This window comes from Anomaloglossus baeobatrachus, chromosome 4, assembly GCF_048569485.1.
Source record: "Anomaloglossus baeobatrachus isolate aAnoBae1 chromosome 4, aAnoBae1.hap1, whole genome shotgun sequence".
Lineage (NCBI taxonomy): Eukaryota > Metazoa > Chordata > Amphibia > Anura > Aromobatidae > Anomaloglossus > Anomaloglossus baeobatrachus.
The window spans coordinates 249036493-249108581 of record NC_134356.1 but is presented as its reverse complement, the minus strand read 5'-3'; positions in this window follow the sequence as shown (position 1 = coordinate 249108581).

The window sequence follows — 72089 nt, the reverse complement described above, 5'->3', positions numbered from 1 at the left end:
GGGTGGGTGTGTGTGGGGCCCAATTTTTGGAAAAAAAGGGAGACTCCGCTTGGAGTAACCCTTGCTTGCTGTGTTTTTTAAAGGAAGCCAAGATGAACAAGTCATGGTTCAGCAAAGACTTAGCTACCTACCCCGGTGTCCTCCTGGGGACGGTTAAGTATGGCGTATTTTTTAATGTGCTTGATGCAAATCTAGCTGTGAAGTGTACAACTGGGGCACAAGTGCTGCCACTGAAGGGGTGAGTGCCTGTGTGGCCCAATTTTTGGAAAAAGGGAGACTCCACTTGGAGTAACCCTTGCTTGCTGTGTTTTTTAAAAGGAGCCAAGATGAACAAGTCATGGTTCAGCAAAGACTTTGCTACCTACCCCGGTGCAATCCTGAGGACGGAAAAGGATGGCGTATTTTTGAATGTGCTTGATGCAAATCTAGCTGTGAAGTGTACAACTGGGGCACAAGTGCTGCCACTGAAGGGGTGGGTGTGTGTGGCCCAATTTTTGGAAAAAAGGGAGAACTCCGCTTGGAGTCACCTTGTGGTGTTTTACATGATTTTAGAAGGGCGTGCCATGCCTATTTCTGTGTCTCCTCCTCTTTTTCCTTGTCCATCTCTTTTGTTTTCGCATGAGTATATGTCCTTGTCACTTTCCCATGTGTTTGTGTTGTGTTGTGAGTTGTTTGTCACCTTTTGGACACCTTTGAGGGTGTTTTCTAGTTGTTTTTATGTGTTTGTGATCGCCTGCCATTGTTTCCTATGCGGTTCGAGTTTGGTTCGTCGAACGTTCGCTGAACCGAACTCGAACGGGACCCCCGTTCGACGAACCGAACTCGAGCCGAACCACGGCCGGTTCGCTCATCTCTACTCCTCACTCTTCAAACTCCAAACTCTATCTGTCACTTTTCCCGCCTCCAGGCCTGTGAACTCCTCAGTGGGTGGGGCCAACCAACTGGCTCCGCCCCACCTGGTGTGGACATCAGACACTGAAGGGAGGCAACAAGGGTTTTTGTTTGGCTGGTGTCCCTGTCTGATGGGGGTGGGGGTGTTTGTATGTGATCTGTGATGACCTGGCTAGGCCAGGGCGCCACATACCCACTTGGTGAAATGCAGACCATCCGCGGGCTGCTCGTCCATCACCGGTTTTATTTTTCTTTTTAAAACTGTAAAAACACAAATTAACATATAAATATTTTCAAACATAAGTATTTTTGTTAGGACACTTAAACGAAATTTAACGAAACGAAATGAAAGAGAAATTGCAGCATGTAAAGCAGGCTTAAGAAAAAAATTGTAGCAAAACAGTATATTTTAAAAAATCAAGCAAAACTCCTACAAAAATGTTTCAAATACAAACATTATACTGAAAAATTAATTAAAAATGCATATAAAAGAACTCTGAATCTTGTCTGAGAACTATAAAAAAAATTAAAGACAAGCTATGAGAGGATCAATCTGTCGACGATCGAATTCAAGTCAAATTGTCTGAAATCTGCAGTTTCACTCGAATTCAACCAATCTGATATTTTATTGGGATCGGCAAAAATAAACATTTCTCAGCACCAGTTCACGAATCCTGTACACTCAGCAAGCAGGTTAATGTTATTTAGCGCAGTAGGGCGAGCTGCCCCATAATGCCATGCAGAAATCTAATGATATGGTGTCACACAGCGAATCAGAAGGTCAATTGCAGGTAGAAGAAAATGTAGTAGCCAGTCAAACATAGTGATTGTGGTATACTGCTTCAGTGCTGATGAAGTATATTAAATATGGCAGTGATAGTCTCAGTTTGTGAATAGAAATCCAAGCTTCAAGTAATATAACGAATTGCTGTAGTGCCACCACTCAGAGTGTGACTGTGAATTTGTTAGGGTGAACTCTTACAAAGATTCACGAGTTGCCTACTGCCTGACCTAATTGGTGTGGATCAAGTGCATGCTTAAGGGAAATCAACACCGGACAGAGGGTCAGATGTGAACTCTCTTCTTCATCAGAGCAAAATGGCACCAAGATGTGTTTCTTCAAACTGTAACATGAACTTATATAAACTAGGAAAAGGGGCATGGTCGGCTCTACAGTGGGCATGCTTGGATGTGTCCATTGGTTAGTGGTTGGTCAAAGGGCTGATCCGTGAGCTGGTCAGTGGGTTGGTAATGAGGTCATCAGTGGGGTTGGTCCTAGATGACGCTGGTGTGTGGGTCTATGATGTTGTCAGGGCGGATCCATGGTGACACTGGTGGGCAGGTCTATGATGTAATTGGAGGCCATCTTTCCTTGAGTGTGTCTGAAAACTGGCTTATGTATAGAGAATCAATTTCATTGAGCACACTTTCCACAATCCTTTATGTCCAGAGGTTAATTAAGTATTTGATCCAATGGCTCTCCTTAACAAATTAACACCTCTGATATAATGCAGCAACAGCACTTTTAGTAGCTGCTTAGGGTTTTTTTAGTTATACAGTGACATGAAGCAAGAGTAGTAATGCAGTTTTGACAAAAAAAAAAATTCCAATCCATCAATTAGACCTGTTTCTTTTCTGCCTCCAAATTCCCTAACTTAAAGCACCCTGGGAGCTAAAGAACATACAAAAACAAAAAAAAACTTCTACAAGTTGATATTTTTGAAGAAATGAACAGTCATTCTTTGTTCTAAAAAGACATTGTGCTGCCGCAAATGGAAAACACAAGTGTAGAGCCAATTTGTGTTCCAAGCTCTGCATACTGAGGTAGTAGGGACACTCTCCGAGGTTGTAGTACTCTAAGCCCAGGCAAACGTCAGAGTCAGAATCAAGCAGGTCGGCAAGGAACGCTGCCAATTTTACACACAACGGCATCTGTCAGCGGAATCAATTATGATGATGAAAATAATGATGATGAATATGTGTCGGACAAAATCTGAAAATCAGAAAGGGGTGATATACACTGTGTGCAGAATTATTAGGCAAATGAGTATTTTGATCACATGATAATTTTTATACATTTTATCCTACTCCAAGCTGTATAGGCTTGAGAGCCAACTACCAATTAAGTAAATCAGGTGATGTGCATCTCTGTAATGAGGAGCGGTGTGGTGTAATGACATCAGCACCCTATATAAGGTGTGCTGAATTACTAAGCAACTTCCTTTCCTTTGGCAAAATGGGTCAGAAGAGAGATTTGACGGGCTCTGAAAAGTCCAAAATTGTGAGATGTCTTGCAGAGGGATGCAGCAGTCTTGAAATTGCCAAACTTTTGAAGCGTGGTCACCGAACAATCAAGCGGTTCATTGCAAATAGCCAACAGGGTCACAAGAAGCATGTTGGGCAAAAAAGGCGCAAAATAACTACCCATGAATTGAGGAAAATCAAGCGTGAAGCTGCCAAGATGCCATTTGCCACCAGTTTGGCCATATTTCAGAGCTGCAACATTACTGGAGTATCAAAAAGCACAAGGTGTGCCATAATCAGGGACATGGCCAAGGTAAGGAAGGCTGAAAAACGACCACCTTTGAACAAGAAACATAAGATAAAACATCAACACTGGGCCAAGAAATATCTTAAGACTAATTTTTCAAAGGTCTTATGGACTGATGAAATGAGAGTGACTCTTGATGGGCCAGATGGATGGGCCAGAGGCTGGATCAGTAAAGGGCAGAGAGCTCCACTCCGACTCAGACGCCAGCAAGGTGGAGGTGGGGTACAGGTATGGGCTAGTATCATCAAAGATGAACTTGTGGACCTTTTTGGGTTGAGGATGGAGTGAAGCTCAACTCCCAGACCTACTACCAGTTTCTGGAAGACAACTTCTTCAAGCAGTGGTACAGGAAGAAGTCGGTATTGTTCAAGAAAAACATGATTTTCATGCAGGACATGATAAACAGATCAAGCAACTGACAGAATTTATGGATGGTAGGCTGTTGAGTGACATCATAAAGAAAGGTGGCTATATTGGTCCCTAATTTTTGGGGGTTTTGTTTTGCATGTCAGAAATGTTTATTTCTAAATTTTGTGCAGTTATATTGGTTTACCAGGTGAAAATAAACAAGTGAGATGGGAATATATTTGGTTTTTATTAAGTTGCCTAATAATTCTGCACAGTAATAGTTATCTGCACAAACAGATATCCTCCTAAGATAGCCAAATCTAAAAAAAAAATACACTCCAACTTCCAAAAATACAGTGCCTACAAGTAGTATTCAACACCCTGCAGATTTAGCAGGTTTGATAAGATGCAAATAAGTTAGAGCCTGCAAACTTCAAACAAGAGCAGGATTTATTAACAGATGCATAAATCTTACAAACCAACAAGTTATGTTGCTCAGTTAAATTTTAATAAATTTTCAACATAAAAGTGTGGGCCAATTATTATTCAACCCCTAGATTTAATATTTTGTGGAATAACCCTTGTTTGCAATTACAGCTAATAATCGTCTTTTATAAGACCTGATCAGGCCGGCACAGGTCTCTGGAGTTATCTTGGCCCACTCCTCCATGCAGATCTTCTCCAAGTTATCTAGGTTCTTTTGGTGTCTCATGTGGACTTTAATCTTGAGCTCCTTCCACAAGTTTTCAATTGGGTTAAGGTCAGGAGACTGACTAGGCCACTGCAACACCTTGATTTTTTCCCTCTTGAACCAGGCCTTGGTTTTCTTGGCTGTGTGCTTTGGGTCGTTGTCTTGTTGGAAGATGAAATGACGACCCATCTTAAGATCCTTGATGGAGGAGCGGAGGTTCTTGGCCAAAATCTCCAGGTAGGCCGTGCTATCCATCTTCCCATGGATGTGGACCAGATGGCCAGGCCCCTTGGCTGAGAAACAGCCCCACAGCATGATGCTGCCACCACCATGCTTGACTGTAGGGATGGTATTCTTGGGGTCGTGCTCAGTGCCATCCAGTCTCCAAACGTCACGTGTGTGGTTGGCACCAAAGATCTCGATCTTGGTCTCATCAGACCAGAGAACCTTGAACCAGTCTGTCTCAGAGTCCTCCAAGTGATCATGAGCAAACTGTAGATGAGCCTTGACATGACGCTTTGAAAGTAAAGGTCCCCTTACGGGCTCGTCTGGAACAGAGACCATTGCGGTGGAGTACGTTACTTATGGTATTGACTGAAACCAATGTCCCCACTGCCATGAGATCTTCCCGAAGCTCCTTCCTTGTTGTCCTTGGGTTAGCCTTGACTCTTCGGACAAGCCTGGCCTCGGCACGGGTGGAAACTTTCAAAGGCTGTCCAGGCCGTGGAAGGCTAACAGTAGTTCCATAAGCCTTCCACTTCCGGATGATGCTCCCAACAGTGGAGACAGGTAGGCCCAACTCCTTGGAAAGGGTTTTGTACCCCTTGCCAGCCTTGTGACCCTCCACGATCTTGTCTCTGATGGCCTTGGAATGCTCCTTTGTCTTTCCCATGTTGACCAAGTATGAGTGCTGTTCACAAGTTTGGGGAGGGTCTTAATTAGTCAGAAAAGGCTGGAAAAAGAGATAATTAATCCAAACATGTGAAGCTCATTGTTCTTTGTGCCTGAAATACTTCTTAATACTTTAGGGGAACCAAACAGAATTCTTGTGGTTTGAGGGGTTGAATAATAAATGACCCTCTGAATAAACTTTTCACAATTTAAAAAAAAAATAAAAAAAGAAATAACATTCTTTTTTGCTGCAGTGCATTTCACACTTCCAGGCTAATCTACAGTCCAAATGTCACAATGCCGAGTTAATTCCGAATGTGTAAACCTGCTAAATCTGCAGGGGGTTGAATACTACTTGTAGGCACTGTATTAAGCTTTGATATTTATGAGTGTTTTGGTTGATTGAGAATATAGTTGTTGATCAATAATAAAAAAAAATCATCAAAAACACAACTTGCCTAATAATTCTGCACACAATGTAGAGTTTAGATCATAACGAGGTTTCTGCCATCTGTGATACACAGCGCAGCCAAATAAAACCCCTAGGGCCATATCACTATTTTCTGCAGTCAGCAATGGAACAGGTATTGCCACCCATCTGTAGGAGGTGGCATCGCCACCTCCACCCATACGGAGAAGAGCAACTCCCATAGAAGTGTACAGAGTATTATATTGAATGCAAATTGTTGGATAAGTATATTGCTGTGCCAGTGAAATAGCAGAGCTGGATGGGAACGTCAGCCGGCGCCTCTAGTGTCTGTGTATTTATGTGTTTTATTACATGGTATTATTATGCATTGTGCGCACGCTTCATTTTTTGCCGCGTTTTTGTGCGTTTTTTGGGTACAGTTTTGGTCCCAAAACTGCATGCATTTCCTTCCCCAGCAAAGTCTATGAGATTTCAGTTTTGCTGTCCCCAAGCTGAAGCTTTTTTTTGGCTGTGTCTTTGTGGTGACCAGAAAGATGTAGCATATGAATTCTTTCCGCATTTTTGCCAGCGTTTTTGAGCCCTTCCAGTCAATAGATTTGACTTAAAAAATACATTGGGCAAAAATGCTGGAAAAAAAAAACGCAGTAAAACACGGGAAGAAATGCATGCTAAGGGAGCGATTTTTGGGACCAAAAACGTGCATCTTTGTGGTCACCAGACTCACCACAAAGATGTAACGTGAGCACATAGCCTTACAGAGAACAGACACCTTCAATATGTAGGTGTATTCCCCATGTGTATGTAATTTATGTGTATAATAGAATGCAAACAATGTGTAATGTAAATAGGGATTGGCTCCTTGTGCCGTGTCAGCCAGAAGCATTATAGATAAGGACTAATAGGCAAGATAGATAGAGTATTAATATGATAGAACTACAGTTAGTAATTATTAGGTAAGGATTTTAGATAGGGTGTTTATTGTAGGCAACAAGGGAAACAAGCAGCAGGAGGAAGATGAGAGAAGTAGTTAGTTAGCTATAATAAGGCTCAGCAGGAACATGGGAAGTAGTAGCAGGTTGCATACCTTAGTAGGCCAGGTGCAGACAGTTCAGTGGTTGCCAGGGATATGGAGCTAAAATAGGTGGAGCAAAGAGTTTAGCAAGAAGTGAAAGGAAGAAGTTAGTCAGTGAAGCTGCAGATGTCCTACTGAGAGGACGTGAGGTACTCTCCCCATTGCTAAGACCTCTCCCTGCGGGCGCCTAGAGGATCTCCGGAGGGCGGTGTGACATTGGGGTATGTAGACTTCCAACAGTACCTTGAACTAGTCAGGGGCTAGTACTTCATGTAACGGTCAGAGTGAAGCATGGTAGCCACCAGGAAAGAATATGGGGAGGAAACCAGTATTAAAAACAAGCACCAGAAGCCAGAAACCCAGAGCAAAGGTAGAAAGTTAGATACCCCTGAGAGAGCGGCGCAGCATGAGAAGGCGTGTCTGTCCGAAGAAAGAAAGACCTGGTGTACCACAATAAAGCCAGTTCCTGAGTTGTTCATAAAAAGGAATTGTGTGTAATTGTGTCACCTTCCACGTCGGCGACAAGGATCGGAATCTGAGATGTGGATCACTGTGGACATTGATGTAAGTGTCACACATGCAATCGAGTGCACAACACGGACACACACAATTGCAGGAGCAGGGGAGTCGGTGACTCTCAGCCGGGATTGGGCTCCTCGCTTCACATGCAGTTGGTGGAGGTGACTCTGCACTGCCTAAAAGGTCTGGTCATGGTGGTGACAATCATACATTCGGGCTTTTTGTGTGTAAACGTTTTTTGCTTGATGTTGCTAGATGGCTTTCTTGCACTCTGCAGACTCTGCGAGAGGGAAATAAGCAGTGGACTCACTGTTTCTTATAGATTAGGAACTATGGCTTTCAATCAGCACATGAAGCGACATCACCTATTAATTTGGCAAAATCAAGCTGGCCAGAAATTAGAGCAAGTCTCAAGTTGTTCTCCTTCCCCTCATTGTTTTCAACCAAGCTGCACTGTTAGAGAGCACTTGTTCAGTGTCATTATTAGTGTTGAGCCACCCCCCTAGTGTTCGAGTTCGGTTCGTCAAACGGCGGGTTAGTTCGGCGAACGTTCTCCGAACGTTCGACTAACACCTTCAAACCCCATTGAAAATAATGGCAGGCAAACACAAACACATACAAACACATTATACATATACACATACAGTTAATAAACATTGCCATTATACTTACAGGTCCTCGCGATGCGTCCTGCACTCTGCCTCCCGCTGCTTTTCCTTCCGATCATCGCTGCGCCCTCCCGTAACCAGGACAGTTGATAGCACCTTCCGTGGCGTCGTCATAGCATGTGACCAGTCACGTGTCTATTTTCTCATTGGCTACAGACTTGTCACATGGCTAGACGTCATGCTAGGTCCTGTCAGTGCATCTTTCCGGTACGCTGTGCTAGTTTGAGCATCTCCGTTTACTGGCGAGATTCTTGGGCTCCTCGTTCCTGCATGTCGGCGCTCTTTACAGAGTCAGCCCACATGCAAGGACTGGATGCCACAGCCAGTGACCAGCGGCACCGGGAATCAGGTGATCGGAGATCACCGTTGTTATAGTAACCCGCCTGTTATGATCCGGAACCATGGAAGACAACCATAAATCATTGGTAAAAGGTGACAAGAGCATTGGCAACTAATCTGGCCGCCATCCCCTTACTAACCATCACAACTAGAAGTAGCCGAGGGGTGAACTAACATCCTGTGCACCGCGAACCCAGCCGGAGAACTAGCTATCCTAAAGGAAGGAAAGATGAATAACTCTCTGCCTCAGAAAATAGATAAAGAATAGCAAGCCCCCCACATTCAAAGACTGCGGGAGGGACTGATGGTGGCCAGAGAAAAACCATGCAAAAATCCAACAACCTGATAGTACAAAAGAGCCCTTAGATCGCTAGATCTGAACTCCGTCCTATACCAGGCGCTCTTGTCATACCAATGAACAGAAAGCAGGAACCATTACAAATTCAAGAAGCAACAAACACATGGACTTATAGAGCATTATATATGGAGCATTATAGATAAGGACTAATAGGCAAGATAGATAGAGTATTAATATGATAGAACTACAGTTAGTAATTATTAGGTAAGGATTTTAGATAGGGTGTTTATTGTAGGCAACAAGGGAAACAAGCAGCAGGAGGAAGATGAGAGGAGTAGTTAGTTAGCTATAATAAGGCTCAGCAGGAACATGGGAAGTAGTAGCAGGTTGCATAGCTTAGTGTAGGCCAGGTGCAAACAGTTCAGTGGTTGCCAGGGATATGGAGCTAAGATAGGTGGAGCAAGGAGTTTAGCAAGAAGTGAAAGGAAGAAGTTAGTCAGTGAAGCTGCAGATGTCCTACTAAGAGGACGTGAGGTACCCTCACCATTGCTAAGACCTCTCCCTGCAGGCGCCTAGAGGATCTCCGTTGGGCGGTGTGACATTGGGGTATGTAGACTTCCAACAGTACCTTGAACCAGTCAGGGGCTAATACTTCATGTAACGGTCAGAGTGAAGCATGGTAACCACCAGGAAAGAATATGGGGAGGAAACCAGTATTAAAAACAAGCACCAGAAGCCAGAAACCCAGAGCAAAGGTAGAAAGTTAGATACCCCTGAGAGAGCGGCGCAGCATGAGAAGGCGTGTCTGTCCGAAGAAAAAAAGACCTGGTGTACCACAATAAAGCCAGTTCCTGAGTTGTTCATAAAAAGGAATTGTGTGTACTTGTGTCACCTTCCACGTCGGCGACGAGGATCGGAATCTGAGATGTGGATCACTGTGGACATTGATGTAAGTGTCACACATCCAATCGAGTGCACAACACGGACACACACAATTGCAGGAGCAGGGGAGTCGGTGACTCTCAGCCGGGATTGGGCTCCTCGCTTCACATGCAGTTGGTGGAGGTGACTCTGCACTGCCTAAAAGGTCTGGTCACGGTGGTGACAATCATACATTCGGGCTTTTTGTGTGTAAACGTTTTTTGCTAGATGTTGCTAGATGGCTTTCTTGCACTTTGCAGACTCTGCGAGAGGGAAATAAGCAGTGGGCTCACTGTTTCTTATAGACTAGGAACTATGGCTTTCAATCAGCACATGAAGCGACATCACCTATTCATTTGGCAAAATCAAGCTGGCCAGAAATTAGAGCAAGCCTCAAGTTGTTCTCCTTCCCCTCATTGTTTTCAACCAAGCTGCACTGTTAGAGAGCACTTGTTCAGTGTCATTATTAGTGTTGAGCCACCCCCCTAGTGTTCAAGTTCGGTTCGGTTCGTCAAACGGCGGGTTAGTTCGGCGAACTTTCGCCGAACGTTCGACTAACACCTTCGAACCCCATTGAAAATAATGGCAGGCAAACACAAACACATACAAACACATTATACATATACACATACAGTTAATAAACATTGCCATTATACTTACAGTTCCCCGCGACGCGTCCTGCACTCTGTCTCCCGCCGCTTTTCCTTCCGATCATCGCTGCGCCCTCCTGTAACCAGGACAGTTGATAGCACCTTCCGTGGCGTCGTCATAGCATGTGACCAGTCACGTGTCTATTATCTCATTGGCTACAGACTTGTCACATGGCTAGACGTCATGCTAGGTCCTGTCAGTGCATCTCTCCGGTACGCGGTGCTAGTTTGAGCATCTCCGTGTACCGGCGAGATTCTTGGGCTCCTCGTTCCTGCATGTCGGCGCTCTTTACAACAAACACATGGACTTATAGGAGCAATACTCCAAACATAGCTGCAGGGAGCTTCCCAGCTAAGCAACTGAGAGGGAAGATCCCTGCATGCAAAAAAACTGAAAACAACCACAGCAAATGACAAACTCAGATAAGAACAAAAAAAAACAAACAAAAATAAAGAGCCAAGCACTTATCTGGGGTAGATGTGGTCTGGAGCAGGATGAAGCAGGCTGATGAACAAAGAACAACTGACATCCGGCATAGCCTGCTATCAGACCAGGGTTTAAATAAGCAGAGAGTTAGCAATGGAAACGCCCATTGCTCAACACACCTGGTCTCTGTTCAAACCATTCCTGGCTACAAGAGGGAGCCTCACAGCAGCCAAAGTATAACTGACATTCCCTGCGTTGCGGATTCCAATTCCCAGCTGCCTAGTTGTACCTGGCTGGACACAAAAATTGAGCAAAGCATCCGTCATTTTTCTTTTTAATTATTTCATGAAATAATTAAAAAGAAAAAGGGCTTCCCTATATTTTTGGTTCCCAGCCGGGTACAAATAGGCAGCTGGGGGTTGGGGGCAGCCCGTAGCTGCCTGCTGTACCTGGCTAGCATACAAAAACATGGCGAAGCTGCTATCTGCTGTCTGTATGGAGGAGAGCAGATAGCAGCTGCAGAACTACAAGGCTCAGCATCCTCCATCTAGGACTGTATGCTGGAGGGAGAGGTAGGGGGAGCAGAACTACAAGGCTCAGCATACTCCATCCAGAACTGTATGCAGGAGTTTTTTGCCCCCCAAAAAAATGACGTGGGCTTCTCTATTATTTTTTTGGGTTAATACTAGCTTTGTTTTGCTAGCTAGTATTAAGCCAGAGATTATTAATGTCAGGCAAGTTTGACCTGGCCATTAAGAATCTCCAATAAAGGGTTAAAAAAAAAGACACCATTTTTTTTGGTGGGCAAAAAACTCCTTCACATAGTCCTGGATGGAGTATGCTGAGCCTTGTAGTTCTGCTCCCCCTGTCTCTCCCTCCAGCATACAGTCCTGGATGCAGCATGCTGATCCTTGTAGTTCTGCAGCTGCTGTCTGCTCTCCTGCATACACTAGTGAATGGAGCATGCTGAGCCTTGTAGTTCTGCAGCTGCTGTCTGCTCTCCTGCATACACTAGTTAACAGAGAGCATGAGAGAGGGGTGTTTAATACTGCGCCATAAGATCACAGGAACAGATGTTTAGATTAATGTATCTTTATTTTCATCCAGGTCTACGTGTTTCAGGAGCCACTGCCCCCTTCCTCAGGACCGTCAGGAAAGACAAACATCAAATCCCTATATGCGCTTTTTTCCACAGCTTTCTTGTCTGCATACATTAGTGAATGGAGCATGCTGAGCCTTGTAGTTCTGCAGCTGCTGTCTACTCTTCTGCATAAACTAGTGAATGGAGCATGCTGAGCCTTGTAGTTCTGCTCCCCCTGTCTCTCCCTCCAGCATACAGTCCTGGATGCAGCATGCTGAGCCTTGTAGTTCTGCAGCTGCTGTCTGCTCTCCTGCATACACTAGTGGATGAAGTCTGCTGAGCCTTGCAGTTCTGCTCCCCCTGCCCCTCCCTCCAACGTACAGTCCTGGATGGAGGATGCTTAGCCTTGTAGTTCTGCAGCTGCTGTCTGCTCTCCTCCATACAGACAGACAGCAGACAGCAGCTGCAGAACTACAAGGCTCAGCATACTCCATCCAGGACTGTATTCAGGAGTTGTTTGCCCCACCCCCCAAAATTACGTGGGCTTTGCCATGTTTTTGTATGCTAGCCAAGTACAGCAGGCAGCTATGGGCTGCCCCCAACTCCCAGCTGCCAATTTGTACCCAGCTGGAAAGCAAAAATATAGGAAAACCCTTTTTTTTCCATTATTTTATGAATTTCATGAAATAATTAAAAAAAAGAAAATGACGTGGGCTTCGCCAAATTTTTGTGTCCAGCCAGGTAGAACTAGGCAGCTGGGGATTGGAATCCGCAGCGCAGGGTGCCCAAGCTTTCTGAGCACCCCTACTGTGAACTACAGTCTGCAGCTGCCCCAGAAAATGGCGCTTTCATAGAAGCGCCATCTTCTGGTGCTGTATCCAACTCTTCCAGCTGCCCTGGTGAAGGGTGGATCGCTGGGAAATAATGGGGTTAGGGCTAGCTGTATATTTTCAACTGGCTCTAAGCCCGAAATTCATGGTGTCATGCCAATATTAGACATGGCCACCATGAATTTCTAGTACAGATAAAAAAAACACAACACACAGAAAAATATTTTTATTAGAAATAAAACACAACATAATTAGTGACTCCATCTTTATTGAAATAAAGAACCCTCCTCCGCAGTAATCCTAGGTCAAGGGTCCTGCGCCGTCCAATGATCCAATATCATCTGATCGGTTTGCTGAAAGGCAAAGCGATCAGATGATGAGTCAGGTTCAAGGGCCTGAATCACATGACACAGCAGCTGATTGTATAAATGGCTTTTATACAATCAGCTGATGGATCAGTGCAGTAAAAAGCCGGCCTCACCGCTCGACTTATAGTGTCAGCTGATTCCGTCAGGTGACCGCATCAGCTGATCATCGCCAGGTCTGAGAGAGAGAGAAAAGAGAGAGAGAAGAAAAAGAGAAAAACAGAGAAAGTAGAGAGAGAGAAGAGAGAAAAAGAGAGAAAAGAGAGAGAAAATATAGAGGGAAAAGAGAGAAAAGAGAAGAGAGTGGAGAGAGAGAGAGAGAGAGAAGAGAGAGAGGAGAGAGAGAGGAGGGAGAAGAGAGAGAGGAGAGAGCAATGCAGCCTCATTCCGTAAACTGCTCCGATTTTAGAGGTGTGTCCCATGGCTCACAGCTGATGTCCGACTCCTCCCCTCAGTGCATAACTAAATTAAATTATAATTGTACATAAATAATAATTATAATTTAAAATGAATTCTTTACCGGGACGGCCGAGACTCGAACTCATGAATTAATTCTCCTTACGCAGTAGCTCTACCCATTGAGCCACTGCCTCTAATTAAAAGAATAGGAAGATTTGGTAATCTTGACCTCTGTATTGCAGTAGAGCGTCCAAAGTAGATTATTCAGCTACAAAGAGGAGAGAGGGAGGGAAAAAGAGAGAAAAAGAGAGAGAGAAAAAAAGAGAGAAAATAAGAGAGAGAAAAAGAGAGAAAAAGAGCGAGAGAGAGAAAAAAGAGAGAGAAAAAGAGAGAGGGGAGAAAGAGAGAAAAAGAGAGAGAAAAGAGAGAGAAAAAGAGAGAAAGAGAGAAAGAGAGAGAGAGAGAGAAAGAGAGAAAGAAAAAGAGAGAAAAAGAGAAAGAGAGAGAAAAAGAGAGAGAGAAAAAAAGAGAGAGAGAGAAAGAGGGAGAGAGAGAAAAAGAGGGAGAGAAAAAGAAAGAAACAGAGAGGGAGAAAGAGAGAAAAAGAGAGAAAGAAAAAGAGAGAAAAAGAGAGAGAAAGAAAAAGAGAGAAAGAGAGAGAGAAAAAGAGAGAAAAGGAGAGAGAGAAAAAGAGAGAGAGAAAAATAGAGAAAGAGAGAGAGAGAAAAAGAGAGAGAGGGGAGAAAGAGAGAAAAAGAGAGAGAGAAAAAGAGAGAGAGAAAAGAGAGAGAGAAAAAGAGGAGAAAGAGAGAGAGGGAAAAAGAGAGAAAAAGAGAGTGAGAAAAAGAGAGAGAGAGAAAAAGAGAGAGAAAAAGTGAGAGAGAAAAAGAGAGAGAGAGAAAGTGAGAGAGAAAAAGAGAGAGAGAGAAAGAGAGAGAGAGAAAAAGAGAGAGCGAGAAAAAGAGAGAAAGAAAGGAGAGAGAGAGAGAGAGGGAGAAAGAGAGAGAAAGAGAGAAAAAGAGAGAACAAGATAGAACAAGAGAGAGAGAAAAAGAGAGAAAAAGAGAGAGAGGGAGACAGAGAGAGGAGAGAGAAGAGAGAGAGAAGAGAGAAGAGAGAGAAGAGAGAGAAGAGAGAGAGGAGAGAGCAATGCAGCCTCATTCAGTGAACTGCTCTGATTTTAGATGTGTGTCCCGTGGCTCACAGCTGATGTCCGGCTCCTCCCCTCGGTGCATAATTAAATTATAATTATAAATAAATAATAATTATAATTTAAAATTAAATTAAATTCTTTACCGGGATGGCCGGGACTCAAACTCGTGAACTAATTCTCCTTAGGCAGTAGCTCTACCCATTGAGCCAATAATAATAAAAAGCATAGGAAGATTTGGTAATTTTGAACTCTGTATTGCAGTAGAGAATCCAGCAGTGGAATATTCAGCTACAAAGAGAAGAGGAGAGAGAGACGTCAGTTGCTGTGTGGAGCTGAGACAAAGCGCTCGTGTTCTACGGCGCTCCTTGTCAGCTTCATGCAGCAGAGCTGAAAGCGTCGTGTGGATTACTTCGGACCTGGATTGTTGTTTGGGGATTAATAAAGAGGTAAATGAGGGGTTTTTTTGTCTTTTATTCCAAATAAAGGATTTTTCGTTGTGTTTATTTACTTTCACTTACAGGTTAATCATGGAAGGTATCTCGGGGAGACGCCTGTCATGATTAACCTAACCTTATTACTCCGATTGCCACCGCACCAGGGCAATTCGGGATGAGCCGGGTAGAGTCCCGGGACTGTCGCATCTAATGGATGCGGAAATTCTGGGCGGCTGCTGGCTGATATTGTTAGGGTGGTGGGCTCCCCATAACATGGCGCTCCCCATTCTGACAATACCAGCCTCCAGCCGTGTGGCTTTATCTTGGCTGGTATCAAAATTGGGGGGGACCGCAGGTTTTATTTTTTTAATTATTTATTTATTTATTGTACAACACGATATAGGCCTGCCCGCCAGCGGCTGTGATTGGTTGTAGTGAGACAGCTGTCACTCATCGTGGGGGCGTGTCTGACTGCAACCAATCATGGGTGCTGGTGGGCGGGGAAATCAGGAAATACCAGATTGAATAATGAGCGGCAGCCATTTTCAAAGAGGAAAAGCCGCCGGAGCTTTGTGACAGCCGTGCAGTGCAGTGCCCGTGATCGGTGAGTAGGAAAGAGAGAGGGATTGTGCTGGGGATGCAGGATGCAAGCAAATACACAATGTGCGCATATAGCCTTACTGTGAAAAGCCACGCTTTTGGTGATCGAACCGTTATCGAACGGTAACTCGAACGGCCGAACTTGAAGCAAATCGTTCTAGTTCGTCGACCGACTCGAACACTGTCCAACATCACTCGAATTTGAAATTGGCAAATGGTTCGAATCGAACATTGCTCATCTCTAGTCATTATCACCATCATCATCATTGTCATACTCTTTAACTGTTTGTCATACTCCAATTGTACGTCCTCCTTTGTAGAAAAGGCAAATATCCATTACCAATTGTATGTCGAGAAAACAACTGTACTCTTCAGTTATCTGCTAGTTTGCCAACTAAACTTGCATTTTGTCAAGGTGCTGGTGGTACAATCACTGCCTTACCACCTTGTGGATTGTGCTGAATTTTAATAAATACTGACATACACTCAGCATCCTTGAAAGATACCAAGCTGCCATTTATTTCACACAATAGGACTCTCACAATGTTTTTAAGTGCAGGAGAATGGATTTGTTTTGATCTCCAAGGTGCACTGCACTATAGATACTTGGAAGAGCAACTATGGCCAGAGACAATACATGAGTTTCTCAGCTCATTAATTGACTTTTTTCAGTAGCTGTGACGTAACACCACATCTGTGGAAGATGGTGACGCCTCCAAGACTGGTAGCTACATCTGTTTCCATAGACAGGCAGGCATTATCTGTCTCTTCCTATGCCTCCACCAGATCCTACTCAACTGACATGACATCATCTCCTCATCTCCAACAAGCACAGGACACATTGTTGATTCTAGAAAATGCCTTAATTGTTTTCACTCATGCAAAGCAAAGCACTGCAAAGACGTTTTATAGCTTGAAAGCCTGTGGGAAAAAGGCTATATGGTGGAGTTGCTGCTTTGCATCAAGAGATAACTCACCTTTTGGTTGGATCCCTATGAACTGTAGCATGCAAGAGGTGATGGAGGAAGAATACAAACTTGAACCTGATTGATGCCACTCTGTGATTGTTTGGAACTCTGAAAGTACATATCACATGCTGCAGGATTTGAAAGATGAAGAAGAGGAAGAGCAGGTGGAAGAGGAGGATGATAATGACAGTGCCTGCAGGGAATGAGGCAGTGAATCAGAGCAAAAATGATAAGAAATATGGTGCTGGCTATGACAACCAATTGTGGAAAAATGGTTACAGTAATTAAATTTCTGGGTCCTCTGTTGCGCATGAAGGCATAGCTAACTGTATACTGCAATACTTTTTGGAGGGCTAGCACATTGTTAACATTAACCAAAGTGATAACTGTTGATTACCCCCACTTTTAAACCCTTGTTATAAAAGTAAAATGGGATTATTTTTTCCAGCTTTCAAATGGGAGTCCATATTGGTTTACTACAGCATAAATTCTGTTACCTGCTCTGTGAAGCATTCACAGACCATGACTGGTAATAAATGGTCAGGTCCAGACCAGTGTGTGAATGACTACGTATGGGTTTCTGCATAAAACACCAGGTAGAAGTGTGCATCTTTGGCTTCAGGCTCGAAGTTTATTTGTCCATATAAAGTAGCGGAGGTTATTAACCCTGTGGGCATTTGGCTTGTGCTACCCTCAGTGCTACATATCGATAATGTTTTTCACAGATCAACACTCAGGAGATATGTTATGTCTCAGGAGCCTTTGTTATTATCATCGCCACCAATTTCATATCTTGAAAGATCTGATGACAACAGACGTGAATGCAAGTAGGTTGGGGTACTCCCTCTGTATGTTTCATCCAGACAAGTCCGGTCTTGAGGGTTCTGAATCCCCTTGTAGAAAGGATGGTACTGTCATGAGTGTCTCCCGTCATTAGGAGACTTGTGACAGATTTGGGACTGGAGTCTCACATTGCCTTGTGAGACTCTGGATTTTAAATGTGATTTGTACTTTCTTTTGGTGCAGCGAGAGTTTTTCCTTTTCCTTGCTAGCAGCTCCTAGTTAGTTCTCCTCAGGTGCAGCCAGTTTGGGAACACTCCCATCCATCTCCTTTAACTAGTCACATGATGAATCACCTGATGTCAGTAATAGAATCTTCATTCTTTACTGTGAGTTCCCCAAAATGGCCCCTTTTCCCGCACTTTATCTTATATATCCCCACTTCCTTTGACCCTCCCCTTTTGCCCCGACCCAGACAACCAATCCCTACTTATTCCCACATGGACCAATTTCTGTCAAATGGGCATCTGCTAACTTGTTCAACTCTGGTCCCTTTATGATAATTGCAATCTACTACAATTATCTTTTTGTATTTATATATTTAATTAGGTCCAGAAAAATGTGGACAGTGACACAAATGTTGGCATTTTAACTGTTTACCAAAATATATCCGATATACAGTTATGTAATTGATATGCATTTTTAAGTGCATATTCTCAGTTTTAATCTGAGGGTATTCACAACCTAATTGGGGTAAGGGTTTAGGAATCACAGCTCTTTAACATGTAGTTGCCCCTTTTTCAAGGGACCAAAAGTAATAGGACAATTATCTCAGAAGCTTTTTAATGAACTGCATGGCCTATTCCCTCATTAATCCAACATCAATTAAGCAGTTAAAAGGTCTGGAGTTGATTCCAGGTGGGACATTTTCATTTGGAAGCTGTTGTTCTGAACTCACAACATGCGGTCAAAGGAGCTCTCGATGGAGGAAAACAGACTATCATTGGGTTGAAAATGAAGAAAAAATCCATCAGAGAGATAGCAGTAATGTTAGGCCAAATCAAGAATTTGGTATATTCTGGAAAAAATGAGCACACTGGAGAGCTTGGGAACTCAAAGATGCCTTGATTTTAATGGAAGATAATAGTGATGGATAATCACAGAATCCTTTCCTTAGTAAAGGAAAACCCCTTCACAACATCTACCCAAGTGAAGTAGTCTACCATAAAGAGAATACTACATGAGAGCAAATACAAAGGGTTCACTACAAAGTAGTCATGTAGTCTGTGGTCATAAATTACCACAAAGTACCTTAGTAAAAAGACAGATACAAAAAAGCTAAAAAAAAGACAAACAAATCTTTTGAACCAGTTCATTGACAACAATAAATAGTTAAACACAGACAATATAAAAGCAAACTACAATATTTTTTTACTGAAAACATGGTTTTAGCTTAAAATATATGAATTTAAATGAAAAGAAAAAATGTCTCAAAAAGTGTCCATATATTTTAAAATGAAAGATATTAGTTTGGCGTCGTGTATTTTTATATTTCCAATAGATATCATCCTTATATAAACCAGTAAAATTTCAAAATGAATTGAAAAAGCTGAAAATTTACCCTTTAGAAATTACTGAAAATGTATCAGGATAAACAGAAGCTCCAGGCAGCCAATTATGGTTAGCAATTAGAATAGGTTTGTAACATACAAATAATTACCATTTCATGAAATGGTTTGTACAAGTGAAGTTTCCTTGAGTTTGTAAAAACTGTTGAAAGTGATTAAACATGACTCTGTTATATTTCACAGCATCAGGATTGCCGGAGACATTTTACTTTTCACTTCTAATGAGGTACATTAGTCAAGTAACGACTGACCTTTAACCTTGGGATCAAGTAAAGTATCTACTATGCAGTGCTAAGGCTTGGTATAAGATTAAGACTTGACAGGAGACATATGCATAAATGAAGTGCATGGACACAACTGTCGAGATGTTAGACAAGCAAGAGTTCTAATATATATATATATATATATATATATATATACTGTATACACTGCATATATATATATATATATATATATATCAGTTGAAACCAGAGGTTTACATACACTATCTAAAACAGGGGTGGGCAATTAATTTCCCCATGGGGCCGCATGAGAAATTGGGATGGTTTTAGAGGGCCGGACTAATGTAATTAGCTCAGTTCTACCCAATACTGTATATAGTATATATACTATCCCTTCATAAACAAACAGTAAGTTAAACAACAACAAGATTCAATGAAAATGTGGGGGGCATACACATTACTGGGATCAGTGGGGGGCATAGAAATTACTTGGGTCAGTGGGGGGCATAGACATTACTGGGGTCAGTAAGTGGCAGACATTACTGGGGTCAGTAAGTGGCATAGACATTACTGGGGTCATTAAGTGGCATAGACATTACTGGGGTCAGTAAGTGGCATAGACATTACTGTGAAGCATACATATTGACAGTGGTGGCCAGTGGAGCATGCATAATGACAGTGGTGGCTAGTGGGGCATGCATACTGACAGTGGTGGCTAGTGGGGCATGCATACTGACAGCGGTGGCTAGTGGGGCATGCATACTGACAGTGGTGGCTAGTGGGGCATGCATACTGACAGTAGTGGCTAGTGGGGCATGCATACTGACAGTGGTGCTAGTGGGGCATGCATACTGACAGTGGTGGCTAGTGGGGAATGCATACTGACAGTGGTGGCTAGTGGGGCATGCATACTGACAGTGGTGGCTAGTGGGGCATGCATACTGACGGCGGTGGCTAGTGGGGCATGCATACTGACGGCGGTGGCTACTGGGGCATGCATACTGACAGTAGTGGATAGTGGGGCATGCATACTGACAGTGGTGGCTAGTGGGGCATGCATACTGACAGTGGTGGCTAGTGGGGCATGCACTCTCACAGTGGTGGCTAGTGGGGCATGTATACTAACAGTGGTGGCCAGTGGGGCATGCATACTGGCCCTGGGGACTCTGAGGGCACAGGCAGACAGCACAACGGCAGCAGAGCTTGAGAGCCTGAGTCCCCTGTGTGTCTGCTTCCTCTATTGCAGGCACAAGGGGGACCTGAGAAGGCACAATTGCTGCTCCCCTGCTCCCCCCTCCTGCAGTCATTTTGCTCTCTCCCTGCTGCTACTGCTGCACAAGTGCACATTACCTCAGTTTGTAGACCAAACGTTTTTGAAGTGGCCGCTGTGGATATAAGCCGGTCACGTGAGGATCCCAGGGTAGAAGGGGCAGGCAAAAGAGGCGCGGCCTGCATCGACAAAGCAGGAGGAGGGGACAAGGGAGGCATCCGAGGATTGTGATCAGCAACCAGAGGGGGCATGACCGGCAGAGTGGGGGGCGTAGCAGCTGCTTATCACTGCACTGCGGGAATCATAGCTCCCGGCAGTGAGCAAGGCTGAGGCATAGATCAGGCCACGCCTCCAACTCTCAGCAAGACGGCGGGCCGCCCCTTGCCCAGGTCTGATCTAAAAGGATCTGATCTAAAAGGACACATATGCATTTTTCTCAGTATCTGACTTGAAATCAGAAAAAACCTTTCCCGTTTTAGGTCAATTAGGATTACCAAAATTATTTATATTTGCCAAATCCAGAATAATGAGAGAAAGAATTCTTTAAGCCATTTTAATTACTTTCAACAAAATCAAAAGTTTACATACACTAAAGCGGGGTTTACATGCTACGATATCGTTAATGAATTATCGTCGGGGTCACGTTGTTTGTGACGCACATCTGGCATCATTAACGATATCGCAGTGTGGGACACTTATGAGCGACCTTAAACGATCGCAAAAGCGGTCAAAATCATTTGCCACGGAGAGGTCCTGAATCAAAAAATCATTTTCTTTTTTTTAGCGATGTTGTTCCTCGTTCCTGCGGCACCACACATCGCTGTGTGTGACACCGCAGGAGCGTCGAACATCTCCTTACATGCCTCCACCAGCAATGCGGAAGGAAGGAGGTGGGCGGGATGTTACATCCCGCTCATCTCCGCCCCTCCGCTTCTATTGGATGCCTGCCATGTGACATCGCTGTGACGCCGCACGAACCGCCCCCTTAGAAAGGAGGCGATTCGCCAGCTAGAGCGACGTTGCAGAGCAGGTATGTGTGTGTGACGCTGCTGTAGCGATAATGTTCGCTACGGCAGCGAACACACAATATCGCACGTACGATGGGGGCGAGTGCTATCGCGCTCAACATTGCTAGCTGATGCTAGCGATGTCGCAGCGTGTAAACCCTGCTTAAGAGTACTATGCCTTTAAACAATATGCAACAGCCGATGTGATGATGTCATGTCTTTGGAAGTTTCTGATAGGTTTATTGGCAATATCTGAGTTAATTGGAGGCACATCTGTGGATGTATTTTAATGCACACCTGAAACACACTGCTTCTTTGTGTAGCATTATGGGAAAGTCAAATGAAATCAGCCAAGATTTCAGAAAGAGAAATGTTCATGAACTTACACTGGTTCATCTTTGAGTGCAATTTCCAGATACCTGAAGGTGCTTCGCTCATCTGTACAAACAAATATACACAAGTACAAACAAGATGGAAATGTCCAGCCATCATACTGCTTAGGAAGGAGACGGGTTCTGTGTACCAGAGGGGAACGTGCTATGGTCAGACACGTGCATATCAACCAAAGAACAAAAGCATAAGACCTTGTGATGATGCTGGTGGAAGCTGGTAAGATTGTGTCATTATCCACATGGAAACCAGTACTGTATCAGCATTTGCTGAAAGGCCACTCTATAAAAAAATTTGAGAGCACAAACAAAGAAGTCAAGAGTTACTCTTGCATCACTTTTTTTAGACCATCTGGAAACATCTCTGTCAGGCCCCATATCTTTTCTGATAGTGTCTCGTCCAGATCCTCATCAGCATTGTCCTCCTCTTAGGTGCCTGCATTCCTGGCTCCTGTGGCATGTGCTCCCGGGGCAGTTTAGCCAGGAGAGGCCATGTCTGCAGCATGCAGGAACCACACTTGTTACTGCGGTTTTCTTCCAGCGAGTACAAATTTGATGCTAAAATGTCTGCACCAGATTCAGCACCAATTTTACACCTCTAGGCAGAAATCCGTTCCGAAACCACATCAAACCCATTTTTGTTCATTTTCCTTTACCAGGGAATGCAGATTTGGTGCTGAATTGTATACACCATAGGCAGGAAAACAACTTATGATGAACATAGTATATCATAAGCCGTTAATGAATTAAAGAGAATCTGTCACCACTTTGGCTGTTGTAGCCAAAAAATATGGGCATACAGGTATAGGATGCTGAAAATAGTCTTACCTGTATGCCTCATAGATGCCTTGTTGTTGAAATATTGTCTTTTATATTTTTATGTTAATGAGTTCTTCCAGGCTATGGGGTGTATACTGCCAAGAAAATAGCCCTGCCTTCTTGCTTCATTACCTTGGTTTTTGCCACCTAGTAGCATCACAGTATGCATGTGACGTGTAGTTCCTGCTCTGAAATCCTGCACTTGTGCAGTAAATGTCCCAATATTAGCCTATATTGTAATGAAATCGTAACAGGAAGGTAGGAAGGAAGGAAGCAGGAAGAGCACTTTTTCACAAGACACCAGGGATCACTAAACCAGAAGCAGCAGTGACTCCCCGGTGCCTACACAGATCAGCTAATGAATAATTAAGCCAATGCCCTTTAGAGGGCTGAGAATACAAGCCAGCTGTTTATGGAAGATGGTGGCTGAATAACCGATCATCTGCAGACAATAATGTAGGCTCAACTTCTGTACCTTCATCAAAGACCTGACTTATGACATAATAACACACAACAATAAATACACATCATACTATCTAACAGATAATGCATATGTGGCGCCCCTGAGGCTTTCGTCGCCACAGAGGCACTGCACCTCAGCCAGAGGTGTGGTATCCCATCCTGGGTAAGAAGGGGGCCATCTACCGATTCACAGACAAAACTTGCACACACCAATTGTTAGGACACACACAGGGTCAGGGTTTAAGGCAGGTACTCCATTAATACTGATGAGCAGCGACCAGTATACCTGGTTATGGAGCCTTAAGTCCCATTCACTGGCCTGAAGGGGTGTAGCCTGGCAAGAGAGAGTGTGTGAGGAGTCAGTGGGTCAGTAGAAAAAGTGGGCGGAGCTAGGTTTAAAAAAAGAGTGAACAGTTGAGGAGAACTGGTTAGGACCAGTTTGGGGAGTTCAGTCAGTGTGAGGCAGTCTGTCAGAGAGTGACAGTTGACAGGAAGATCTAGTCAGTGAGGAGTCTAGCCAAAAGAAGGTTTTAGGTGAAGATCCTGGGGTCTTTCTAGGCCAACATCCACCATAGACTTTACAAACGGTTCCCCTGGGGTACCTACTCCACCTCTAGGGAGCAAGAAACACCTCAGCTGCCACAACACCAGCGCCGGAGGTGCCGTCCTGCAGCCGTGGCTCCAAAGCTGCAATCCACAGGTGGCGTCACGAATATTATTTAAACTTTATTACCATCTTCCCCCATATCGCCACATTAAAAGACAACGCCAGAGTCACGGAGCCGGACCCCCGCCACCGCTGACATCCCCGGACTAGTCCGGCCCAGTTCCGAGTATCCCTAAGGCCCTGGAGCAGGCGTGTCACATACAGCAATGTCATAGTACAAATAATTAACAATTATCGTATGTTCTCTCACATGGGAAAGTGGCTATTGAGCCCCATTAGGCTCTGAAGTATAACTGCAACTTCTACAAAAATGCAGATGACCCTGCTATCATAATTGCATGAGCTAAGGTTTAAAGGGATCATGCCATGTCTAAAAATGCTATTTATCTGCACATATAGTAGCAATATGTTTACTGGTTTACTAGAAGTGCAACCACAGGGAGAATATTACGTTTTGTTCTCCCTGCAGCTGCTTGCTTCCAGTTTCAGGGTCGTGCAAAGGGCTTAACGATAACCATTCATATCATTACACAAAGAGCACACTGTAATTTCTCCCTGTCACCCTGACACATGGATTAACAGTGTGATCTCTTGCTTGTGTTTTCAGAGCTAGCTTTCAATCAAGAGCAGGTGGAGTGACACCAGCAAGCTTACTGCTTACTGAGCGGTGACTGTAACAGTCCCTTGAACCACCTCGATGACTAGAAGCCATAGAAAATATAATTTCATTTTCTTCCTATGGCCTTATTTCAAGTAAACCAGTCAAAATTGAATTAAACACTTTTTAACTGCAGCTTACCATTGTATTTCAGGTAAATAGCGTTTTTGGAGGTAACAGGTTCTCTTTAAAATGGTCTGCTTTCTTCCCGAATCAGCAGCACACTAGTTTACGGGTTATATCTCTGGAATTGCACCTCAGTCCGATTCACTTCAAACAAAAATCTAAAGAAATAAGTCAAGAGGGAATATTTGAATGCTAAGCTGACAAAGTCAAAGAGCTCCATATACAAAGATACCAAAATATTTTTTTCCTTAGAGAAGAACTGCCACTGACAAGACAAAGCTGTTTCTAGAATTGTGGAAAAAAATCCCTTTTTTCACTTCCACATGTTAAATTGTTGGTTTTTAAGTTCAGCAACATTGCATAACACATTAGCAATGCACAGATCCATCCAACATCCCACATGGCTCGTAAATTGTGCAAAATACTTAAAATATATTTAAAAGAAGGATGACCACTGAAGGTTATAAAAACACTTATAGATCTGTAAAGAAAACAAAAAAGTCATATTTTGCAACTTCTTTTAAGTTCTTGAAAGCAATGGGAAATGGATATTTTCATCATGCTCTATAATTTATGTACCATAAAACGTTTAAGCTAGTTTTGCAATTTTAATGCTTTCATGAAACTTATTAATTAAAATAAGTACATAGCAATGTGAAAAAGAGTCCAAACTCTAGTAAAGGAGTAACGTTCTAAGTTTTGACTCCAATCTGGAGATATATCAATCACGTTACAAAATGTTGGACCTACAATGGTATTTCCTGGCCCATTGCAACTTGAAATTACATCTAACGTACATAATCGAAAAAGTGATACTTTCTGATACATCAATGAATCTATCAAAGAAAAAAGGTTACCAGCATTGGCATTAACCACTCCTTTTTGAGTTCCCGAGAGCACCCTGTTGCTGACTATTTTACCCCTGCACACGGATTTAGCCTCCACTGCAGGGACCCCTGGGTTGTACCCACAGAGTAGCTGCTGGCCATTGCAGGGAATTTGGAGAAGAGCTGTCAGCAAGTCAGGACAAAACAAGAGAAACAGGAAAGAGTGATAGGCGGACTGACCGGTCTAGGGAAGCTGGATTCTTGTCCCAGGAGGATAGAAGATCCAGTTGTAGAGGGCGCAAATGGAATTGGGCAAAGGACACGGCTTCTATGACCGCCACCATCTTGCCTAACACTCTCATTCCATTCCGAAGGGATGTGTGATGGCGAGAGCAGAGGGATTGGGCGGCCCGGATCAGGGAATTCATAGGGATTTACATCCAACTTGGGGTGTCCCAACTGTCTGCCTAACCTGACCTGCCATTGATCCTTTGGAAAACCTCTGTGATAACAGAAGTAAGGACAATATGTGTGTAGAATAAGAATTCATTTTATAAGCTATGAGTAGTAAATAAATTGGCAAGCATGAACAGACAATAAGAGAATTTTATTTGAGAAAAATATATCCAATCAGAGGCTGCTTTATTAGTGAAGCACATAATCATATTGACATACATTTTCCCATGTATTTATTCAAGGACACTTGATCTATAACACATAATGTTGAAAAGCTGATATGAAGTGTTATAGAAAAAGAACAGGATAATTTAGTCGAACAAGAGTAGTGACCACTTTTGAACTGATTCATGAGTAAGAATTAGGTAGTAAAAGAATGCAGCAAAGGTTTAACAAAGGCAAAGAAAATAGGATTATGAGAAGTTTCAGAATGGGGGGGAAATGCACATGGTGAGAAAATAGTTCTACATCGTGACTTATTCACTAGTCAGATTGCATATGGAATATCCTGTTTAGCAGCACAAGTGAATGGTGACCTAGAGGCAGACATGAAAATGTTATGGCTCCTGATATGTGATGACAGTACCATGAAATGTGCATTATTTTGCAAATAATAGCTAAACAGTGAATATTGCCAATTTAATGTGTGAAAAAGATTACAAAGTTTTTTTTCATTAGATTTAGGCTTGTTTGCCTTCTGTCTCTTCATATAATCTCACAGAAACTCGATAAGGTTGAGATAAGGGCTCTGTGTGTGCCAAATATTTACTTCCAGGGCTCATACTGTAAAATATAGTTATTAATGATTTGACTGTATTTTTTGAGTTGGTGTCCTGCTGCGGAATAACTTTGAAACCAATAAAACTCCTCTCTAATGATATTTCATGATACATAAGTATCTACATGTATTTCTCAGCATTGATATACAATTAATCTTGCAGCATCAAACTTGCAAGGAACTTCCACCATGCTTCACTGTTGCCTGTAGATTCTCATTATTTTACCACTGTCCAGCCCTTCACAAGTAAAGTGCCTTTTGACTAATCATTCCAGAGCAACTGCTGCACATTTTTCTGTAGTTTCTCTTTTTTTTATGCACAGTTGAGTCTCCTGGTGTTGCTTCCATTTAGAAAGAATGGTTTATATATTTCTTCCATAAAGACCATTTCTGGCCAGATTTGTCCAAACAGTAGATGGGTCCAACTGATTGCTTCCAGTTAAGAGGGGATGGCACAGCTGGACATTTTCTTCATTCTGCTTGACAAATATATAGGATATAGCAACATGTGATAATAAAACTTAACCTTTAATTGGGTTATTTAAAATAACGTGAATACACACAGTGATCCAAACACCAATTAAAACCAGAAAATGTTGAGGCCAATATGGTTCATGTGTTTATGGCGCCAACATTTTTCAAAAAACAGGGGAACGAGTGACGTTCACCTTTTATAAACAACACAGGATGAGTAGGGAGATCTTATACACAAATAGCTATTATGGCACCGCTAATAAGATGGATTAATGCTGGGTATATGCAGCTTTCAAAAGATGTATATGATCACAGTGAAAATAGTATGCCAATTAACCCAGAGATGTTTCCACTCAGCGCTAGTACCATTAGGCTTGAATAAATGAAATAATTGCCCAGCTGTAGAATTACACTAATGTAACACACCATCAAAGGACAATTTAAACAAACACATGCACCATAGATTAGAATATCCAGAAGATGGTAACTCCCCAGTGGGTATACTATGCTAGATACCAACTATGTCTTAAGGCAAAGAGCATGTAATATGAAAAACAATGCAGTGTTAAGGCCACTTAAAGTGGAACAATCTCACCCAATCCTTTCGTCCCATTGATGGATCAAGGTTCTCCCGTGTTGTTTAGTCCAAGTACCGGCACGGTGGGAGTAGTGGCTTGGTCACTAGCCCTGTCAGTGATTAAACTGACCCTTTAATTATCCACAATGACTGCCGCCCTTACAAGGGCAGTCCACAGCTGGCCCTGTTGTGGCTGACCCTAGTAAACAAAACCAGGTGACTCCCGACGCGTTTCACATCATCTGCTCATCAGGGGAGGCATAAAACACCTGAAACTCACGGCGGTGGCTCAACACAGAGCTCAAACCTATGTGGCCTGGTATCCATGAGGATGTACGATGTACTGAGGTTAAAAAAGGGCCTTAGTCCCACCCCCCAGGTTAGGGGACCCGCCTCACTTACTTATGCAAATAGCACAACGGTAATAGGGAAAACCCGGGTTGCAAACAGAGTTAACCCATATAGAGATAATCTAGGAAGGCGATCTGATGAATAGCTAGCTCAGGATATCTCTAAATGTACCTTATTACATATAGTCTAATATAGATAAATCGTTCTTACCGGATAACCGGGTAGAACGTGCGTTGTCTCTTAGTGATCAAACAGTGGGATGCAATACTTCCTGGTTGCCAGATCACGTGAGTGATCACGCGGACGGTGATAAACAGGGACATGTGGAAGAGGAGGGTGGTGTGAGTCGCGTCACAGAACACTGGGCGCGCGTCATCAGTAGGTGACTGACCGGTGGAACGCAGGACTTCCTGGTTCCCCGGTCACGTGAGCAGTCACGTGGTCTGCGGCGAAACAACGGAAAAGGGGAGGAGGAGAGGAGGGCGTCTCCAACATATCAATCCCATGGCCTATGTCGTGACGCACTAGGTGCTCGTCATGTAGTAGTGACCGGCCAGATAGAGCACAAGGCTGCATGTTTCAAAGGCTACGTGATAGTCACATGGTTGGTGTAGAGAGGGGGCGTATACAATATCAGCCCCACAGGCCGGTCAAAATATCATCATCACAGGGGAGGGAGTTTTCAACAAACTTTATCATCACGTACAAATACACGCTACAGACATATTAGAGAGCATACAATCCTCCCACGTTATAAGGAAAAAAGGGAGGTCAGAAGTTACATCACCACAACTTGACCACAACAGAGAAAACGAAATTGAGGTTTATATACAACCTATCTATTCAGGCTATAGATGTTTTGATCACTCATGTGATATTTATTCATAAGGTAATATAACAGAGAGGAATAAATGGTGCATGTAGTAGGTGGGTGTAACCCAAACATATAGTTGTGGATCAAAAAGTATTATCCAACAGCACTACCTAGGTATAATAATACCAATATGGTGTAAATGACCAAAAATGGGGGGGGGCAAAGGGGATCACTGAACTCATGTTGATGAGATAGAAAGTGATATGGAGTGACTTACATAAGCAGTCAGATGTTTATTATATAATATAATAATTTATTCATTTATATAGCACTATTAATTCCACAGCGCTTTACATACATCAGCAATACTGTCCCCACTGGGGCTCACAATCTAAGGTCCCTATCAGTATATTTTTGTATTATATCCCAATAGGATATCAGGATAATAAATATCCCGATAGGGGAATTCAATTGACAATTACTAGAATACCAACAGGAAGCTAACAAACAAGTAGAAAGAGGATAAAGAGACCAATATTTAAATGAAGCATTCGTAGTTGAGTTGTTCATTCAAACCAGAGGGGGAGACCGTATTGAGCCGGAAGATCCACCTTGCCTCCTTTTGCAAGATCAACCGGTCCCAATCACCCCCTCTGATCGGTTTTTCGATTTTTTCAATGCCAATGAACTTAATGGCGTCTTTTTTCCCACCATGGGAGACATTGACATGACGTGCCAGGGAAGTATCCCTGTCATGTTCAATGTCTTCCACGTGGTCCCCAATGCGTCTGCGGAACTCCCTCCTTGTCTTACCGACATATTCGAGTCCGCATGTACAGGTTGCCTTATAGATGACGCCTTTTGTACGGCAATTAATGAAATCCCGAATAGTAAATGATTCCTGAGTAACGTTTGACATGAAAACTTTGCCTGGTGAGACAGACGAGCATGACACACAATCGCCACATCTGTGGCATCCCTTCAAATTAGATCTGAGCCAGGTTTCTTGCTTTGGTGCCACAAAGTGACTGTGGACCAGTCTGTCACCTAAAGATCTACCCCTCCGATAGGTGACTTGGGGATAGGGACCCACCGATGTTTCGAGGTTGTTGTCCATTGTCAAAATTGACCAATGCTTTTCAAAAATGTTTCTGACAAGATTAGCACCATTAGAAAACGTGGTGATAAATCTTGTGACGGAGTCACCAGCCTCCTTCTTGGAGGGTTTTAATAGGTCAGATCTATTCTTGGATCTTGCCTCTTTGAAGGCCTGACTCAACAGTTTACTGGGGTAGCCACGATCAAGAAAACGCTTCCTAAGGTCATTTGCTTGCATCATAAATGAAGCGTCCTCAGAGAAGTTTCGGCGAATTCTGTAATATTGTCCCTTGGGAATTCTCCTCCTGAGGGGAGCCGGATGGTTACTGTCCCACCTCAGGAGGGAGTTGGTGGCAGTTGGTTTTCTATAAGTAGACGTGCTCAAGGTACCATCTTTCGTCTTACTGATGAGGACATCCAAGAATGGCAACGAGACATCGTCCGCCTCGTATGTGAAGCGGAGGCCTATCCCGTTATCATTCAATTGGTTTACAAAGGTCACCAGATCATCCCGGGTACCGTGCCATATGATGAATATGTCATCGATATAGCGCGCCCATAGATCGATCTGGTCAGGCAATCGTCCATCATCACCCTCCTCGGAGAAGACAATAGTCTCCTCCCACCAGCCCAGGAGCAAATTGGGGTACGAGGGAGCACAAGGGCTCCCCATTGCAGTGCCCCTGAGCTGGTGATAGAACCTCCCATTGAAGGTAAAGACGTTATTCCTCAAGCAGAATTCAAATGCTTGTAGCACAAATTCATTGTGGAGATGGTATTGGCAGCCTCTCATAGAGAGGTAATGTTTTACTGCCTTAAGCCCCATGTGGTGCGGAATTGAGGAGTAGAGTGCCTCAACGTCAATGCTGACTAGGATATCACCCTCACCCACGGAGACACCGTCTAATTTCAAGAGGAGGTCAGTAGTATCCCTTGTGTAAGAAGGGAGTGACTCCACGAAAGGTCTCAAGATCACGTCTACATATGAACCAAGATTTTGACATATCCCGCCAATACCGGAGACGATTGGCCTACCCTTCAGCGGACTAAGTCCCTTATGGACCTTGGGTAGGCCATAGAAGGTTGCCATGATGGGATGGTCCGGCAACAGAAATTCATGCTCCTTCTTGTCTATTACCTTGTCGGCAAGACCCCTATCCAAAAGATTTTTCAAATCGGACATCAAGGAAATTGTAGGGTTATCTTTCAGAACAGCATACCCTTCTTTATCCGAGAGGAGATCATGGCACATTGCAAGATACTGTCCTGGATCCAGGACGACCACGTTGCCACCCTTGTCAGAGGGTTTAATGACAACGTGGCCGTCCTGCTCCAAGGTCCGAATGGCCATGATCTCCTCTTTAGTGCAGTTATAATGTGTAAAAGCATCATGTTCACTCATTTTCTTTAAGTCTCTAGATACTAGATTAACGAAAATGTCTATTGTCGACATGTCATTCTGCACCGGTGGCATTTTAGTACTTTTCTTTTTAAACACGGAAAAGGGACCCTGTCCAGAAAGATTGGGGTTCATGTCAGAAAGACCCTCCAACAGTCTGACATCAGGCAGCATATCTGGAGGAATGCCCAATTCTTCACTAAGTTTATTATCTTTTGTATGGAAGAATTTCCTCCACTTCAACTTGCGTGCGAATAGATTTAAGTCTTTAATACAGGAAAAGAGGTCGAAGTCTGTTGTGGGGACGAAGGAAAGCCCCCTTTCCAAGACCGTCGTCTCAGTTCCACTGAGAGGCCGGGATGACAGGTTAATAACCTTCGGGCCTACGCTTGTTCTGGACCCCTCGTTACACCTATTCGGCTCCTCAGGGGATAGACGTTGTCTAAAAAAGTTGAGCCGTAGGAAGGCTGAGATCTACCTCTCCCTCTCTGTCCGTGACCTCTCCCTCTATTCTTATTTCTACCATGAAAATTATGTCCCCCACCCCCTTGTTCACAGTCGGATACCTCAGTGTCGGTGGAAGAGATATCAATATGTTGCTGAGGTTGGAGAGTCTTATTAGTCAAAAAAAGGTATGCCTTATTCTCACGAAAGTCCTGGATGTCTCGTATGTACTGTTTATGCTTACGGTCTTTTATCAAATACTGGAAATGCTCAATCGTATTTTGTAAATTAGTCTCTTTTTTGGGGAAGTCAGCCTCACCAGAGTATTTCTTAACCAGGGAGATCTGTTCTCTCAGATTGTCATTCAGGCCCAATAAGCTTTGTTTCTCTTCCTCCAGAAGGAGCTTCATCAATCTGACGGCACAGTCAGTTGCTTCCCTCTCCCATTTCTTTATGAAATCGGGGGCTCTGAACCTGTTTCCCGGATTGAGGGTAATTCGCAGACCTCTGGGCACTATTTCCTCTCTAATATAATTCTCCAAACTCTGTACCTCCCACCAGGAGATTATCTGGTCCTTATATATTTTGGTCAGGTCTCTAAAAGCACCATTTAGAGTGGGTGTATATTTTTTGGGGATAGTGCCTTTGTCCGAGAAGACCCCCTTTGCATCCTCAAGCCACTGATCCATATTAAACTCCCCAGAGAGGAAACTAGCCATGTCAATGTGTTCAAGACCCAAAAATAGCACCAATTCAGAACCAGTAGGTATTAGAAGAGAATTCCAACATGTACAACTTTACCGGATATAGCAACATGTGATAATAAAACTTAACCTTTAATTGGGTTATTTAAAATAACATGAATACACACAGTGATCCAAACACCAATTAAAACCAGAAAATGTTGAGGCCAATATGGTTCTTGTGTTTATGGCGCCAACATTTTTCAAAAAACAGGGGAACGAGTGACGTTCACCTTTTATAAACAACACAGGATGGGTAGGGAGATCTTATACATAAATAGCTACTATGGCACCACTAATAAGATGGATTAATGCTGGGTATATGCAGCTTTCAAAAGATGTATATGATCACAGTGAAAATAGTATGCCAATTAACCCAGAGATGTTTCCACTCAGCGCTAGTACCATTAGGCTTGAATAAATGAAATAATTGCCCAGCTGTAGAATTACACTAATGTAACACACCACCAAAGGACAATTTAAACAAACACATGCACCATAGATTATAATATCCAGAAGATGGTAACTCCCCAGTGGGTATACTATGCTAGATACCAACTATGTCTTAAGGCAAAGAGCATGTAATATGAAAAACAATGCAGTGTTAAGGCCACTTAAAGTGGAACAATCTCACCCAATCCTTTCGTCCCATTGATGGATCAAGGTTCTCCCGTGTTGTTTAGTCCAAGTACCGGCACGGTGGGAGTAGTGGCTTGGTCACTAGCCCTGTCAGGGATTAAACTGACCCTTTAATTATCCACAATGACTGCCGCCCTTACAAGGGCAGTCCACAGCTGGCCCTGTTGTGGCTGACCCTAGTAAACAAAACCAGGTGACCCCCGACGCGTTTCACATCATCTGCTCATCAGGGGAGGCATAAAACACCTGAAACTCACGGCGGTGGCTCAACACAGAGCTCAAACCTATGTGGCCTGGTATCCATGAGGATGTACGATGTACTGAGGTTAAAAAAGGGCCTTAGTCCCACCCCCCGGGTTAGGGGACCCGCCTCACTTACTTATGCAAATAGCACAACGGTAATAGGGAAAACCCGGGTTGCAAACAGAGTTAACCCATATAGAGATAATCCAGGAAGGCGATCTGATGAATAGCTAGCTCAGGATATCTCTAACACGTGAGTGTTTATCACCGTCCGCGTGATCACTCACGTGATCAGGCAACCAGGAAGTATTGCATCCCACTGTTTGATCACTAAGAGACAACGCACGTTCTACCCGGTTATCCGGTAAGAACGATTTATCTATATTAGACTATATGTAATAAGGTACATTTAGAGATATCCTGAGCTAGCTATTCATCAGATCGCCTTCCTGGATTATCTCTATATGGGTTAACTCTGTTTGCAACCCGGGTTTTCCCTATTAACGTTGTGCTATTTGCATAAGTAAGTGAGGCGGGTCCCCTAACCCGGGGGGTGGGACTAAGGCCCTTTTTAACCTCAGTACATCGTACATCCTCATGGATACCAGGCCACATAGGTTTGAGCTCTGTGTTGAGCCACCGCCGTGAGTTTCAGGTGTTTTATACCTCCCCTGATGAGCAGATGATGTGAAACGTGTCGGGAGTCACCTGGTTTTGTTTACTAGGGTCAGCCACAACAGGGCCAGCTGTGGACTGCCCTTGTAAGCTATTGTAATAGCTATTTATGTATAAGATCTCCCTACCCATCCTGTGTTGTTTATAAAAGGTGAACGTCACTCGTTCCCCTGTTTTTTGAAAAATGTTGGCGCCATAAACACATGAACCATATTGGCCTCAACATTTTCTAGTTTTAATTGGTGTTTGGATCACTGTGTGTATTCAAGTTATTTTAAATAACCCAATTAAAGGTTAAGTTTTATTATCACATGTTGCTATATCCGGTAAAGTTGTACATGTTGGAATTCTGTTCTAATACCTACTGGTTCTGAATTGGTGCTATTTTTGGGTCTTGACAAATATATACTAATATGCATACTAATATGCGAAACGTGTGTTGGGGTATTGTTCTGCACCACCAATCTTTGACGTTGTATCTCTTGAGCATAGAAAAACAGAAACAATCCAGCACAGTTCCTCAGGATAAATTAAAAATCCAAATTTATTGTATATCCACGTTAAAAGTATCCGGTATACAGCAAAGATGTAAATATAACCACACAGTTACAACATGGGACTACACATGTTCGACGTTCTGTCTTAGTTATGTTCCATGAGGTTTTCGGAATGTTTCCAGTTACCATACTTGGAATTTTGTTTTCCATTTTACTGTACACAATATGGTAAAATTAATGGTGTCATTCCAAAGGACAACGCGCCCAGCAAAACACAAGCCCTCATACAGCTCTATTAACTGAAAATAAAATCTTATGGCTCTTGTAAGTAGGTGAGGAAAAAACGAAAGTGCAAAAATGGAAAATGGCCATGGTGCAGGGGGTTATAGAATTATTCCACAAAATATTTATTATGTTTTGGTCTGATTCTAATATACATATGCTTAATAGCAGTGCCATTCATTTTCTTACCAAGTGAATCATTTGAAATGATCAGTCTTCCTTCCATACCTTTGTTCTACCACGTTACCAGTACTCTGACTATGAATTATTCAGTTGTTAATGTAGATTTAGAATCAGTCATTGATGACTCATCAGGCATTTCTATGAGAACATTGATTAGAGTCTTATAGAAAAACAAGTAGCTCGACTTCTGGACCATACTGAAAATGCTGTAGGATTCAGAGAGTCAGAGTACAGAGGTGCAGATCATCTGATATGATTAAGAAATGAAATGAAGGTTCATTTTTATAGGTGTTTTTTTTATTGTTCAGTAGGAGGTGTAACCAATTTCCACTTTATTGGCCATATAGCCATGTAGCCCTTTGAGGGATTAAATGGCTTATATTGCAGCACATGATGTATTGTTCATGAATGTGTCGCAAACAGCATAAATTTACACTAGCTGTTTTGATTTAGCCCACTCAAAAGAATATCAGTGCATTAACCCTCTAGAATTTTTGAAAATGTGATTCTGAATTTAAACTTTACAATGTTCAAGATGCATTGTGTGTGTGTGTGTGTGTTTGTGTGTGTGTGTGTGTGTGTGTGTGTGCGTGTGTGTGTGTGTGTGTGTGCGTGCATGTGTGTGTGGTGCATGAGTGTTTGTGTGTGTGGCATGCAAGTTTATGTGTGTAGTGCATGTGGGTATGTGTGTGCGTTTGTGTGTGTGGTGTGTGTATGTGTGTGGTGCATGTGTTTGGTGTGTGTGTTGTGCATGTGTGTGGTGTATGTGTATGTGTGACATACACATAGCTAAATAAGGCATTTCCCCAGTCATGTCCACCTGCCAAGTTAAAACGCCCATATATATATATACAATCTCCATCCATCGTAAGAACACTTGTATTTGTGATGTGGTCACCTAATCCATCATACCCCTGACTATAACTCAGCAAAATCTGCACACATAAAACTCTGTGTTGGCATGTAGGTAAATTTGCCTACACCAAGTTTTGTGTAAACTTTGCATAAATATTACTAAGCAGGTAAGAATCCACGATTTAACCACATCTAGAATCTGAACTATAAGTATATGCATGTTTGTTTTAAAGTGATAGATCTGTAATAGGATTTAGCTTTGATTTATACTTTCATAGAACTTTTCAAAAAAATCAATTACTGTGATATTTCAGTTCCTATATCTTCTCTTCTGTTTGATCTTGGAATAACTCTCACTTCGCCACATCACCACAAAGTGTCCAGATTAAGTTATTGTAAGGAAGCAGTGATCATAGCACGAACACATTCAATCTGGTGATCTGTAATAACAGCCTCCCTGTAGGAGCTCTTAAATTAATTACTTTGGTCCACTTGACAAGGTCAAATCCATTCCCCCTCATGATGGATCTCATCTGTTGCTGTGCATAAAGAGATGTTTTCCTTCTCTTGTGACTGTGGTAGAAGCTCATCCATCTCGGAGTTCCAAGAGTGATCTGGCTAGATCAGAGAGAAAAGGAGTATTCGGGGGCAGCTGATGGCCAGTGTGATACATGGTGTTCACTTTATAGTGGTTAGATGTGATGGAAAGCAGCTCCAAGAGCAGGTCGAGGGATTTCTATGCAACACTATTTAGCTACATATATATAATTCTATTACTATGTATAGCTTCATGAATATGGAATAACACAAACTCACATACTGTATATACATTTCTGGTCTAATTAAATATCATTTGATGTTTCCGGACAATCAGATGTTCAATGAAACATACTTTTTTTTCTTAGTCATCGGAACCAGTTTGTTCTACCTTGCTGATGTAGAAGCAGATTGATGTGACTTTAGGCACACACTGTTATACTTTATTTCACTAAATACAGATTTTTTTTTAATATCTCTCATTGGGAAATGCAGTGCGATATGGTCACTAGTAAGCGATGTACTAGTGTTGAGGTGCCATGGTGTAATTAGTTCCAGCTGTGGAAAACAAAAAAGGCAAGCATCAGGCTTTTAAAGGGCAACTTGCTGTTATTGAGGTTGAATTTTGCGATGTCACAATAACGAATGTTCATTTCGGAAGCCAATCCAAGTTAATAGAATGAATTAGCCAAAGCAGAGTGTGTCTACAAATTGTTTTTGGACTATCTAACATGTCAATTTCCAGTATTTTAGTTTTCCTAGTCTGGTATTGCCAGGAAACTGAGTTTTTACCAGCATGTTTACCTAGCTGATTTCTAGATGGTGCAGCAATAGAAGAAGTTGATCAGTTAATATTTGAGAGCTTAGGTGAAAGAAAAAGAAAAAAAGTTATTGTCTGCAGTTATTTTGTGTGACTGCAGATTGCTAAATTGTGACAATATATGTAATGTGCTTACTTGAAGTCACATACTGACTAGATTATTTGCGTTTCTCAAATTGCGGTTCTCTGTATGCTCTGGTCTGGCCCACGTCCCAAGATAACCCAAATGCTGAAAACTGTGGACTGCTGGCTACACCATGCCTTCCCCCGCTGCCCGATGTCAACCCTAGCTCCTCTACCAATCAGCGAAAGGTACAGCAGGCGCGATAACGTCACATCATTGTATGTGTCGTGCAGAGCGTCAATTCACCAAAGGCCGATGCAGAGCAGCAGGGGAACGAGAGCAAAGTGATTATGTGGGGGGGGGTTCCATGTGTATAGAATGTTTGTATGTATATAGGATGCTGTGAGGGGGCTCACACTGTATATAGGAGGCTATGTGGTTGCTCAGAAATGTATATAGGAGGCAATTTGGGTTTTTAAAAATGTATATAGGAGGTTATGGGGGGTTCAAAAAGTCTATAGAGAGGCTATGTGGGGCTCTTACTGTATTTATGAGGCTAAGTGGGGCTTATAATGTACAGTGCCTACAAGTAGTATTCAACCCACTGCAGATTTAGCAGGTTTGATAAGATGCAAATAAGTTGGAGCCTGCAAACTTCAAACAAGAGCAGGATTTATTAACAGATGCATAAATCTTACAAACCAACAAGTTATGTTGCTCAGTTAAATTTTAATACATTTTCAACATAAAAGTGTGGGTCAATTATTATTCAACCCCTAGGTTTAATATTTTGTGGAATAACCCTTGTTTGCAATTACAGCTAATAATCGTCTTTTATAAGACCTGATCAGGCCGGCACAGGTCTCTGGAGTTATCTTGGCCCACTCCTCCATGCAGATCTTCTCCAATTTATCTAGGTTCTTTGGGTGTCTCATGTGGACTTTAATCTTGAGCTCCTTCCACAAGTTTTCAATTGGGTTAAGGTCAGGAGACTGACTAGGCCACTGCAACACCTTGATTTTTTCCCTCTTGAACCAGGCCTTGGTTTTCTTGGCTGTGTGCTTTGGGTCATTGTCTTGTTGGAAGATGAAATGACGACCCATCTTAAGATCCTTGATGGAGGAGCGGAGGTTCTTGGCCAAAATCTCCAGGTAGGCCGTGCTATCCATCTTCCCATGGATGCGGACCAGATGGCCAGGCCCCTTGGCTGAGAAACAGCCCCACAGCATGATGCTGCCACCACCATGCTTGACTGTAGGGATGGTATTCTTGGGGTCATATGCAGTGCCATCCAGTCTCCAAACGTCACGTGTGTGGTTGGCACCAAAGATCTCGATCTTGGTCTCATCAGACCAAAGAACCTTGAACCAGTCTATCTCAGAGTCCTCCAAGTGATCATGAGCAAACTGTAGATGAGCCTTGACATGACGCTTTGAAAGTATAGGTACCTTACGGGCTCGTCTGGAACAGAGACCATTGCGGTGGAGTACGTTACTTATGGTATTGACTGAAACCAATGTCCCCACTGCCATGAGATCTTCCCGGAGCTCCTTCCTTGTTGTCCTTGGGTTACCCTTGACTTTTCGGACAAGCCTGGCCTCGGCACGAGTGGAAACTTTCAAAGGCTGTCCAGGCCGTGGAAGGCTAACAGTAGTTCCATAAGCCTTCCACTTCCGGATGATGCTCCCAACAGTGGAGACAGGTAGGCCCAACTCCTTGGAAAGGGTTTTGTACCCCTTGCCAGCCTTGTGACCCTCCACGATCTTGTCTCTGATGGCCTTGGAATGCTCCATTGTCTTTCCCATGTTGACCAAGTATGAGTGCTGTTCACAAGTTTGGGGAGGGTCTTAATTAGTCAGAAAAGGCTGGAAAAAGAGATAATTAATCCAAACATGTGAAGCTCATTGTTCTTTGTGCCTGAAATACTTCTTAATACTTTAGGGGAACCAAACAGAATTCTGGTGGTTTGAGGGGTTGAATAATAAATGACCCTCTGAATAAACTTTTCACAATTTAAAAAAAAAAAAAGAAATAACATTCTTTTTTGCTGCAGTGCATTTCACAGTTCCAGGCTGATCTATAGTCCAAATGTCACAATGCCAAGTTAATTCCGAATGTGTAAACCTGCTAAATCTGCAGGGGGTTGAATACTACTTGTAGGCACTGTATATAGGAGGCTATGTTGTGGCTCATAAAGTACTTAGGAGGCTATGTGGGGGCTCTGTCATGAGGATACCGTGATAAAGAGTGTTCTCCTCTGTTTCTGGTGTCAGGAGATGGCCACACGCACACTTCCTTGGGTTAAAATTGATGGCTATGCAGATTCTCCTTGGTTCAGTGCTGCAAGAGTTGAGTAGTTCATCTGGTCTCTTAACTCTAAATGAAAAGCCATGTCTCAGCTGTTCTGAGTTTCACATTCACCTCTGCTATAAATACTTTCCTCTCAGCTAAGCAAATTTCCAGTGATGGCTCTGCAACAGCCAGCCTCAAAAGTGAACTTGTGAGCTGTGAACCTAGAAGTTGTTTTGGGAGCCATAGCAGGAGATTGCTGTGTGAAAGTTGTGTGGTGTTTTCCCTTTCTTTAATCGCATTTCAGTTTGCCTCACTTTTCTTTACTCTTTTACTCCTTCATACAGTTTGGTGTGCTTTGTACGATTACTTTTTTTAGAGCAGGACTAGTGTTCCTGCTGCATTGCACACTACACAGGGTTGTGTTCAGGGAAAGAGATAGGAATGTGATCACTGCACTGGGTAAAAGAACCCATCTAAGGATGGCAGGAAGCGTAGGGCTGCTGAGGGTGTCAGGCGTTATCCCTCCCTTACTTTTCCTATTACAGTGTATCCCTTCTCCCGTCTTGCTTTGTGCCGACCTTGGTGGAGTGCAACAACCAGGAGCTTCCCTGGAATGGTACCTATGAAGGGCCCATGGGGTCTAGAGTGTTACTCGTCACCAGGCCGGTGTAGAGAGTGGGATGTCACAGCGGCCAGGCCTAGTTCTGTTACCCCGGCGGTGTCAATAAAGATTGACAAAGAGAATATTTACAGGGGAGAAGAGTTTGTATTCGTGACGCCACCTGTGGTATGCGGCCAGAATTTGCAGCCGCCGCTGCAGAAGTGTCCACTTGGGCAGATGTTCATGCAGCTAGTTGGTGTAGCTCTCCACAGGCAGAGCGGAGGCCTCAGGGATGTTGGGAGTTGTAGTAAATGGTGGTGCAGGACTGGAGGTGAATAATTGGATGACACAGGGATGCAGTCAAAATTCTTTACTCACTCAGATACTCTCAGCAACACATGACCGGTCATATGCCACCCTTGGAGTACCGGGCTCCACTGTGATGGGATCCAGCCAATCCCAGGTAGTTCGGACGTCAAGGGCAATGCACCCTGTTGTGTTCCTTCTCTAGTTGTTTCTCTGCACTGACTCTCTCCCGCCTCTCCTGCGCCTACACACACAGTGCCCTGAGCCAGTGTCCGCGGGCCCTGTTGAGTGGCTTGAAGCTTCTTCCCTTAGCCCTCTGTGGTCACCTTCCAGCGGAGTCATGTGTGGTGCTAACCTGTGGCACTTGCAATGCCCTCAGCCTTTGGTGTTACTAGCAAAGTTATATTATTCTTCTGTAGCCTAGGAACCGAGTCCCCGAATGTGACCTAGTCCCTCCACTTCTATCAGCTGTCCGTGGAACAGTTCACGAGGGTGGCTCACGCACTTCCCGTGGCCCTAGGACTACTTTCTATCTGTCACCCGGGTCAAGCTGCAGCAGCACCAGACCACAGGTCTTGTTGTCTCCTCCATGTCCTCCTCTGTTCTCCTTCTCTCCTAGTCCTGGGACAAGTTCCTCCAGCCTCCGATCCCCAGGACCTCTCTCCTGCAGCTCTGCTTCCTTCTCTCTCCTCAGACTGTCTGCCTTCCTGTGTGTAACTGGCTGACTTACTACTTTCTAGACACACCCTCCTCCCACTCACTACACTCCACTCCCAAGTAAGCCGGAATAGGGGCTGCAGGTGCTATCTCTAGTAATTAGTAAACGGACCTCCAGCGTCGCTTCCAGCTCTGCTGCATGAAGGTGACCGGAGCTGCTGAAGACACTGCCGCTCCTATCAGCTCCACGCAGCTAATGAAGGGAATAGCACGATCAGCTGAGCTGTCACTGAGGTGAGTAGCGCGATCAGCTGTATCCAGCGGTGGCCGCGATTAACCTCAGTGACAGCTCAGCTGATCGCGCTATTCCCTTCATTAGCTGCGTGGAGCTGACAGGAGCGGCGGTGTCTTCAACAGCTCCTGTCACCTTCATGCAGAAGAGCTGGATGCGACGCTGGAGGTCCGTGGATTACGTCGGACATGGAGGGCTTTGTTGGGGTTAATAAATTGGTTACGAGGGAATTGGTTTGTGTTTTTTATTTCTAATAAAGGATTGTTCGGGTGTGTGTGTTTATTTACTGCAACTTACAGGTTAATCATGGAAGGTATCTCGGGGAGACGCCTGACATGATTAAACTAGGACTTATTGGCAGCTATGGGCTGCCATTAACTCCTTATTACCCCGATTGCCAACACACCAGGGCCAATCGGGAAGAGCCGGGTAGAGTCCCAGAACAGTCTCATCTATTGTATGCGGCCATCCTGGGCGGCTGCTGGCTGATATTATTAGGCTGGGGGGCTCCCCATAACGTGGAGCTCCCCATCCTGGGAATAGCAGCTTTCAGCCGTGTGACTGTACCCTGGCTGGTATCAAAATGGGGGGGACCGCACGTCGTTTTTTTTAAATTATTTATTTTTTTAACTGCACAGTATAGACCCGCCCCCCGGCGGCTGTGATTGGTTGCAGTGAGACAGCTGTCAATCAGCGTGGGGGCGTGTCTAACTGTAACCAATCATAGGCGCCGGTGGGCAGGGAAAGCAGGGAATACGAGATTGTTTAATGAGCGGCCGGCTTTTTCAAAAGAGGAAAAGCCGCCGGAGTTTAGGGAACAGCCGTGCAGCGCTGCGGCAGTGATCGGGGAACGGTGAGTATGAGAGAGGGGTACTCCATTCAGTCACTCTGGGGATTAGCGGTCACCGGTGAGTCCTTCACGGGTTGAGTTGAGCGCGGTTCTAGGTTCGTGGTTCTCCAGTTCGCGGCTCGAGTGATTTTGGGGCCTGTTCTAGATCGAACTAGAACTCGAGCTTTTTGCAAAAGCTCGATAGTTCTAGAAACGTTTGAGAACGGTTCTAGCAGCAAAAAAACAGCTAATTCCTAGCTGGCTTTCCGCTGTAATAGTGTAAGTCACGCTGTGACTCACACTATTATGACATTTCAGTGTATAGTGTGCGTGAACAGCGCCTTCAGATCACTCCTGTTTGTATAATGGCGATCACCATTTTTTTTTTTTTCCTTGTCTTCCTTCCCTAAGCGCGCGCGTGTAGTGGGGAGGGCCATTATGTCAGCCAATCCCAGACACACACACAGCTAAGTGTACTTTTAGCCAGAGAAGCAACGGCATGTGTGATAGGATGTCCATGTCACATGCCCCTGCATTATAAAAACGAGTATCTGGCTGTCCGGACGCCATTATCTCTTCTGCGTCCTTGGTGTCAGACATCACTGGCGCAGCTCCGTCCTGAGTCCTATCGCCGATACTGCTGTATACACAGCGCTGGACAGCTTAGGGAGAGCACTTTCTATAAGTCCTTTTAAGGGCTCGTACCGGCAGGGTCAGAGCCATAGGTGACAGGTCCTGAAAACAGAGACAGCGTCTTGTAGCTAAGGTCAGGGATTTCGTCGCTGCATTTCCCCATTAGGAGGGAATAGAAAGGCAGGCTTCCATTCCTCTACCCAGAGCCCCACAATCCTGGCACTGTACCCTCCTGTCCTCTGCACACTCCAACTCATTATAACTAAGCCATTATACTAGCAAACACTCAGTGTACCTAGTGGCATCCTAAACGTGGCTATTGGACTTTTGTCTAGTCACACTAGTGCAAAGACATTTGCAGCACCTCTACCTGCATTGCACACTCCAACTCATTATAACTAAGCCATTATACTAGCAAACACTCAGTGTACCTAGTGGCATCCTAAACGTGGCTATTGGACTTTTGTCTAGTCACACTAGTGCAAAGACATTTGCAGCACCTCTACCTGCATTGCACACTCCAACTCATTATAACTAGGCCATTATACTAGCAAACACTCAGTGTACCTAGTGGCATCCTAAACGTGGCTATTGGACTTTGCTATAGTCCCACTAGTGCAAAGACATTTGCAGCACCTCTACCTGCATTGCACACTCCAACTCATTATAACTAAGCCATTATACTAGCAAACACTCAGTGTACCTAGTGGCATCCTAAACGTGGCTATTGGACTTTGCTATAGTCCCACTAGTGCAAAGATATTTGCAGCACCTCTGCCTGCATTGCACACTCGAACTCATTATAACTAAGCCATTATACTAGCAAACACTCAGTGTACCTAGTGGCATCCTAAACGTGGCTATTGGACTTTTGTCTAGTCACACTAGTGCAAAGACATTTGCAGCACCTCTACCTGCATTGCACACTCCAACTCATTATAACTAAGCCATTATACTAGCAAACACTCAGTGTACCTAGTGGCATCCTAAACGTGGCTATTGGACTTTTGTCTAGTCACACTAGTGCAAAGACATTTGCAGCACCTCTACCTGCATTGCACACTCCAACTCATTATAACTAAGCCATTATACTAGCAAACACTCAGTGTACCTAGTGGCATCCTAAACGTGGCTATTGGACTTTTGTCTAGTCACACTAGTGCAAAGACATTTGCAGCACCTCTACCTGCATTGCACACTCCAACTCATTATAACTAAGCCATTATACTAGCAAACACTCAGTGTACCTAGTGGCATCCTAAACGTGGCTATTGGACTTTTGTCTAGTCACACTAGTGCAAAGACATTTGCAGCACCTCTACCTGCATTGCACACTCCAACTCATTATAACTAAGCCATTATACTAGCAAACACTCAGTGTACCTAGTGGCATCCTAAACGTGGCTATTGGACTTTTGTCTAGTCACACTAGTGCAAAGACATTTGCAGCACCTCTACCTGCATTGCACACTCCAACTCATTATAACTAAGCCATTATACTAGCAAACACTCAGTGTACCTAGTGGCATCCTAAACGTGGCTATTGGACTTTTGTCTAGTCACACTAGTGCAAAGACATTTGCAGCACCTCTACCTGCATTGCACACTCCAACTCATTATAACTAAGCCATTATACTAGCAAACACTCCGTCTACCTAGTGGCATCCTAAACGTGGCTATTGGACTTTGCTATAGTCCCACTAGTGCAAAGACATTTGCAGCACCTCTACCTGCATTGCACACTCCAACTCATTATAACTAAGCCATTATACTAGCAAACACTCAGTGTACCTAGTGGCATCCTAAACGTGGCTATTGGACTTTGCTATAGTCTCACTAGTGCAAAGACATTTGCAGCACCTCTACCTGCATTGCACACTCCAACTCATTATAACTAAGCCATTATACTAGCAAACACTCAGTGTACCTAGTGGCATCCTAAACGTGGCTATTGGACTTTGCTATAGTCCCACTAGTGCAAGGATATTTGCAGCACCTCTGCCTGCATTGCACACTCCAACTCATTATAACTAAGCCATTATACTAGCAAACACTCAGTGTACCTAGTGGCATCCTAAACGTGGCTATTGGACTTTGCTATAGTCCCACTAGTGCAAAGACATTTGCAGCACCTCTACCTGCATTGCACACTCCAACTCATTATAACTAAGCCATTATACTAGCAAACACTCCGTGTACCTAGTGGCATCCTAAACGTGGCTATTGGACTTTTGTCTAGTCCCACTAGTGCAAAGACATTTGCAGCACCTCTACCTGCATTGCACACTCCAACTCATTATAACTAAGCCATTATACTAGCAAACACTCAGTGTACCTAGTGGCATCCTAAACGTGGCTATTGGACTTTTGTCTAGTCACACTAGTGCAAAGACATTTGCAGCACCTCTACCTGCATTGCACACTCCAACTCATTATAACTAAGCCATTATACTAGCAAACACTCAGTGTACCTAGTGGCATCCTAAACGTGGCTATTGGACTTTTGTCTAGTCACACTAGTGCAAAGACATTTGCAGCACCTCTACCTGCATTGCACACTCCAACTCATTATAACAAAGCCATTATACTAGCAAACACTCAGTGTACCTAGTGGCATCCTAAACGTGGCTATTGGACTTTGCTATAGTCCCACTAGTGCAAAGACATTTGCAGCACCTCTACCTGCATTGCACACTCCAACTCATTATAACTAAGCCATTATACTAGCAATTGATGCTGCCAGTTTAAGGGCCGTAGTTGCATTGTCAGGGATATTTATTCTTTATTATTCTGCTGTTAATAAAGCTAGACCACCGCTGCAATCTACACCACCTCTCAATTTTTACTACCACATTTTAAGTGCACAATCTTGTCGCAATCAACATGAGTGGCAAAATGACAGATGCTGGTGGAAAGGGGAAGAGGCGTGGTGGAAAAGGAAAAAAAGGGTTTGTCCGTGGGGAAGGTGGCAAAGCTCCATTATCATCTGCTGAAGAGAGACCATCTACCAGCAAAAGTAAGATGTCTACCACTTACCGTGGACAATCCGATGTGCTCCCTTTTTTACGGATACGAACAACAGGAACAAAGGTAGATGATGGCCAAAAAAGGAAAATGCTTGAATGGATCTCAAGTGGTCCAACAAGTGCCCTCTCAGCCACTTCAACTACCGCATCCAAAAAACACCAGTCCTCTGAGTTGTCATCCCAATCAAACTTGCTTTCTCCCAGCTCTGAAGTCTCCATCAGCCCTGCACAGTATGGTGGAACTGAGATGGCTGAGTCTGCAGAGCTGTTCAGTCACACTATAGCCTGGGAATCAGAGGTCTGCTCCCAAGCTACAGTGAGTACAGAACAGGAAATGGTCTGCAGTGATGCCCAGAACCTTTGTGACTCTGATTCAGGCCGTGAGGACCAAGTTTCTGGGCATAATGTTGACCCTTTGTCACAAACTGTAACACCTGTGGTTATAGACAATGAGGAACATACTGATGAAGATGAGACGCAGATACCCGATTGGGATGACAACTTAAATATTCGGTCAGGGCAAGAAGAGGCTCGGTCGGAGGGGGAGGGGAGTGCAAACACAACAATTGATGATGAAGTTCTAGATCCCACCTACTGTCAACCCCCAGTCAGGCACTCGAGGAGGTCAACAGAGGTGGTGGAGGAGGATGCAACCGACGACGAAGTTACCTTGCGCCTTCCTGGACAGAGTCGGAGCACTGGTAGCACGTCTACAACTGCATCCTCAGCCACCACTCTGCCTCTGAGCACTAGTCAGGGGGGCTCAGCAGGTCGCATGCCCTATAAGCCTTGCCTAGCCTGGTCCTTTTTTGACATAGAAAAAGATCGCCCAAATTATGTGATCTGTAAAATTTGTCGTGATTCTGTTAGTAGAGGTCAAAACCTCAGCAGTTTGACAACTTCTTCCATGAATCGTCACATGAATAAATATCATAGGTCCCGGTGGGAAGCTCACTGTGCTGCAATGCGGCCTAGCGGAGCGAACCATCCACGGCCTGCCCCTTCCAGTGCATCCGCGCGCTCTTCATCTTCTAGGACTGTGGGGACAGCTGTCACACCTGGTTTTCCACGCACAACTTCCACCACTGTAACTGCAACAGGCAGTTTGCTTGGTAGGTCGTCAGTTGGTTTGGAAGGGGAAACAAGTGAGTGTGTACAGCTCTCTCAGACATCGATAGCACCAACGTTGGATGAAGGCAACATCATGTCTCCGCCTGCACTTTCCTCACAAACCTGCATTTTTCCAGGGACACCCTACTCAACACCGTCTACACACAGCAGCCAGATCTCTGTCCCTCAGATGTGGTCAAATAAAAGGCCACTTCCTGCGACCCATGACAAAGCTAAGAGGTTGACTCTATCCCTCTGTAAGCTGTTGGCTACCGAAATGCTGCCTTTCCGCCTAGTGGACACACAGGATTTTAGAGACCTTATGTCTGTCGCTGTGCCCCAGTACCAGATGCCTAGTCGCCACTACTTCTCTAAGAAAGGTGTGCCCGCGCTACACCAGCATGTCGCACACAACATCACCGCTTCCTTGAGAAACTCTGTGTGTCAACGGGTGCATTTCACCACCGATACTTGGACCAGTAAGCATGGACAGGGACGTTACATGTCGCTGACTGGGCACTGGGTAACTATGGTGATAGATGGTGAAGGGTCTGCTGCACAAGTCTTGCCGTCCCCACGACTTGTGTGTCAATCCTCTGTCTGTCCAAGTTCCGCCACTGCTTCTGCATCCTCCACCTCATCTGGGTCCTCCACCTCCGCCCCAAGCCTGCCTGGTCAGGCCACCAGCATTCTCACTGCGCAGAAGGAATCACGCACCCCTCATTACTAGGCTGGCAGCAGAGCGCAACGGCATCAGGCGGTCTTTAGCTTGACATGTCTTGGGAATAAGAGTCACACAGCTGAGGAGTTGTGGTCAGCTCTGCGGTCCGAGTTTAATAAATGGTTGTCTCCACTCAACCTGCAGCCTGGTAAGGCCGTGTGCGACAATGCTGCAAACCTGGGTGCGGCCCTTCGCCTGGGCAAGGTGACACACGTACCTTGTATGGCTCACGTGTTGAACCTTGTCGTGCAGCAATATTTAACACACTATCCCGGCCTAGATGGCCTTCTGAACAGGGCACGAAAACTGTCTGCTCACTTCCGCCGTTCAAGCGCCGCACCTGAGCGACTTGCATCGCTCCAGAAGTCTTTCGGCCTGCCGGTTCATCGCCTGAAATGCGATGTGGCGACACGCAGGAATTCAACTCTCCACATGTTACAGCGACTGTGGCAGCACCGCCGAGCCCTGGTGCAATACGTCATGACGTATAGCCTGGGCCAACGAGATGCAGAGGTGGGTCAGATCACCCTGATGGAGTGGTCTCAGATCAAGGACCTATGCACCCTTCTGCACAGTTTCGACATGGCGACGAATATGTTTAGCGCTGACAATGCCATTATCAGCATGACGATTCCAGTCATTTACATGCTGGAGCACACGCTAAACACTATTCGGAGTCAGGGGGTGGGACAACAGGAAGGGGAGGAACTACAGGAGGATTCATATGCGCAAGGGACAACAACATCACCAAGGTCCAGACGTTCATCATCACCAACGCAGCAGGCATGGGACCATGGAGGACAGGGATCAACAAGGGCGCATAGTAGCAGGCGAAATGTTGAGGAAGGTGCAGGAGAACATGACGAAATGGAGGACGAACTGTTCATGGACATGGAAGACTCAGCAGATGAGGGAGACCTTGGTCAAATTTCAGTTGAAAGAGGTTGGGGGGAGATGTCAGAGGAAGAAAGAACGGTTAGCACCTCTATGCCACAAACACAGCGTGGACTTGGTCCGCATGGCTGCGCAAGACACATGAGTGCCTTTTTGTTGCACTACCTCCAACATGACCCTCGTATTGTCAAAATTAGAAGTGATGATGACTACTGGATTGCCACACTATTAGATCCCCGGTACAAGTCCAAATTTTGTGACATAATTCCAGCCATAGAAAGGGACGCACGTATGCAGGAGTATCAGCAGAAGCTGTTACTCGATCTTAGCTCGGCTTTTCCACCAAACAACCGTGCAGGTGCAGGGAGTGAATCTCCCAGTTGTAACTTGACAAACATGGGACGGTCTCGTCATCTTCAACAGTCTACCCATACCAGTAGGACCGTATCTGGTGCTGATAACAGCAATTTTATGGAATCTTTTCATAATTTTTTTAGACCCTCTTTTGCAAGGCCACCAGAGACAATACGTTTGACACATAGTCAACGGCTGGAGAGGATGATACAGGAGTATCTCCAAATGAACATCGATGCCATGACTTTGCAAATGGAGCCTTGCTCCTTTTGGGCTTCAAATCTAGAAAAATGGCCAGAGCTCTCCAGTTACGCCTTGGAGATTTTGTCGTGTCCAGCTGCCAGCGTTGTCTCTGAACGTGTCTTCAGTGCTGCTGGGTGTGTGCTGACAGATAAGCGCACGCGTCTGTCCAGTGACAATGTGGACAGACTGACGTTCATCAAAATGAACAAGTCATGGATCCAGAAGGAATTTACTACCCCTGTGTCATCCTGGGGAGAGTAAATGCTTGTGGATTTGGAATGTGCTTGATGCAAATCAAAACATCCTGTTTGCAACTGGGGCAGAACTGCTGCCACTGAAGGGGTGGGTGTGTGTGGGGCCCAATTTTTGGAAAAAAGGGAGACTCCGCTTGGAGTAACCCTTGCTTGCTGTGTTTTTTAAAAGGAGCCAAGATGAACAGAGCTGGGATCAGGAAAGACTTTGCTACCTACCCTGGTGTCATCCTGGGGACGGTTAATTATGGCATATTTTTGAATGTGCTTGATGCAAATCTAGCTGTGAAGTGTACAACTGGGGCACAACTGCTGCCACTGAAGGGGTGGGTGTGTGTGGGGCCCAATTTTTGGAAAAAAGGGAGACTCCGCTTGGAGTAACCCTTGCTTGCTGTGTTTTTTAAAAGGAGCCAAGATGAACAGAGCTGGGATCAGGAAAGACTTTGCTACCTACCCTGGTGTCATCCTGGGGACGGTTAATTATGGCGTATTTTTGAATGTGCTTGATGCAAATCTAGCTGTGAAGTGTACAACTGGGGCACAACTGCTGCCACTGAAGCGGTGGGTGTGTGTGGGGCCCAATTTTTGGAAAAAAGGGAGACTCCACTTGGAGTAACCCTTGCTTGCTGTGTTTTTTAAAAGGAGCCAAGATGAACAGAGCTGGGATCAGGAAAGACTTTGCTACCTACCCTGGTGTCATCCTGGGGACGGTTAATTATGGCGTATTTTTGAATGTGCTTGATGCAAATCTAGCTGTGAAGTGTACAACTGGGGCACAACTGCTGCCACTGAATGGGTGGGTGTGTGTGGGGCCCAATTTTTGGAAAAAAAGGGAGACTCCGCTTGGAGTAACCCTTGTTTACATTGTTTTTAAAAGGAGCCAAGATGAACAAGTCATGGTTCAGCAAAGACTTTATCTGCCTACCCCGGTGTCATGCTGGGGACAGTTAATTATGGCGTATTTTTGAATGTGCTTGATGCAAATCTAGCTGTGAAGTTTACAACTGGGGCACAACTGCTGCCACTGAAGGGGTGGGTGTGTGTGGGGCCCAATTTTTGGAAAAAAGGGAGACTCCGCTTGGAGTAACCCTTGCTTTCTGTGTTTTTTAAAAGGAGCCAAGATGAACAGAGCTGGGATCAGGAAAGACTTTGCTACCTACCCTGGTGTCATCCTGGGGACGGTTAATTATGGCGTATTTTTGAATGTGCTTGATGCAAATCTAGCTGTGAAGTGTACAACTGGGGCACAACTGCTGCCACTGAAGGGGTGGGTGTGTGTGGGGCCCAATTTTTGGAAAAAAGGGAGACTCCACTTGGAGTAACCCTTGCTTGCTGTGTTTTTTAAAAGGAGCCAAGATGAACAGAGCTGGGATCAGGAAAGACTTTGCTACCTACCCTGGTGTCATCCTGGGGACGGTTAATTATGGCATATGTTTGAATGTGCTTGATGCAAATCTAGCTGTGAAGTGTACAACTGGGGCACAACTGCTGCCACTGAATGGGTGGGTGTGTGTGGGGCCCAATTTTTGGAAAAAAAGTGAGACTCCGCTTGGAGTAACCCTTGCTTACATTGTTTTTAAAAGGAGCCAAGATGAACAAGTCATGGTTCAGCAAAGACTTTATCTGCCTACCCCAGTGTCATGCTGGGGACAGTTAATTATGGCGTATTTTTGAATGTGCTTGATGCAAATCTAGCTGTGAAGTGTACAACTGGGGCACAACTGCTGCCACTGAAGGGGTGGGTGTGTGTGGGGCCCAATTTTTGGAAAAAAGGGAGACTCCGCTTGCAGTAACCCTTGCTTGCTGTGTTTTTTAAAAGGAGCCAAGATGAACAGAGCTGGGATCAGGAAAGACTTTGCTACCTACCCTGGTGTCATCCTGGGGACGGTTAATTATGGCGTATTTTTGAATGTGCTTGATGCAAATCTAGCTGTGAAGTGTACAACTGGGGCACAACTGCTGCCACTGAAGGGGTGGGTGTGTGTGGGGCCCAATTTTTGGAAAAAAGGGAGACTCCGCTTGGAGTAACCCTTGCTTGCTGTGTTTTTTAAAAGGAGTCAAGATGAACAGAGCTGGGATCAGGAAAGACTTTGCTACTTACCCTGGTGTCATCCTGGGGACGGTTAATTATGGCGTATTTTTGAATGTGCTTGATGCAAATCTAGCTGTGAAGTGTACAACTGGGGCACAACTGCTGCCACTGAATGGGTGGGTGTGTGTGGGGCCCAATTTTTGGAAAAAAAGGGAGACTCCGCTTGGAGTAACCCTTGCTTACATTGTTTTTAAAAGGAGCCAAGATGAACAAGTCATGGTTCAGCAAAGACTTTATCTGCCTACCCCGGTGTCATGCTGGGGACAGTTAATTATGGCGTATTTTTGAATGTGCTTGATGCAAATCTAGCTGTGAAGTGTACAACTGGGGCACAACTGCTGCCACTGAAGGGGTGGGTGTGTGTGGGGCCCAATTTTTGGAAAAAAGGGAGACTCCGCTTGGAGTAACCCTTGCTTGCTGTGTTTTTTAAAAGGAGCCAAGATGAACAGAGCTGGGATCAGGAAAGACTTTGCTACCTACCCTGGTGTCATCCTGGGGACGGTTAACTATGGCGTATTTTTAAATGTGCTTGATGCAAATTTAGCTGTGAAGTGTACAACTGGGGCACAACTGCTGCCACTGAAGGGGTGGGTGTGTGTGGGGCCCAATTTTTGGAAAAAAGGGAGACTCCGCTTGGAGTAACCCTTGCTTGCTGTGTTTTTTAAAAGGAGCCAAGATGAACAGAGCTGGGATCAGGAAAGACTTTGCTACCTACCCTGGTGTCATCCTGGGGACGGTTAATTATGGCGTATTTTTGAATGTGCTTGATGCAAATCTAGCTGTGAAGTGTACAACTGGGGCACAACTGCTGCCACTGAATGGGTGGGTGTGTGTGGGGCCCAATTTTTGGAAAAAAAAGGGAGACTCCGCTTGGAGTAACCCTTGCTTACATTGTTTTTAAAAGGAGCCAAGATGAACAAGTCATGGTTCAGCAAAGACTTTATCTGCCTACCCCAGTGTCATGCTGGGGACAGTTAATTATGGCGTATTTTTGAATGTGCTTGATGCAAATCTAGCTGTGAAGTGTACAACTGGGGCACAACTGCTGCCACTGAAGGGGTGGGTGTGTGTGGGGCCCAATTTTTGTAAAAAAGGGAGACTCCGCTTGGAGTAACCCTTGCTTGCTGTGTTTTTTAAAAGGAGCCAAGATGAACAGAGCTGGGATCAGGAAAGACTTTGCTACCTACCCCGGTGTCATCCTGGGGACGGTTAATTATGGCGTATTTTTGAATGTGCTTGATGCAAATCTAGCTGTGAAGTGTACAACTGGGGCACAACGGCTGCCACTGCAGGGGTGGGTGTGTGTGGGGCCCAATTTTTGGAAAAAAGGGAGACTCCGCTTGGAGTAACCCTTGCTTGCTGTGTTTTTTAAAAGGAGCCAAGATGAATAGAGCTGGGATCAGGAAAGACTTTGCTACCTACCCCGGTGTCATCCTGGGGACGGTTAAGGATGGCATATTTTTAAATGTGCTTGATGCAAATCTACCTGTGAAGTGTACAACTGGGGCACAACTGCTGCCTCTGAAGGGGTGTCTGTGTGGCCCAATTTTTGGAAAAAAAGGGAGACTCCGCTTGGAGTCACATTGCGGTGTTTTACATGATTTTAGAAGGGCGTGCCATGCCTATATCTGTGTGTCCTCCTCTTTTTCCTTGTCCTGCTCTTTTGTTTTCGCATGAGTATATGTCCTTGTCACTTTTCCATGTGTTTGTGTTGTGTTGTGAGTTGTTTATCACCTTTTGGACACCTTTGAGGGTGTTTTCTAGGTGTTTTTATGTGTTTGTGATTGCCTGCCATTGTTTCCTATGCAGTTCGAGTTCAGTTCGTCGAACGTTCGACGAACTGAACTCGAACGGGAGCTCCGTTCGGCGAACTGACCTCGAGCCGAACCGGGACCGGTTCGCTCATCTCTATTCACGGGTGACCACTAATCAGGACGCAACACTCAGACACAGCCGCGGTATGACAATGAAGTCGGGTGAAGTTCACCCCAGTTCATTCTCTACGCGCGACTCTGTCTGCTGTCAGCGGGTATGTATCTACGACATTGTGCATCACAAACACGCATAAATTTACACGGACAACACATACACATGTCAGTTATTTTTCTCACGCATAAACGGGCATCCAACACGCACACACGGCTAGCATACGGCAATCACACAGATGGCACACGGACACAAAAAAAAGACACAAAAACGGAAAACGGACCCGAAAAACGGACGTAACACACGTGTTTTTTCACGGACGTGTGAAGGGGGCCTTAAGACTTGTAAAACTTTAGCAGCATAAAATGCAATAAAACATTATTCACATGGTTAGGAGAGCATGATGCTAAGAGTTCTCGCACCACTCCAGTGATGTGCAATAAAGGCAACATTAATTTAGGTATAGCAATATGGGAGACCCGCCTCAAACCCCCAACGTAGGTTCTGGGCGTTCTTCAGAGCATTCCTGACCACTCTTCGTTACTTCTGCATGCACGACAGGTTTTGGGGTCCTGTGATCCTGTTAATTCTGGTAGGAAGCACAAGGAGTGCTAATTATATACAAAAGACTAAAACAAACCATGTCAAAATTTGTCAAGAAGTAGGATGATGGTAAATCACCCTACCCACACAAACTCAATAGGAAATGCAAAAACAGGAGGACAAAGGAGTTTTTTCATGTAATCAAACTATTTTTATTTCTCAAAATATTTTTTTAAAATTTGTATATTTTATATACGTACAGTGACAATATACTAAAACCGATGATAATCATGCACATCGAAAATACATAAGTGAGTAAAATAAATGTGAGTTGGGGGTACCAACGGATATGGAAAAATTATAATGAGACTCAGCATTTTAAAGGTAGCTATTATTAATTTTTTTCTTCTCACAACAAAGCATATAATCAGTAAAGTGCTATGTGCAAATATAGGTAATAGCAGCTCCCCAATGTAAGGTGTCAAAGGGGAGATAATTTGCTAGATTTGGTCCTGTCAAATAGACCGGATACAATTTCAGATCTACAGGTCCGGGAGCACTTGGGCACCAGCGATCATAATATGGTAAGCTTCAACGTAATATTCAATAGAACATTTCAAAGGGGAAATGCTAAAACCTGGAATTTTAGGAAAGCTGATTTCAACAAATTAAGGGAAGAGCTTAAATGTGTAGATTGGGACAAAGTCATGGTAACTGAGGATACTGAACATAAATGGGGAAAGTTTAAGGATATATTGCTAGAGTCCTGTAAAAAACTTATACCCGCTGGTAATAAAACGTCCCGGAATAAAAAGAAACCACTATGGATAAATAAGACTGTACAAAGTATAATAAAACAAAAACAAAGGGCGTTTAAAATCTTGAAGGCTGAGAATACAGAAATAGCATTGCAGGAGTATAAAGATATCAATAGGCAATGCAAAATAGAAATCAAACAAGCAAAACTAGCTACTGAAACAAAAATCGCCAATGACATTAAAATAAATCCCAAAATCTTTTATAAATACATTAATGCCAAAAGGAAAACAAAGGATAGTATTGGCCCCTTAAAATATCATAACAAGTTAGTTATAGAGGACAAACAAAAGACTGAGATATTAAATAAGCATTTCTCATCTGTGTTCACCAAGGAACTGACTGTACCAGGCATCATTCAACAAGTGAAAAATCAAAGTTCACCACCCGATATAATTAATTTAACACAAGAAGAAGTACGCGTACGTCTGAGTAAATTAAACATTGACAAATCCCCAGGGCCAGATGGCATTCATCCACGAATATTGAGGGAATTGAGCTCCGTAATTGATAGACCGCTGTATCTCATCTTTTTAGACTCGCTTGTAACAGGGTTGGTGCCTCAGGATTGGAGGATTGCTGATGTGGTACCGATATTTAAGAATGGTAAGAGGGTAGATCCAGGCAACTACCATCCAGTAAGCCTGACATCAGTAGTATACAAAGTTTTTGAGGGCATTTTAAGGGATGACATGCAAAAATATGTTGCAGAAAATAATATAATAACTGACAGACAGCATGGATTCATGAAAGATAAGTCGTGTTTAACCAACCTGTTGGGGTTCTATGAGGGGGTAAGTGCAAACCTGGATATTGGTAATGCAGCTGATGTGATTTATTTGGACTTTGCAAAGGCATTTGATACTGTACCACATAATAGCCTTATACTAAATCTCCAGAAGCAAGGACTGGGGGAAACTATATGCAACTGGGTAAGGAATTGGCTAAAAGATAGGAAACAAAGAGTAGTCATAAATGGAACATTCTCTAAATGGGCCATAGTCAGCAGTGGGGTGCCGCAGGGATCTGTGCTAGGACCAATTCTTTTTAATCTCTTTATTAATGACCTTGTGGATGGGATTGATAGTAAAGTGTCAGTCTTTGCTGATGACACCAAACTATGTAGGATATTAAAAACTGACCTTGATAGTATAATATTACAAAAAGATCTAGATAAGATGTCAGAATGGGCTCACATAGTCTTTTACTAGGCAATGTCCCACTAGCCAGATTCCTACTCCACACTGATGAGGGGCAAATACCCCGAAACGGCTGTCTGTGGATGGATACCATGTTTGGCATAGGTGGTCTCCTTGACTGGAGACTGCCCTTCCCGTGGTTGTTCCTTCCCGGTGAAAGACCTGGCTAGTTTCCTTCCAGCGTTGAGAAACATGTGATGGTGTCTCCGCAGGCCTTCTTGCTTTGAATATTTCCCAGGGGGCATTGCTCTAGAATCACTGCGTTGAGAAACACGTGATGGTGTCTCCGCAGTGGTGGATGTTGATCTCTTTAAGGTCAACCATCCTTGCTCACATAGTCTTTTACTAGGCAATGTCCCACTAGCCAGATTCCTACTCCACACTGATGAGGGGCAAATACCCCGAAACGGCTGTCTGTGGATGGATACCATGTTTGGCATAGGTGGTCTCCTTGACTGGAGACTGCGCTTCCCGTGGTTGTTCCTTCCCGGTGAAAGACCTGGCTAGTTTCCTTCCAGCGTTGAGAAACATGTGATGGTGTCTCCGCAGGCCTTCTTGCTTTGAATATTTCCCAGGGGGCATTGCTCTAGAATCACTGCGTTGAGAAACACGTGATGGTGTCTCCGCAGTGGTGGATGTTGATCTCTTTAAGGTCAACCATCCTTGCTCACATAGTCTTTTACTAGGCAATGTCCCACTAGCCAGATTCCTACTCCACACTGATGAGGGGCAAATACCCCGAAACGGCTGTCTGTGGATGGATACCATGTTTGGCATAGGTGGTCTCCTTGACTGGAGACTGCCCTTCCCGTGGTTGTTCCTTCCCGGTGAAAGACCTGGCTAGTTTCCTTCCAGCGTTGAGAAACATGTGATGGTGTCTCCGCAGGCCTTCTTGCTTTGAATATTTCCCAGGGGGCATTGCTCTAGAATCACTGCGTTGAGAAACACGTGATGGTGTCTCCGCAGTGGTGGATGTTGATCTCTTTAAGGTCAACCATCCTTGCTCACATAGTCTTTTACTAGGCAATGTCCCACTAGCCAGATTCCTACTCCACACTGATGAGGGGCAAATACCCCGAAACGGCTGTCTGTGGATGGATACCATGTTTGGCATAGGTGGTCTCCTTGACTGGAGACTGCCCTTCCCGTGGTTGTTCCTTCCCGGTGAAAGACCTGGCTAGTTTCCTTCCAGCGTTGAGAAACATGTGATGGTGTCTCCGCAGGCCTTCTTGCTTTGAATATTTACATTTCTACATTTGCTTCTTACTCTCTTTTGCGTTCTTGCACCTGAGGGCTGGCTCCTGCCCCCAGGTTCTGTCCACTCGAAGGGCAGCCTCGGGCATAGTGCCCCGCTTTGTCACATGACCTGTTGGAATCATAGCGGTCATGGACTTGGGGCAGCGGGCTTCTTCCACGCTGTCGCCATGGGACATCATCAGCACTGGGGGCCACCTCGATGGTTGCCGGTCGCTAGGCCCCCTGCTGAGATTGCACTACTTTGGTTATGGTGGCCATACTTTTAGTCAGCTCTTGGGATAGCTTGGATTAATTCACAGCCGCTCCAGCAGTGCGCGCTTTGCTGGGTCCCTCCCACGAAGACACGCCCCTCTTTCTTCCCGCGCCGCACGGTTAATAGTGACTGTTGTTTTTAGGAGAAACATTTTACATAGTTCTGTAAGGTGCACAGTACCCGTGGTTGCAGACACAAAATTCTGTTTGTGACGCCACGTTGACGGGTGAACAGGGTCTGAGGGGGCTACTCGTCACCAGGCCGGTGTAAGGGGTGGGATGTAACAGCAGCCAGGCCCAGTTCTGTGACCCCGGCAGTGTCAATAAAGATGGACGAAGAGAATATTTACAGGGGATAAGAGTTTGTATTCAAGATGCAACCTGTGGTAGGCGGCCAGATATAGGAGCCGCCGCTGCAGAAGTGTTCACTGGGACATATGGTGATGCAGCTATTTGATGTAGCTCACCACAGGCAGAGCGAAGGCCCCAGGGATGTTGGGAGTAGTAGTAGATGGCGGTGCAGGGCCGGAGGTGAATAATGGGATAACACAGGGATGCAGTCAAAGTCCTTTACTCACTTAGATGTTGTCAGCAGCACATGACCAATCATACAACACCCTTGGATTGTCCGGCTCCGCTCTGATGGGCCCCAGCCGATCCCGGGTAGTTCGGAGGTCAAGGCCAGTGCACCCTGCTGTGTTCCTTCCCTGGTCGTCTCTCTGTGCTGACTCTCTCCCCCCTGTCCTGCGCCTATGCACACAGTACCCTGAGCCGCTGTCTGGTGGCTTAAAGCTTCTTCCCTTGGCTCTCTATGGTCACCTTCCAGCAGAGTTGTGTGCGGTGTTAGCCTGTGGCACTTACAATGCCCTCAGCCTTGTTACTAGCGAAGTTATATTATTCTTCTGTAGCCTAGGGACCGAGTCCCCGAATGCAGCCTTGTCCCTCCACTTCTATCAGCTCTCTGTGGAACAAGTCCCGCGGGTAGCTCACGCACTTCCCGTGGCTCTAGGATTTCTTTCTATCTGTCACCCGGATCGAGCTGCAGCAGCTCCAGACCACAGGTCTTGTCTCCTCCATGTCCTCCTCTGTTCTCCTTCTCTCCTAGTACTGGCACAAGTAATAACTGAAATAACTGAAAGTGTTGTGTGCTTTGTTGTGAATGACCTCCTCGAGGGATGAGGTGCAGTACCTCTGTGGCGACTGAAGCCGCAGGGGCGCCACACCTATACTCTATGTAACGGACAGTTTTGGGCCTCATACTGTGTGTAGGAGCCTGTCTGAGGGCTCATACTGTATATAAGAGAACAATCAAAGTTCAGCTCACCCCTTTAGAAGGTATACTGAGTCCTCCTGCTGCTCGGGAAGGCAGGTACCGTCACCTGTAGCAATCATAAGAAGAGAAGGAAAATCTGGCACTTCGGAGTGTATCAGCCACCACTCAGGATAACTTTCCAACTTTTTTATTGCTGTTCATTAAAAAGTGAAGCATTTACAATATCTCCATACAAAAATGTCCAGCATGTAGAATAAAATATTTACAGTGCTACCGGTTTCGGCTACATATTGTAGCCTTTGTCAAGTGATGCTATCAAGTCTGTGATGCACATATAAATCCTACTAGTGGGAAAAACTCCTGTTGTAGCAGGTGTTTTTCCTAACCAACCAGTCAGTAACATTATCCCTTTAGACATAGTCATGGGATGGATCAAGCTTAATACACAGGTATAGAGTTTACCTGCCAATATATCAGAGAGAGAAAAAAAAAAAAAAACATTCACAATTGACAAATAACAGGTATGAAAATTATGCACAAAAACATATATGAACCATTGTAAACAAAGACAAAGCAAAAAAACGCATCTTATGTCTAGTTGTTTTATATAGAAAACATGAATGTTCACTTCCAATGTGTAAACTATCAATAATGGAGTTGTACCCCTATATGTAGCACTGTCAATATTTTTTTCTACATGCTGGAAGTTTTTGTATGGAAATATTGTACATGCTTCACTTTTAATGAACAGCAATAAAAAAGTTGGAAATTTATCCTGAGTGGTGGCTGATACACTCCGAAGCGCCGGATTTTCCTTCTCTTCTTATACTGTATATAAGGGGTTGTGTGTGGGCTCATACGTTTTATAGGGACTTTGTTAGAGCTCATCCTATATGTAGGGATGATCAAAACACAGGAGAACAAAGAACATAATTGCTGAATACAAATATATTTATTGAATATCAAAGTGCACAGTACATATATAAAAAAACAGACAATTAGTATAGAAAGGAGAATGGGAGTGGGAAATGTCTGTCACATACCCTAAACAGGGATGTTCACTTCACAAGTACATAAGTAGGAGTATTAAATAAAGTCAGCAGGTTATATAAAGTAGTAAACTGTGTAATATTAATCAAATTGAAATGATTGAAAGTTATATTACTAGCCCACTAGGTGATATGTACTGACATTACAACCATAATGCTCAAAGAAAGGAGCATCAAGGTAAAAGGAAGGGAAACATCACAGAATTATAAATGCAACAAATAATAAAAGTCTTTACCGGATCTGTGGCAAGCAAGGGACCCCGACGTACGTTTTGCAGTCTCCATCAGATACCTGGCCGCTTCATCATGGGAAAGAGAATCGGTGGTGCAGCTCTGAAATAGCATTGCGGCCAGAAATACGGTGACTGCACTTAACTCCTGAGACCAGAGAATATAGCAGCACATGCACCAGCCAGACCCATAAAGTTACCCAGGCAGTCAACGCACCCGAGCGCATGCATAGGATCCGGGGCAAGTAACCAAGGTTCCTAAGCATGCGCAAGCATGTATACTAATGCCAGTATGCGGCAGGGTACCAGAGATGAATGCGTGCAGGCGCACCACCACCGGAGTCAGTAGCAGGAGCAGTGCAGAAAATTGCATGGGGTAGATAACTTGATAGCTGGATACAGTTTATAGCCACATCTATTCCATGAATATCAAAGGCAGTTTTACATGAGAAAAAAACAACTGTATATAATACAATGGTAAATCAATAATCAATCCCAGTGGGTTTCATTGCAATCATCACAGTGTATTGATAGTAACTGCCTAGACAAGCAAAGTACAATACAGTGAAATATCGCTAATATTATTGTATCCAAATGATTCACATGGTCCATGGTACAACATGCCCTTCTTTTTGTGCATCTGGGCCAAAAATGGAATTCAAGTGCATTAACCAGAAAAAAAACTAAAAGTAAGAATAGTAGAAATGGTGAGTAAAGAAACAAAAAGTAATTAAATAAATCTGCAGTCACATATAATGACTTGAGAAAGTTCTCTTCATCCTAAAAAAAACCCCTAAGGCTATGTCTGTGTCAAAAAGATGCAGCGTTTTTGGCCCCCAAAAAAATGCACAAAAACGCACCTGCGTCAAAAAAACATAAAAACGCATGTGTTTTTGTGTGCATTTTTTGATGCGTTTTTTTGCTGCATTTTTTTCCAATTCATTCAATTGGTGAAAAACGGAGGGAAAAACGTAAAAGAATTGACATGCTGCAGACAGCAAAAATAAAATCTCATAGGCTTTGCTGGGGAAGGAAATTCATACAGTTTTGAGACCAAAACTGCATCCAAAACATGCGCAAAAACATGGCAAAAAATGCGGCGTGTGCACATATCCTTAAGAGAACCTGTTGGCATGATTTTGTAAAGTAAATACATGGCTGTAATGGTGCTTTAATACAGATTAAATTAATACCTTTAGTGAAGAGATTCACTTTATGGATGTTATTTAATCACTATTTCATGTTTTCTGCTAATTAGACTGCGCACTGCGTCTACTCATCTCTGTTCATGATTAACAAGCTCCTCTGCCTGCTTCAGGTCTTTGAATATCAGGTAGATTTAAACTGGGGAGGGAGGTAATTCAAAGAATTGAGGCAGGCGAAGGGGCCGGGGAATCACAGACAGGGAGGAAAAGATCCAGTGTACAGTCTGGCCCATGTGCACTGGAATCTAATTTGTAGAAAACATCTAATGGCGATTAAAGACCAATCACAGAGGTATCAATTGTATTGGTATTACAGCGCCATTACAGCAAAAACTTTACATTACAAAATCGTACTGACAGATTCTCCTTCATGTATATTAGTCCCTAGCTTTTGAAATTACTTGCCCTCAACCACTTTCCGTCAAGAAACGGAAGAGTGAACTTTCTGAATAATAGCATGTATATGGAAAACATGATGGATTTTGTCAAATTCCATCCTTATGCCTTTCTAAGAATTTGGCCAGCATGGTGTGCTTTCACGAATTCCCCTAAAATAAAAAGGAAGATCCAGTCTCTCTAAGATACTATGTCATAACACTTAATTTGTGTAAGGGAAGATGTTTACAGCTGTGAATAGGACTATTATTTTTACAGCAATAATGTAATAAAATTAGGACTCTGAATATCTCAAACATATACCGTAATAATATCAACTACACCTATAAAACCACCATTCTACATAGATCATGGTAGATTAAGTTAAAATGCCGCCAAACCCCAATCTATTAATATACTAACAGAAAACGTAATTACAAATATACAATAGGTGATAACATGTAGCTATAGAAAACATTATGCTATTCACCAGCACAAAATATTTGTTTCTTCTAACCCACATTCCGGATACTCATAGCCCCCTGCATGTAGCAACATTTCTTAGGTTTCCTAAAAACAGATTGTGTCTCCTCTCCATAGGAGGCCTGTTTTTGGAACTTCTTACAGGATTAATCTCTTTGGATCATCTTCTTAGGGAAACCTTTCATGGATGAGAGGATTTCACACTTTCATGGTATTTAATAAGAGAAAGAAAACAGATTTCCCAATACAAATATAGTAACATTTCAGCCAATACCTTAAGTACAAAAATGATTATTATTTTTGTCAAGTTCATATTACCACAACTAACCTTTGAAATGGAAAGATAAAGTATTATCTTCCATGGTTTTGGTTCATCATCTATTAGTGTTTGAATCAGTAATGCTTGGTATCAAATTCTTTGCAGTATGGAATGTCCTAATTATTATGTAATAGTCGTTTTGACTAGAGATTAGCAGACTGATTGATCCAATCAATAGATGATCAAGTTTGAGTCAAACTAAAATTCATGATTTATCACAAATTAGAATGCTTTGTGAAAAAATTATTACCCGGTACCATTTTCCACACTGCTGAAGCATCAGAGGCGTAGCTAGGGGTTCAGCTCAGGGAAGAGGAACATCTGAGAGGGCCCCCAACCTGGTAACCCTGATTACAATTATGGTAGAGCACCCTAATCATAGGAATAGGGGAACCTCAGCAGTAGAGATGAGCGAACCGGTCCCGGTTCGGCTCGAGGCGGTTCGCCGAACGGGGGGTCTGGCTCGAGTTCGGCTCGTCGAACGTTCGACGAACCGAACTCGAGCCCATAGGAAACAATGGCAGGCAATCACAAACACAGTAAAACACCTAGAAAACACCCTGAAAGGTGTCCAAAAGGTGACAAACAACTCACAACATAACACAAACACATGGGAAAGTGACAAGGACATATACTCATGTGAAAACAAAACAGCTGGACAAGGAAAAAGAGGGAGACACACAGATATATGAGTATATGCAAAGAAACATCGATTCCATTATTGTGCAACTTGAGCCCTGCTCATTTTAGGCTTCCAATCTGGATAAATTGCCTGAGCTCGCCACGTACGCCTTGAGGATCTTGTCGTGTCCTGCAGCCAGCGTTCTCTCGGAACCTGTCTTCAGTGCTGCTGGGGGTCTGCTGGCAGATAAGCACACGTGTCTGTCCACTGACAATGTGGACCTGGCTCTCAGAGGACTTTTCTTCCCCTGGGTCAGCCAGGGGAGGCGAAAGGCACGCGTATTTTTGAGAGTGCTTCATGCAAAGCATCTTTTTCTTTGTCAAAAGGGGGGCTCAACCGATGCCAGTCAAGTGGGGTGTGTGTGGCCCAGTTAGTGGCAACGAGGGAGACTGTGGTTGGAGTCCCCTCGCTGTGTCTCTAAAAGAACCAAGATGAACAAGTCATGGCTCTCAGAGGACTTTTCTTCCCCTGGGTCAGCCAGGGGACGGGAAAGGCACGCGTATTTTTGAGAGTGCTTCATGCAAAGCATCTTTTTCTTTTTCAAAAGGGGGCTCAACCGATGCCAGTCAAGTGGGGTGTGTGTGGCCCAGTTAGTGGCAACGAGGGAGACTGTGGTTGGAGTCCCCTCGCTGTGTCTCTAAAAGAACCAAGATGAACAAGTCATGGCTCTCAGAGGACTTTTCTTCCCCTGGGTCAGCCAGGGGACGGGAAAGGCACGCGTATTTTTGAGAGTGCTTCATGCAAAGCATCTTTTTCTTTGTCAAAAGGGGGGGTCAACCGATGCCAGTCAAGTGGGGTGTGTGTGGCCCAGTTAGTGGCAACGAGGGAGACTGTGGTTGGAGTCCCCTCGCTGTGTCTCTAAAAGAACCAAGATGAACAAGTCATGGCTCTCAGAGGACTTTTCTTCCCCTGGGTCAGCCAGGGGACGGGAAAGGCACGCGTATTTTTGAGAGTGCTTCATGCAAAGCATCTTTTTCTTTGTCAAAAGGGGGGGTCAACCGATGCCAGTCAAGTGGGGTGTGTGTGGCCCAGTTAGTGGCAACGAGGGAGACTGTGGTTGGAGTCCCCTCGCTGTGTCTCTAAAAGAACCAAGATGAACAAGTCATGGCTCTCAGAGGACTTTTCTTCCCCTGGGTCAGCCAGGGGACGGGAAAGGCACGCGTATTTTTGAGAGTGCTTCATGCAAAGCATCTTTTTCTTTTTCAAAAGGGGGCTCAACCGATGCCAGTCAAGTGGGGTGTGTGTGGCCCAGTTAGTGGCAACGAGGGAGACTGTGGTTGGAGTCCCCTCGCTGTGTCTCTAAAAGAACCAAGATGAACAAGTCATGGCTCTCAGAGGACTTTTCTTCCCCTGGGTCAGCCAGGGGACGGGAAAGGCACGCGTATTTTTGAGAGTGCTTCATGAAAAGCATCTTTTTCTTTGTCAAAAGGGGGGGTCAACCGATGCCAGTCAAGTGGGGTGTGTGTGGCCCAGTTAGTGGCAACGAGGGAGACTGTGGTTGGAGTCCCCTCGCTGTGTCTCTAAAAGAACCAAGATGAACAAGTCATGGCTCTCAGAGGACTTTTCTTCCCCTGGGTCAGCCAGGGGACGGGAAAGGCACGCGTATTTTTGAGAGTGCTTCATGCAAAGCATCTTTTTCTTTGTCAAAAGGGGGGCTCAACCGATGCCAGTCAAGTGGGGTGTGTGTGGCCCAGTTAGTGGCAACGAGGGAGACTGTGGTTGGAGTCCCCTCGCTGTGTCTCTAAAAGAACCAAGATGAACAAGTCATGGCTCTCAGAGGACTTTTCTTCCCCTGGGTCAGCCAGGGGACGGGAAAGGCACGCGTATTTTTGAGAGTGCTTCATGCAAAGCATCTTTTTCTTTGTCAAAAGGGGGGGTCAACCGATGCCAGTCAAGTGGGGTGTGTGTGGCCCAGTTAGTGGCAACGAGGGAGACTGTGGTTGGAGTCCCCTCGCTGTGTCTCTAAAAGAACCAAGATGAACAAGTCATGGCTCTCAGAGGACTTTTCTTCCCCTGGGTCAGCCAGGGGACGGGAAAGGCACGCGTATTTTTGAGAGTGCTTCATGAAAAGCATCTTTTTCTTTGTCAAAAGGGGGGGTCAACCGATGCCAGTCAAGTGGGGTGTGTGTGGCCCAGTTAGTGGCAACGAGGGAGACTGTGGTTGGAGTCCCCTCGCTGTGTCTCTAAAAGAACCAAGATGAACAAGTCATGGCTCTCAGAGGACTTTTCTTCCCCTGGGTCAGCCAGGGGACGGGAAAGGCACGCGTATTTTTGAGAGTGCTTCATGCAAAGCATCTTTTTCTTTTTCAAAAGAGGGCTCAACCGATGCCAGTCAAGTGGGGTGTGTGTGGCCCAGTTAGTGGCAACGAGGGAGACTGTGGTTGGAGTCCCCTCGCTGTGTCTCTAAAAGAACCAAGATGAACAAGTCATGGCTCTCAGAGGACTTTTCTTCCCCTGGGTCAGCCAGGGGACGGGAAAGGCACGCGTATTTTTGAGAGTGCTTCATGCAAAGCATCTTTTTCTTTTTCAAAAGGGGGCTCAACCGATGCCAGTCAAGTGGGGTGTGTGTGGCCCAGTTAGTGGCAACGAGGGAGACTGTGGTTGGAGTCCCCTCGCTGTGTTTTACATGCTTTTAGAAGGGCATGAAATGGCTTGGAGGTTGACTTTCATCATATGCAAACTGTTGGCTACCAAAATGCTGCCTTTCCAACAACTGTGGTTATAGGCAATGAGGAACATACTGATGAAGATGAGACGCAGATACCCGATTGGGATGACAACTTAAATATTCGGTCAGGGCAAGAAGAAACTCGGTCTGAGGGGTAGGGGAGTGCAAACACAACAATTGATGATTAAGTTCTAGATCACACCTACTGTCAACCCACAGTCAGACACTCGAGGAGGTCAACAGAGGCGGTGGAGGAGGATGCAACCGACGTCGAAGTAACCTGGCGCCTTCCTGGACACAGTCGGAGCACTGGTAGCACGTCTACAACTGCATCCTCAGCCACCACTCTGCCTCTGAGCATTATTCGGGGTGGATCAACAGGTCGCATGGCCTCTAAGCCTTGCCTAGCCAGGTCCTTTTTTGACATAGAAAAAGATCGCCCAAATTATGTGATCTGTAAAATTTGTCATGGTTCTCTTAGTAGAGGTCAAAACCTCAGCAGTTTGACAACTTCTTCCATGAATCGTCACATGAATAAATATCATATGGCCCGATGGGAAGCTCACCGTGCTGCAATGCGGCCTAGCGGAGCGAACCATCCACCGCCTGCCCCTTCCAGTGCATCCGCGCGCTCGTCATCTTCTAGGACTGTGGGGACAGCTGTCACACCTGTTTTTCCACCCACAACTTCCACCACTGTAACCGCAACAGGCAGTTTGCTTGGTAGGTCGTCAGTTGGTTTGGAAGGGGAAACAAGTGAGTGTGTACAGCTCTCTCAGACATCGATAGCACCAACTTTGGATGAAGGCAACATCATGTCTCCGCCTGCACTTTCCTCACAAAGCTGCATTTTTCCAGGGACACCCGACTCAACACCGTCTACACACAGCAGCCAGATCTCTGTCCCTCAGATGTGGTCAAATAAAAGGCCACTTCCTGCGACCCATGACAAAGCGAAGAGGTTGACTCTATCCCTCTGTAAGCTGTTGACTACAGAAATGCTGCCTTTCCGCCTAGTGGACACACAGGATTTTAGAGACCTTATGTCTGTCGCTGTGCCCCAGTACCAGATGCCTAGTCGCCACTACTTCTCTAAGAAAGGTGTGCCCGCGCTACACCAGCATGTCGCACACAACATCACCGCTTCCTTGAGAAACTCTGTGTGTGAACGGGTGCATTTCACCACCGATACTTGGACCAGTAAGCATGGACAGGGACGTTACATGTCGCTGACTGGCCACTGGGTAACTATGGTGATAGATGGTGAAGGGTCTGCTGCACAAGTCTTGCCGTCCCCACGACTTGTGTGTCAATCCTCTGTCTGTCCAAGTTCCGCCACTGCTTCTGCATCCTCCACCTCATCTGGGTCCTCCACCTCCGCCCCAAGCCTGCCTGGTCAGGCCACCAGCGTTCTCACTGCGCAGAAGGAATCACGCACCCCTCATTACTATGCTGGTAGCAGAGCGCAACGGCATCAGGCGGTCTTTAGCTTGACATGTCTTTGAAATAGGAGTCACACAGCGACTGAGTTGTGGGCAGCTCTGGAGACTGATTTTGATAAATGGTTGTCTCCACTCAACCTGCAGCCTGGTAAGGCCGTGTGCGACAATGCTGCAAACCTGGGTGCGGCCCTTCGCCTGGGCAAGGTGACACACGTGCCTTGTATGGCTCACGTGTTTAACCTTGTTGTCCAGCAATTTTTAACACACTATCCCGGCCTAGATGGCCTTCTGACCAGGGCACGGAAACTGTCTGCAGTGCTCACTTCCGCCGTTCAACCGCCGCACCTGAGCGACTTGCATCGCTCCAGAAGTCTTTCGGCCTGCCGGTTCATCGCCTGAAATGCGATGTGGCGACACGCTGGAATTCAACTCTCCACATGTTACAGCGACTGTGGCAGCACCGGCGAGCCCTGGTGCAATACGTCATGATGTATAGCCTGGGCCAACGAGATGCAGAAGTGGGGCAGATCACCCTGATGGAGTGATCTCAGATCAAGGACCTATGCACCCTTCTGCACAGTTTCGACATGGCGACGAATATGTTTAGCGCTGACAATGCCATTATCAGCATGACGATTACAGTCATTTACATGCTGGAGCACACGCTAAACACTATTCGTAGTCAGGGGGTGGGACAACAGGAAGGGGAGGAACTACAGGAGGATTCATATGCGCAAGACACAACAACATCACCAAGGTCCAGACGTTCATCATCACCAACGCGGCAGGCATGGGACCATGGGGGACAGGGATCAACAAGGGCGCATGGTAGCAGGTGAGATGTTGAGGAAGGTGCAGGAGGACATGAAGATATGGAGGACGAACTGTCCATGGACATGGAAGACTCAGCAGATGAGGGGGACCTTGGTCAAATTTCAGTTGAAAGAGGTTGGGGGGAGATGACAGAGGAAGAAAGAACGGTTAGCACCTCTATGCCACAAACACAGCGTGGACTTGGTGCGCATGGCTGCGCAAGACACATGAGTGCCTTCTTGTTGCACTACCTCCAACATGACCCTCGTATTGTCAAAATTAGAAGTGATGATGACTACTGGCTTGCCACACTATTAGATCCCCGGGACAAGTCCAAATTTTGTGACATAATTCCACCCATAGAAAGGGACGCACGTATGCAGGAGTATCAGCAGAAGCTGTTACTCGATCTTAGCTCGGCTTTTCCACCAAACAACCGTGCAGGTGAAGGGAGTGATTCTCCCAGTTGTAACTTGACAAACATGGGACGGCCTCGTCATCTTCAACAGTCTACCCGTACCAGTAGGACCGTATCTGGTGCTGGTAACAGCAATTTTATGGAATCTTTTCATAATTTTTTTAGACCCTCCTTTGCAAGGCCACCAGAGACAACAAGTCTGACACATAGTCAACGGATGGAGAGGATGATACAGGAGTATCTCCAAATGAACATCGATGCAATGACTTTGCAAATGGAGCCTTGCTCCTTTTGTGCTTCAAATCTAGAAAAATGTCAAGAGCTCTCCAGTTACGCCTCGAAGATTTTGTCGTGTCCAGCTGCCAGCGTTGTCTCTGAACGTGTCTTCAGTGCTGCTGGGTGTGTGCTGACAGATAAGCGCACGCGTCTGTCCAGTGACAATGTGGACAGACTGACGTTCATCAAAATGAACAAGTCATGGATCCAGAAGGAATTTACTACCCCTGTGTCATCCTGGGGAGAGTAAATGCTTGTGGATTTGGAATGTGCTTGATGCAAATCAAAACATCCTGTTTGCAACTAGGGCACAAGTGCTGCCACTGATAAGGTGTCTGTGTGGGGCCCAATTTTTGGAAAAAAAGGGAGACTCCGCTTGGAGTAACCCTTGCTTGCTGTGTTTTTTAAAAATGATACAAGATGAACAGATCTGAAGGCAAGATGAAGCCAACATCATGTCTCCGCCTGCACTTTTCTCACAAACCTGCATTTTTCCAGGGACACCCTACTCAACACCGTCTACAGACAGCAGCCAGATCTCTGTCCCTCAGATGTGGTCAAATAAAAGGCCACTTACTGCGACCCATGACAAAGCTAAGTGGTTGACTCTATCCCTCTGTAAGCTGTTGGCTACCGAAATGCTGCCTTTACGCGTAGTGGACACACAGGATTTTACAGACCTTATGTCTGTCGCTGTGCCCCAGTACCAGATGCCCAATCACCACTGCTTCTCCAAGAAAAGCATGCCCGCGCTACACCGGCATGTCGCACACAACATCACCACTTCCTTGAGAAAATCTGTGTGCGACAGGGTGCATTTCAACACAGATACTTGGACCAGTAAGCATAGACAGGGTCATTACATGTCACTGACTGGGCACTGGCAAACTATGGTGAGAGATGGAGAAGGGTCTGCTGTACAAGTCTTGCCGTCCCCACGAGTTGTTTCAATCCTTGTTCTGTATGTAGAAGTTAATACACTGCTTCTGCCTCTTCAACCTCGTGTGGGTCCTCTACCTTTGCGCAAACCCTGTGTGGTCAGGCCACCCTTCCTTGCAACTGCGCACAAGGACTACCACACACCTCCTTACTATGCTGGCAGCAGAGCTCAATGCCATCAGGCGGTCAAAGTTTTACTTTGAAATGTATGGGAAATGTGAGTCACACCGCTATTACAGAGAATAGTAGTCAGGCAGGGTCAAAACATTAATTGAGGAACAGGAACAGAATGGGACGGCCAGGACTTAATCAGAAAACAAGCAGAGGTGAAATGCGTATCGGCCAACAAGGTACATAAACAGCAAGCAGGAAAAGTAGTCAGGTAACAAGCACACAAAATCATAAAACTGAACTGGGGGTAAAATTAACCAGAGGTTCATAGCTATGTCTGGCAGTGGTCTGCAGACAGGATGGGCATAAAAAAGGGTGTGGTGTCTTCCCATTGGTTGTAGCTGAATGATGGTATTTCATCTGTGAGATACCCACCAGCTACATTCAGCCAGAGATTCTGCATCTGTCAAGGTAATGCAGCCCAGTGGGTGAGCATAACCTGCGTCCACCTGCGCCGCTGGCATCGACTACTCTCCCATCATCAGCACTATTCATGAAAGGAACACGTTGTCACCTGGCGACCGGAGTACAAATTGACGGAGCGGACTCCGTTGGTGACTTAACAGCCGTGTGCGGCAATGATGCAAACCTGGCTGCGGGCCATCCTCAGGGCAATGTGACACACGTGCCTTTTATGGCTCACGTGTTGATCCGAATTCTCCAGCAATTTTTAAAACACCATCACGGCCTACATGGCCTTGTGCAGCGGGCACGCTCGCTATGTGCTCACTTCCATCGTGCGCACACAGCAGCTCAACAACTTTCATCACTCCGGAAGTCTTAGGGTCTGGCAGTTAAACGCCGGAAATGCGATGTTCCGACACGCAGGAATTGGAATCTGCACATGTTGCAGCGTGTGTGGCAGCACCGCAGAGCCCTGCTGAAATACGGTAAGACATATAGCCTGGGATAAGTTGATCCAGAGGTGGTGCAGATCACGCTGCTGGAGTGGTGTCAGATCAAGGACCTATGCACCCTGCTACACAGTTTTGAAATGTCGACGAAGATGTTTAGCACTGGCAATGTCATTCTCAGCGTGACAATTCTGGTCATCTACATGATGGAGCACACTGTAATTATTATTCGGAGTCAGGTGTTGGGACAAGAGGAAGGGGAGGAAGTACAGGAGGAGTCATATGCGGAAGGGATAACAAGATCTACGAGGTCCAGATGGTCAGCGGCACCTATGCGGCAGTCATGGTGAGGGAGAGGGATTAACAAGGGCGCATAGTATCAGCAAAAAGTGTTGATGAAAGTGCAGGAGCCCATGAAGAAATGGAGGACGAACTGGCGATGGGCATGGAAGACTCAGCAGATGAGTGAGAGCTTGCTCACATTTCGGTTGTGCGAGGTTGTGGGTAGAGGGCAGAGGAAGGATGCACGATTCTCACCTCTCTGCCACCAACACACCAAGGACTTGGTCCTCCTGGATGCACAAGACACATGAGCGCCTTCTTGCTGCACTACCTACATGACCCTCGGATTGTATGAATTTGAAGTAATCCTGAATACTGGGTTGCCACACTGTTAGATCCCCGGTACAAGACAAAATTTGGCGAACTAATTCCTGCCATAGAAATAGACGCACGTATACAGGAGTATCTGCAGAATGTGGTACGCAATCTTAGATCTACTTTTCCACTAAACACCAGTGCTGCACAGAGTGAATCTCAACACTTTGTCATGGATAGGAGGAAATGGTCTTTTACTTGTCCACATCGGAGGGACCGAGGGATGGCTGCTGTGCTGAGATGGCGTTGAGTACGGTGTCCCTGCACAGTTGCACTTTTGGTCATATCCCAAAATGAGTTGAAAAAGGACAGATGCTGTTGGAAAGGGGAACAGGTGTGTTGGAAAGGGGAAAAAAATTTTGGTCCGTGGATTTGGTGGTTAAACAACTGTAACATTTGCTGAAGAAACAACATCTGTTACAGTGGGACTGGCAGATTTGGATAAAGTGGTATATAATCTGTGACCGCTATATAACAAAAATTAATAAGAAAAGAAAGAGAAAGGTATATATCACCTTCAGCAGTCAGTGTCCACCGTGCTCCCAGTTGGAAAAGGAGAGGTTGGCAACTTGAAGGTTTGGTGGAGGATACAGAGCTGTGTGGCTATGAAACTAATAGTAGCCTGAACCGAG